The following is a 72,089-nucleotide window of genomic DNA, read 5'->3' as shown; positions in this document are numbered from 1 at the left end:
AAAGGAAAAGTATACAATGAGACCATTTATCTTTAGGATAAGGTGGTCACAACTAATCTTGACTAGTGGATGTAAAATTGGGTGGCTGTATGTATTCCATTGATTAAGTTCAAACTTCAAAAGAAATTTTCTCGAACTTTATGACACTCCCAAATCATTTCACATTGAATGGTTATAATGTGACCTTGTATTAAAGCTAAATGGTCTCATTATACACAATCCTGAAGCAAGTGACCTACATAAGAGGTCTTTTGACAATAAAGTTTAGTATCTACTATTGAGTCGCTGGGCCAAGCATTTTACTCCAAAAAAATAGAAAAGGTGAAAAAACATAGGTAGATAAATTTTTTACTACCTAAGCACTCATATCTAACCATAAAAAAATGGACATTTTCCATGCAATTTAAAGGTGTGGATCTTTTTTCTCAGATCCAAGATGCATTTCGAAGTTTTTAATTTTCTTAATTTGTTATCTACATTGACTAATAACGTGTTTGATTTGCATGAAAATATTTTCTGAAAAATATTTTCACATGAAAAAATTCTCTCATACGATTAAGTGTGAGAATATTTTTTATATCAACTAGTTGTCAACTGGTGTGAAAAGATGTCGCATCGAAAAAGTTTGGGTTCCTAAGCACTATTTTAGCCATGGTTTTGCCCCATGGAGCAAATGTACATTCTGCTCCTACCTTGGGGAGCAAGCGTGCATTTGGCACTGGCAGAAACGGATAATCTTTCGGTACTTATAAAATGGATGAAATGGATATCCTTGGTCCCCAAGAAAAAATAGATGAGAATATTGGATTTGATTGTTCTCTCGTTTTTTTAGTAGTTAAGTGGAAAAAAGGTTTTTTATTCATGAGAAGAATAGAATTCAAGATATCATATTGTGGCACTCGGTCGCTTTGATCACCTAGCTTTCATCTCTATTGTTCTCTTTTTTTTAGGTAATTATTATATAATTCCTACTTAGGATTTGATAATTATATATGTCGAAATATATTACACTCATATCTTCCACTTATTTTTAGGACCTCAAATATTCAGGAATGTCCTCCTTAACCTAGAAACCAATCTTAGGGGAAAAAAAAAAACGAAAATGTATTGTATGTGTTTTTCATAAATTTTTCTGAATTTGAAAAGATAACATATTAATTTAATATGATGGCATAGGGGTGGGCCACGGGTCGGGTCTGGACCCAACTGAACCCAACCCAAAAATTTTAAATATATATATATATATATATATATATATATATATATATATATATATATATATATATATATATATATATATATATATATATATATATATATTATGTTAGATAAATATATGTCTTATTTCAATATTATAAATAAAAATATATAGTTATATTTATTTAAATATTATTATAATCACATTAAATACTATTTAAATAATAACACTATTTTTGGACACATACCCGGACCCAAGTTAGGTCTGGATGTTGGGTCCGTGGTCAGGTCCGAGTCCGTTGCCACCCGTATATGGGGGGCATCCAAGCGTCTAGAAATTGGAAATCTACTTTTTTTTAAAAAAAAAAAAAATACCAGTCCAGTGATTCTATAGTACCAGAATTTCAAATAGAAAAATCCTCTCAAAATGTACAATGGGCTCGGTAGAAGTACAGCATACGCACTCATTGCATTTTCATACACGATACGTAAAATCCTCTTAATGGTTTAATTGTGCGCTCAAATGTATTTTGCACAAAGAAATTAGAGGAATTTTAGCAAATAACCTCATCATTGTTGAAACTCATTTTATTTTAACCAATAACTACTGTGGAATATTTTGGTCATTTCTATCTAAAGGGTTTGATACTTTACCAAATACATAGCTGGTGATTTCATTTGTACCACATAAGAATTGTTAGATGTATAATTCTGAAATTATTATTATTTTTTAACAATTGGAACTTGAGACGTTTAGCTATGAAAGCCTAACCTCTACCGTCGCGACTCAAGCCCGTTTGCTTATAATTCTGCAATTTTTTAAGTTATACAAAAAGAGACATGTTTTTTAGCTTCTACACATCAAGTTCAAGGGCAAATGAAATATAAAATTAGTTTGGGGATTAATAAAAGAGGGCGTGGTTTGCATAAGGTGACAGCTTTAAACAATCAAATTAAGGTGCAACTCCAAACTTTGTCATGAGATGTAATTTTGGTATTGAAAATTCTTAAGATGATAGGAGAACTTATATTTGTCTCTAATTATAAAATTTTAAACCCCAAAAATAGTTCAAATCAAACAAATCCATATATGCATGAAAATGTTGAAAATGGACTGTCCAGATAATGTGTTCAAGATGTATTACGTTTAAAACTGAAAATCTATTTTTTTCTCCATATATATACATCTCAATGTCAAGATGATCGGTTAGATGCTTTCCCAACATCAAAACAACGTTTTTTTTGAAGGATTTTAGAAATACACCATAATTCTATGTCAAACTGATATAAACTTTTATGAGGAAAAAGTTTATACTAGGACGATTGAATTATAGACATATACAAAGCCTATGAAATTACCTTGTCACTTGAGAACATGCTTCACGTGTACAATGGTGGGGTAGATGACAAATTTGCCCCCATTATTCTAGAGGATCAATGTTTTTTTTAAGAGAGCCTATTGTATGCTCCAGCAGGAGCATACTGTAAATCTATTCCCTTGGGTAAAAAAATCCGCTTAAGAAGATTTTCTCGGCTGAAAATTCAGAATCCACTTTAGAGTTACTAGATGAGTATTTCAATAAAAAAAATTGGATTTGTATTCCTAAACACTTAGATTTGACCTATTAAGAATAATCCAGACACATATTATATTCTTTTTTCTAGGTTTCTTTCTAGGTTGAGGAGGTTACATGTCACACCCCAAGAATTTACAATACTGATGTTCTTGAGATGTGACAGTCAAAACATATATACATTTCTTGATAGGATAAATTTACAGTGGCGAATTTTTACAAAGTAACAAAAGAAAGCTTAGGCACAACTACAATATCTTCTAAAGTTGTCCTTGACGAGTACTCAAAATGAAACCGCAGTTATCCTGAAAAAATGTTTACCATAGTTTGATGAGTTTGGCTACTCAGTAAGTGATCATCATAATCCTAAAAAAAATCATCGATGAAAGATATAAACAAACTTTCAAAATGGAGGTCAATTAAAAACAATGCGAGCACAAGCATTTTCAGAAATGCACAATTAAACATAATCCAAATGATTGAAATGCATATAACATTTTAACGGCAGTGCATAATTAAAAGAATTACATAAAATACCCTATTGGCGTCTCAAGTATGTCACCTATATACCCCATCAGCGTCTTGATGGGTCCACTTAATCCCTATCGGCGTCCCAGATAGGTCCACTTAATCCCTATCGACGTCCCTGATAGGTCCACTTAATCCCTACAGGTCCACTTATACCTCACCGGTGTACCGGATGAGTCCACTTAATCCCTACCGGCTTCCTGGATAAGTCCACTTATACCTCACCGGTGAACCGGATGAGTCCACTTGCATACTTAAAGTATTTCTAAATCTCTTTAAACATTCGAAAGCAGCAATATCATGTACTCAACATATCACTAAAATCATTAATATGAATTTCATTGAAACCATTAATAACAGTCGCTTTCAATAACATTTCAAAAATAACCAGTTAAATATTTGGTCTCAAATTTAGAAAGGTAGCAGTTCGTAAAGGCATTCTAACATAATTGTCAGTTTAATATGTATAGGAAAAGCTCTTATAGAATTTCAAGAATACGGAATTATCACAATTTATGGGACATCAATTCACAAATAAACATTTCACAACAATGCTATAATCAATTGCAAAAATATTAATTTTTAAATAATAATGCAGTCATTTGCACATGAATTTTACAATATCTAAATATTTAAAAACAGTAGAAAGAAATATCACAATTTTACTAAAAGCAGAAATATCACATTTATTTCTAATAATTTTACAGTATCTAAAATTTTCTAACAATAGACAAGAAAAATAAATAAATTTATTTCTAATAATTTACAGCATTCAAAATTTCTAACATAGATAAAATATCATAATTTTTATTAAAAAGGTTATGTTTCAAAATAATGAGGTCGCGTGCGCATAAAATTTATCGCACCAAAAATTCATGATAATAAACAGGAATAATTATTTCATTTTATTTTTTTAAAAAAATGGATTATTTTGCAAGATAATAATGTCACTTATACACAAAACTTATAAAATAAAGATCCTCGACAGAAATATCACTATTTGTTAAAAACAGACTATTTTTCAGACAGACGATGTCACTTACCTTAACTCCGAAACTGAGGAAGCAGATAGAACTAAGAATTGCGGTCTTTTTTTTTTTTTTTTTTTTTTTTTTTTTTTTTTTTTTTTTTTTTTTTTTTTATGGGGCTTTTATAAGGTTGATCATATTTCAAATTCAGAAAAAAAAAAAAAAGAACCCAAATGATTTTCTATCCACTTATTTCAATTTGGCGGATGGAAGGCCATTAATGCTATTCACATGTTCTTGCCACCATCAATCACTATTGATCCCAGCCACTTTTTGTATTTAGAGAGAGGGTGGGAACAAATTTGTTAAAAGAGATGTGCAGAGGACAGAGAAAAAAAGACGTATAAAAAAGAAACACCTCGATGCTAGGTGTCGTTAAAGGAGAGTTCTTATAAACCTTTAAGTTGGTGGACCTAAGGTCCACCCAAATAAAATTAAACCCTCAAAAATATTAACAATGATATCTTTTATTTATTGTTAATATAAAAACAACAATATCTTAACGTTATATTATTATTAGCATTATTATTATTATCATTACTAATATATAATTATTGATTTATTTTTCTATATTTATTTTAATTAATATTGTTACATTACATCCTCAAATTTTAGGGCCTAAAAATACTCCTATGTAAGACTGTACCGAATGTATGATATGCTACTGAGGGGGCATACAACCTTTTGACTTCTAAAAATAAAAGAGAGTACATGGTAAGATCTTTTACCTTTCGTAAAAGAAAAGGTTGCAATCTTACTTTATCACTATATAAGAAATTTGTAGGTTGGGATTGTGTCCTTGATTTATTAAAGTTCAATAGAATTTTTTTCGAATTTTATGACACACCTCTAGCAGTTGCATTCACATCCAATTTTTTGATCCTTTTGTACAAATGGCAAAAACTCTAAAAATAAAATAACTGCCTACGAAATATACAGGTTAAGATATTAAAATTGGGTGTGTTTTGTATAAGGTGTCAACCTTAGACAATCAAAGTAAGGTGTGCCTCCTAATATTGCTAAAAGATGCAGTTTTGGTGTTAGAAACCTTTACAGATGCCTAAAAACTATTTTCACTATTGACTATGAAATTTAAAATTTCAAAAATGATATAGATAAGGTGAATCAATAAACACTAAATTTTCATAATGGACATGATGTATAAGTTTTAGGACTTGAAATCTTTTTTTTTTTTTTCGTATGTGTCTCGAGGTTGAGATGATCAATTGTAAGGTTAGTGATGTCATAACAATGCTTTTAGCTGGATTTTTAAGTTGCTCTTTACTTCTAAAGTATAACATTGTCACCTGACATCGATTTTATATATTAAAATTTTATTTATAGTAATTTTAAAAGAAAAATATTTTAACTTATTTATAAATAATTCAAAATTTTCATCGGAGGCTCTTGTGCTTAAAACTGAAACGTTCATTGGCTAACAAGGTCGCGGTAATGGGGTAATATCTGCATTTACAAATTTTCCCACCCAAGATTATGTGGGTAATGGGGTAATATCTGCATTTACAATTCAATTATTTTTGGTTCATTATCTGTTTAAACAATGAATTTATCATACTACATGAGTCACTTGATATATTTGGCTCTAAACAAAGTACAGACAATTTGTAGTAGGTAAGTCTGAGTTAAGCAATGACATAAGGAAGCTTCAGAAAATTCTAAAATTTAAACGATGCATGTGATCTCACTAATCAATAATTTTTATTGAAATCTAAGTAAGGTTAAGATATTTATTTGCTTCTTTGAAGTTTTTATTATTATTCATTGGGCGCCTATAGCATACTCTCATAGGAGCACAAGGTATACTTACTCCCTCAAGTAAAAGACCTACTTAGAAATAATTTATTGATTTAAAATTAGAGTTCCACTTTACAAAGAGCATTAAAAAAGAAGAAGATAGATATCGAGTTACTAAACACTTAGATCTTACTTTACAAAAATTGTACAGTCATGTTCGACATTATTATTTTTAGGTATATATCGAAGGGTGCAGTTGGCATACGGATGCATCCGTAGGTGTAGAGGTAAGGTGCACCTTCAAATTTCTTAGGATGTAAAATGTTCTTAGGATTATCTCAAAATCTATTTTTATATCTAATTATAAAATTTTAAATTTCAAAAATAGTTAAAATCAAGTAGATCTATAAACATATCAAAATCTTTAAAATAGACGGTGCAAATAATATGTTGTAAAATGCATTATTTTTGAGACTTAAAAATCTTTTTATTTTTCATGATCATACATCTCGATGTCGAGATGATCAATCAAAGGGTTTTTCAACATTAAAACTACCTTTTTCCAATGGATTTTTGAGGTTCATCCGTAGTTCTACATTATAAGGTCGCCTCCTTATATAAACTTTTTCCTATATTGAATGCCTCTCTTTTTCTTTTTTCTTTTTTTCCTTTTTTTTTTTCCGGAGGTTGATCACTTTGCTCAAGAGGTTACATCCCTGAAAGGTCGGGTCCTGAGTACGCCGGCCTACATAAGGCTTTTTACCTGTGGAGCATATACCCTCGGGAGCATACAATCTTTTGGCTTATTCATTATATATAAAATTCTAAAGCAAGGTGGTTGTGCTATGTATTAAGACCCCATTTCATAGGCTCCTGCCTGTTAGCAACAATTCCCAGTTTATATCCACTATTAAACCACTTTATTTAATCATCTATTTCAGTTTAAAATATATTAAATCATAATTTTCAAACCATTTCATTAAATAATTGATTATTTTACTATGTACAACTAGGAAGTAATTTCACAAGGATTGGATTTGCCAATGTTATTTCAACATGCATCCCTCCAAGGTTTCAATATCTCTAATCTTGGGGATTTGTATGTTGTTAAGGCTTGATGGGATCCCATTACGTTCTTGTCCCCATACCACACATGCATGAAATCAGGCTTTCATTAATTTATTATTAGGTTATATCCTATAGTCAAATGTTATAGTAGACATCCCAAAACCCTAATACTCCAACAAGTGTACCATGTTGCCTGTACTACTGCATTAAAATATATAGGTGCATCTCTACATGATCTTGACAGATATGGATGTTTATACAAAAATCTGATGTTTTACATTTTCTTTTAATTAAATGTAGCTTAGTTGGGATTTTGAATATCAATCCTTAAACACAAGCTCGAGAACCAAACCACCAAGCAAAGATTTTCAACCTTGAAAGATTTATAAAATCATATTTAAAAAACTATACTTGAGAGGTAAATTATACAGTAAAACCACAAAAAGGTCACGGCACTAGGGATGGGAATGGACTTGGGCCTCAACCGAGACCCAAGGGGTAGCCCTGATCCAAGTCCGGGAATGGGTTAAAAAAATAGACCTAGCAGGTCGGGTCTAGATCCAAATCTTGGAACCGGACCAAATCTTGGACCCAGACCCTATTCGGGTCTGGGTCCAATTGTGTATGTGCCCCGTATCATTTTTTTAGGTTCGGATGCGACCTAACTTGTTGCCACCCATAAACGGAATCCTTTGCCATCAAATCTAACATTGGGATGTTGGGAGATTGCCATTGATTGACCTCATAATCTAAAATTTTTTTATGGGATTCGTGCCAAAGGGGCCAAAGCCCAAGCCCTAGTAAGGCATAATAAAAACAAAGAAAATTTTGAAAGAAAACTGGAAAATGCAGGGCTAGGCCGCAATCGACATTGTCTTTGCCCAGGCCCAAGCCGGGCCTAGTCTTGGCCTTGTGTTCAGTCCACAATTGTGGCCTAAGCTCTAATTTTTTAGGGCCGAGCTGATTGGGTCGGAACCAGCTTCCCGGCGTATTGCCAGCCCCAATTAGCCATTTGGTTTGGAGTTTTTAATCTTGCTTTTTAATAAGATTTAACATGACATAATAGGACAAACCAAACCCTAATCTCTCCAATGCCCCTTTCTATATGCTCTACTGTCTATCTTTTCTTTTTTTTTTTTTTCTTTTTTCTTTTTTTTTTTTTTGACAAATAATCTGCTCTACTGTCTCTATTTAGCTTTTTCTTTCTTCCATTCATCTTATCTGTACTTATATTATTATTATTTGCAGTTGTTCCTGTTTTGTGAATTATTATCTTTTATTATTAATATTTTTGCTTTTGAATTTGCTTTAGAGTAACTTAATCAAGTCAACTTGAACGAGTCTCTTGCTAAATGATTCAAACCTTCAAGTGTTGTGGACCTTACAAGGAAGGCAACCAAAGTAAACGGCCACGAAAGCATGCATCCAACTTTCATAGATTTGACTCTGAAAATCAGCCAAACTAACATCGAAGGATAACATTTTGGCCATGTATATTACCCAACCAAGAAATTACAACTCGCAGGGATATAATGGCCATTTTGTATTGTCATGCACCTTAGGGGCTGTTTCGATTCAGGTTAAATAAAAAAAGGGGTTTCATCTATAACTCAAAACCCAAGTCTTTGGAAAACCTAATCTCCGTAGGCCAATGTTATCAAAATTAGATATGACATGGAGCTAGTGAAGGGTTTGGTTTAGTGAAAACCGATTGGATCATTTGACAAATTAATAACATAGAAATTAATAAGAAATAAAATGGAAAAATATAGTTTTACAATATGAAATCTATTTAATATTTGCTTTGCCTTATTTAACTTGTCGAATCACTCACCAGCTCGCCGTCCGGTTAAAATTACTCAAAAGTAGTTTTGATAGGTATTCAAATAATCATAGTTTTTATTTTGGATCAGGCAGGCCAAGGCAGTGACGAGTCGAACTAGCTTGATAACTATGTTCTTAACCTCAAAACGTGTTTGGAGTAACTATGGGTTTTATAAAACCAAATAGAAAGAAAAATCCAGGATCCAAATAAGCCCTTAAGTAGTTTGTTTCGTATCATGGATCCCATTATTTCGATGGATCAACTGCCCCATGTCTATCCATGAAAAAAATTTAAAAAAACATTCTAATCCCCAAAATATCCCAAAGTAATTTACTAAAAATGAACATTCAAAATAATAACAATAATAATAATCAAGTAGATAAAATCTATGGACGTTTCAGTGGACATTATGAACCTATTACACTAGTAGTTATTAATATGAATAAGAAAAACTGTGTTACAACCATTTCTATACATTCAACACACTCTACGGATAAAAGAATACATAAGAGTTGAACATAGTAAAATAAAAACTTCAAAGATTTCATTGAAATTGTTCATTTGAAAAGTCCGTGAAAAAATAATCATAAGTTCTTCTCTCCATCATAACAATAGGGATTAACAATTTACCACAAAGGTCATCCTCATGCCTTAGTGGAGTTTGAATTTTTGGAGTTTCCTTGAGGACCAAGAGTCTTTCCCCCATAATAAACAAAACCAATATCTCTTATACATAAATGGAATTATTTAATATTTATTTTCCGGCTGGCACGGCAGTGTGTATTTTCGCACCTCCTTTATGATGGCACTCACATGGAGTTATTCTTCTTGGAAGTAAGCATTTTAAGCCTTTTATAATACCTTTTCATCAAATTTAATATTTCACATTGAAAGTTTATTTATTTGATAATAATATTTAATTATTTTTATTGGTTTAAATGAGGATCACCGGCCACGGTCCAAATTGCAGAAATGGGTACATGCGACCTATGCACACGATGCCGACAATGAAATCTCAACTGATTCGGTTTTGCATGAGTTAAGGGAAGCCTATTTATGGAATGGCTCTGAGAAAAAATAGAATGTGGTGCAAAGGCTAAAAAGAAAACAAAAATAAATGAATTTTGAATTAGTTTGGGTTTGGTAGTGAATAATCATATAAAAAGATTCCTCTAAACTTGAAATTTGATGAAATTATGGCTTGTGTTAATATGAGTTCATGAGGGGGGCAAAATTTGAAGCTTAGCTTGTATATATTATTTTTATATAGGGAGAGTCTCAAGTCAGCTTGTCGACGGACAGCTACTGCTCAATAGTTAAAATTAAATCTGCTCCAATCTAATGGTCATGATTGTATTTCGTATTAGAATTTTTATTTTTATTTTTTTATTTTTTATTTTTTTATTTTCTTTTATGAATCCAAATCATTGAAATTTTGAATACTAATTTCTGAAAAATGAATGAACTTAATAAAAATAATTTATAATAAATATCTTGACCAAAATACCCCTGAAGTCATATGTGTATTTTAATTAATTTAGTTTTTACGAATAATTGTTGTTAGGTGCATCTTATGAGAAGAATGGACACTCCAAACTTCAATTATGAAATACAATTGTGACTATCAGATAGGTTCATATTCAATCTAAACCAATCATTAAGCTTATACTATTCCATCAGTTAGTGGGCCGACATATTTTGTTCCCTATATATATATAAAAAGAGAGAGCAAATGACGACGATACATCCATTGAGAGAGAAAGAGAAAATTGAGAGAGATAATGTAGAGAGAGTACAGGAAGAGAGAGGTGTATAGTATATAAAAAAAAAGAAAAAGAGAGAGATAGAGAGGGGAAGTATAATATAGCATGTGACCATTCATAGCATATATATATAGAGAGAGAGAGAGAGAGAGGATAATATAGCATATGAGAATCCACAGAAACTATAGAGAGAGACATGACAATCCATAGGAAGTAGAGAGAGAGAGATGAAAATCCATATAAAGTAGAAAAATAGAGAGAGAGAGAGAGAGGGAGAGAGCTCCTTGCCCAACAAATTTTGACAGCTCGCTATGAGTATGACATTAAAAAAAAGAATCTAGGCTGGGGCTTGCCTCATATGGAGTGCTTCAAAATCTAAAATATTGAAAAAACACGCACATTTCCATACTCAAAATTTACCTTCTCTGAACAGCTCTCAAATATAATATATTAAATCCAAGTAAATCTTGAAAATCAAATACAACATTTTTGGAACTAAAAGCCCCATCATTTTGCCACTTTTTTTTGGGATTAATAATCAAAAAAAGAAGGCAAGGCAAGGCGTCATCAGTGACCTTTCTCCATATTTTTTCAATTCTTTTTTTTTTTTTTTTTTATAGTGTCCCCTAGAAGAAGACAAAAAAAAGGATCTTTGGATGCTTATTCATCAAATACCCTTCCTTAAAAGACATAATAGCGTGCACACCCTTTGGCGTTCGAAGTCAAAAAGTGGGACTAACGGTCCGGATTGCTTTTGACGGTCATTTTCATCATCCTAGAACTTTTGACATGCAAACTGACATTTCCAAAATGCCATTTGAGTTCTTTGTAATGTTTATTTTTTTTGGCATGAAGCATAAAAAAAAAAAAAAAGTGTTGTTTTTTATGGGCTGCGGGTTTAGTTTATTTGGTAAAGCTGCACCCCAAAGTCCTTTCCGAAAAAGAAAATGTTTTGATAGGGCTGCAACTCATCAAAATAAGTAAAGCCTCACCACAAATTCATTAAAATTGTTGTTCTGGTATCAGGAAACTTTTAATCGATTATCTCGGCCTAAACCATTGTTGTTGTAAAAAAATTAAGATTTTAAGCTCTAAAAATAGGGTATATTGTAACACATTATCCTGACCATCCGTTTCACCTTAAAAATAACTCTTCATAGATCAGCAAGATTTGTATTTTTTTTAACTTCAAATTTTATATTCAATATCAAAAAATGATTTTAGAGTGATCATGGAGATTCCAAAACCCAAAGTACTTTTTTGATGAAGATTCAAGGTGAGGCTTTACTTTATTTTCTTAAAGCCTAGGCCTTACAAAAACTGCATCCTTCCTAAAATGTCAAAAGCAATTGCAATGGCATACATAACTGCATTTTTTTTTTTCCCTCGCACAATTTAAAACATAAACGTTATAGAAACTGCATCCTTTCTAAAATGTCAAAAGGCATTGCAATGGCATGCATAACTGCCTTTATTTATTTTTTTTGGCTTGCACAATTTAAAACATAAAAGATAAAGCATATTTTGCAGATACGTGAATACTTGAAATGAACAGTCTAAAAGAATATGTTACACGATACATTATTTTTAATACTTTAGATCTATTTCTTCAGATTCACAAATATTGAGATCGAAACGATCTGTCTCCAAATTTTCAAATGTCATAATTGCATTTTCCAGAGAAATTTAAATTGGTGCTTTATAAAACTGTGGCCCCACGAAAATTGTTTCCAGAGTTGAATGTCATGGCCTTGTGGATAAATGTTGTGGCATATTTTTACTAGAATGGAAAAGTAGAATATGCATCTGGGGATACATTTCTACAATAGCGTATCCTTACGCATTTAATATCCATCTTGTTGATGGATGTCAATAAATGGTGGCCCAACTAAATTCACAACCAAGTGTGTTAAAATAACATAAAAAAAAAAAATCTATTATTTATTTTTTTAATTTAGTTAATTTTCCAGGTTCATTATAATTATAGTTTAGACTTTCAATCTTTGAAACTTTGGATCGAAAATCAATCTTTAAAACATCAATTTTGGAGAGAGGACTCATTTTAATAGGTGAGACCAAGGACTCATAAAAACCTTATCCATAACCTTCTAGAAGGATCATGAACGTAATTTCACTGATATAAACTTATTGAAATTTATTTCAGATTTTTATATTTTTTCAGATTTTCATATTTCCATTTGTATTAAACTAGACACGTAAACGGAGTCACCCTCGTTTTTCCATTCACTTTTTTTAAGTTTTTATAAGGCCTAGGCTCTATGAAAACAAAACAAATTCTCACCTCAAATCTTTACCTAGAAAGTACTTTCTGCTACGGAAATCTCTATGATTGCTTTGAAATCAATTTTCAATAGCAACAATAAAATTTGAAATTAAAAAATAATACGAATCTTGTAAATCTTCAAATACTTATTTTTAAGGTAAAATGGATAGTCTAGATAATTTGTTGCAATATACATTATCTTTAGAATTTTAAATCTTTTTTTTTTTCTCCAAACATAATGTTCTAGCCGAGATGATCAATTTAAAGGTTTTTCAATACTTGAATTGCAATTTTCAATGGGTTATGATGTGAGGTTTTACTTATTTTGATAGGGCTGCAGCCCTATCAAACCATTTTCCTTTTTATGAAAGGATTGAAACTCAAATTCCAAAATTTGAAATGCTATGGGTGATAAAAAGAAAATTTCGTCGACCCACCCGTGTTTATAGTGGAAGAATAAAAAGAAGAAGAGAAAGTAAACAAATAAAAAAATATTTGTTGACAATATAGAGTTCCAGATCTGTTCAAGCCATTGAGTCGTTGAACTCTCTCTCTCCTCTCTCTCTCTCTCTCTTACATGAAGAAATCTGTTCCCCATTTATTTCCTCTCCCTCTTTGGGTGCCCATCTCTCTCCTTTTCCTCTGTTTCTCCCGTGAGTCTCTGTCTTGACAAATGCTCATTTGATCCACTCTCTCTCTCTCTTCTCTCTCTCTCTCTCTCTCTCTCTCTACATAACTCTCCATCTGTGCCATCTCCAAGCCCCATATCCGCACCATTTATTTCTCCATCCCACTTTCCCTATATAGTTCCCCTCCACCTCCTGAATACACAAAGCCAACTTCCCCTCATACCATTCTCCAGCGAGAGAATGCGGTTTTCCGGGGACATATCGGCCGAAATGGCGGGTATAAGTGGCCCCGACGACCTCAGCAGGTCGATGAGTAGTAGAGGGGGTTGGAACTCCGGCAGTTTCCGGGCAGCTTGGTCCAATTCTGGCGATGTTTTCCGGCGCAGCACGTCGGAAGACGACGAAGAGGACTTGAAGTGGGCAGCTCTAGAAAAACTCCCAACTTATGATAGACTGAGAAGGGGGATTTTGAAGCAAGTTTTAGATGATGGAAAGATTGTCCATGATGAAGTTGATGTTCGAAAGCTGGGTTTGCAAGATAGAAAGCAATTGATAGAGAGCGTTCTCAAGGTTGTCGAGGATGATAATGAGAGGTTTCTACTCAGACTAAGAGACAGGGTTGATAGGTAAGAGATGCTCAATTTTTTTGCTTAATAGTTAATGAATTTTATGTGGTATCAAGCAAGATATGCTAAAGTTTTTCTTTTTCTTTCTCCTTTTTTTTTTTTTTCTTTCAATATGGTAATGGGCCGAGCCGAGAGCTCTTTTTAGGTCCAGACATGGCCATGCCCGGTGGAACGGCAGGGACCAGGCCCTCTATTTGCCTCGGCTAAGCCGGGCCAAGACCTGGATGCCCTACGCTTGCTCAGTGGGCCACATATGAATGCTCTGGCCCATTGGGCTGCCGGGCCCATTGCCACCCTTAATCAGTAATTAGTGTGTACATATAGGAGGGTGTGCCTTTCGGCCAATTTTATTCCATCATAATCAATTTCATTTTTTGGGGTGAATAGTAGAGCTTTTTTCTAACTAATTGGAGTCGGCTACATGAATCTTGGACATCATTTTGCTCTATTAAAAGCCGTACCTTGGATAAAAGCTAGAAATAATACCCTAAAACCTACGGTGCATGACATATTAAATAGGAATAACAAAAATCATAAAAACATTTTTGTCTTTAAATGCCTTTTTTTTTAAAATCTAGTTTGAAAGAAATAGTAGTGCTTAATTAATGTTAGTTAAGAGGGCTTCATGGAAAACCCGCCTCATTTGATACATCTCATTGGATGGTCGAGATGGACCGTTGTGAATGAGCTGATATACAATTAAGGTGGAGCTGTGGTTCATCTCCACCGTCAATCTTAAGAACAAATGGATGATGATGCCTGCGAGTAGCATATACTAGCTGTATTTTTCCTAACCAAATTCCTAACTGTTATTCACTCTTTCTCCATACCTTTTTCCCACCTAATATGACCATTTTGTCATTTTTATTTTATTATTTTAATAAAACAAAAAATCCCGTGGACTATAGTGGGATTGTGATTCCATTTGTCGAATGAGAATCGTATATGGGCTCTTTCGTAATTTGTAAGGGAAGGTTTTTGTACTAAAATAATTTTTGTGCCCTTTGTTAAATGTCAAATGACAAAATCTGTTTATAATATGTTTTGTGAATAATTAATGATTATTTAATTGATTAGGTAAAATTGATTCGAATATATCTACGGCTATACAAGAAGGGTGAGGTTTGCGTAAGGTTGTCTCTTTATACTGTAGAAGTAAGGCGCACTTATAAAATTTACTTAAAGACAAACTCTCTTTTTATCCTAAGTTATAAAATTTAAAATTTAAAAAATTGAACAGATAGAGCAGATCAAGAAACATTTGAAAATCTTAAAAATTAACAGTTCATATAACTTGTTACAATGCACTATTTGTTTAGACTTGAAATTCTTTTTTGTCTTTATATCCATTTATTTCATAGTCTAGATGAGAAGTTGGAGGTTTCTCCTACGCCGTAATGCTCTCCACTATAGGATTGCTGAAGTGCAATGTATTTCAACAATATAAAGTTGCAACCTTATATAAAACTTTTTCCATAGAAGAATATCACATAGGACTATGAGACTATATAAAATTAGAAGTTGACCATTTCTTTTCACTTTTGGCTATTTTCCATACAGTTTATGTTTTTCTCAAATGACCTTATTCCAATTTTTATTTTTATTTTTGGGAAATTTTAAACTTTGGGGAAAATCAAAAGAGGGACGGTATAAGAAGCTTGGGCCGGAATAATCTTTTGCCTGAAAAATACTTGTTGAAAATTAGGAACTAATCTAGAATAAAATGGTGGATTTTTTTTTCATCAGTATAAAATTTTGGAAAATTTAGTCTAACTTTCTCAGGGCCAAGTTTTCCTTTTTCTTTTCTTTTTTTTTCTCAATGCCAATTTTTTTAGGATCCATTATAGTCCAGTAGGGATTTGCGAAAATATCTAATTTTTGAAAAAAGGAATAGGGAGAAAATATACCATACCCGGATTGTGTATAATGGCGTATTGTACACCATGGCAAATAATATGGACAAACTATTAAATAGTTCATATCTCACAGATATTTTGATAAATTTTCCAATATTATTTTTTTAAGCAACAAATATAAAATAGAAGAAGCTGGACGTTTTTTGGAGTGGAACCTATTCCTCAAGTCTCTTTCGTGCAAGTGGGAAACTCACTTAATATGTCAGGTTCAAAAACACAAATGAAATCCACTTAATATGTCACCTACTCACCACTAATTTGGTTTCACACCATTAATTTGGTCTCCTTAAAACGGGCGAACAAGATGCCATTTCTTGAGTGGAGCTTACTATGAAGTGTCCAATTCAATAAAGTACGCCACGAATTATTTATTACAATGAAGAATTTTGTGACATGATAATTTTTTTTCCATTTCAATGACCAAGGCCCCCGCCCTCTCTTTCTAAAACACGCAGACGTGCACGTGTAAGTGGTGTTTAGAGGTGGCAATGGACCCGGACCCGGATCCGTCGGGTATACCCGACATAGGTTTGGATATCATTTGGACCCAACAGGTTGGGTTTGGGTCCAAAACCTAGACCCAATTTATTCAGGAACATGTATAATAAGAACTCGTAGTCATTTTTAGCTATTAAACAACCAACAACAAATCAGACGGTTTGAAATCTAATAGCGGGTGATTGTGACTTTATTGCTAATAATATATATATATATATATATATATATATATATATATATATATATATATATATATATATATATATATATATATATATATATATATATGATGGTAAAAAAAGACAAAAAAGAAGAAGAAAGAAGCTAACAGTTAGGGTGCCAATGGACTCAACCAGACCCGGGACCACACAAGATAGACCCGATGGGTACGGGTATGGGTCTACCTTTTGACCCGATGGGTCGAGTCTGGGTCCAAAACCTGGACCCAATCAGATGGGTACAAGTATGTGTCCAACTTTTGGACCTGACGGGTCGGGTTTGGGTACAAAACCTAGACCCAAATACTATTTGGGTCTGGGTGGTCCGGTTCCAGCCAGACCCAACCCATACCCGATCCATTGCTATGCATAGGTGGACCCAACTTGACCCAATCCGAAATCACGGGACCCGAACGCAACCCAAAAATTAAAATATCTATGTATTTAATTATATTTAAATATATTTCATAAATTTGGACCCAAAAAATATTACTGGGCTTAAACCCGATTGGGCCCGAATAGTGTTCAAGTCCAAGATTTGGAACCGGACCCGAATAGTGTTTAGGTCCAATAATTAAAATTAGCAACGATAAAAATCTTAAAAGTCTATAAAAGATGAAAAAAAGCATATAGAAAATGAATTATTGGAAAAATAGGTTTATTCCTTGCAATATTTCAAAAAAAATTAAAAAATGAAAATAAAAATTTAGAGCATAAAATAAGAAAAGCTAACAAATCATTTATAAAAATATAAAGAATCATCCCCCTTGGTAAGTTGCTGAAGCTGAGTTTTTCCTCTTTGCTTCTCGTTTAATTTTGAGCATTTCTGTCTAATAATTGCGTATTTAATGCTTGGAAATTCAGGGTCGGGATTGATATTCCAAAGATCGAAGTCCGATATGAGAACTTGTCCATTGAAGCTGATGCCTTTGTTGCGGGCCGGGCCCTTCCTACACTCCTTAATGCCACGATGAACACCCTTGAGGTACAATATTTAATGTTACTATCATCCGCCCCTGGGCCATAGTGCTGGCAATGGACCCCGACCCGACCTGGGACCCAAGGGGTAGACCTGATCCGGGTTTGGGTATGGGTCCAAAAATTGGATCCGATGGGTTGGGTTCACGACCAAATCTTGGACCCGAATACTATTCGAGTCCGGTCAAATCCGCGTCCAGGTTTGGTAAAATTTTTTGGGTCCTAATATATTAAATTTATTTAAATATAGTCAAATATACAAACCCGAATATAAATTCAATGGATTGTGAGTATTTCATAACACTTCGAAAAAATATAACACGATCCCTATAATAAAATTGACAACCATGACATGTGAGCTTGTAATAGTTCAATCAAGTGCTCTTGGTGATGGAGATAAAACGTACACATTAGTAGTTGAACTTGTAGAGTGGGACCCTTTTCTTCCATCACTGTCTAATCCGATTGATGGATGGCCACCACTAAGGTTGTAAAGTTATTATTTCCATGTCAATTATGCTACACACACATGGATTTTCCTTCGTGTGTTCTTGTACTGGGCAAGCTTTTTATGTTTCCCCTACAGCATAAAAGCACTATTTTTCTCTTTATCCCACCTTCCATTCTGAATGGAGGGTTAAGATTACCTAAATCATAATGTCTCGTCTCTACACTATTATATTTTTAGTTTGTTTTCTATAAACTATTTTGACACCAAATTTTGGATGTCCATTCTTCTATTAAACTAGCATTAGCAAAAAAATATAAAAAAATATTTTCAATAAAATAAAATGATCAAAATACCTCTGAAAGTTTTAAGAGGTATTTTGGTCATTATATTTTATCGAAAAAATATTTTTAATATTTTTTGTAGGTACGCCCTAATGAGAAGATGGCATGTACCAAATTTCATATTCATACAATTTATATAAAAAAGCTAAAAATAAAATATTTTGAGACGTCGAATCTAAGATCAAACAGTGAGTGGCTCTCTTAATCAAAATTGGACAACTGGATGGTAGGAGGATAGAACTTCTATGCTATAGGGGAAACATAAGAACCTTTCCCTTTTGCGCAAGCTAAGTGTGTTTATACAGTTTTCCTCACAGAAAAAGGTTATATAAGGATGCTACCTTATAATGTAGAACTACGGATGCCCCTCAAAAATCCATCGGAAAAGGTAGTTTTAACTTGAAAAAGGAAAAGGTAGTTTTAACTTGAAAAACCCTTTGATTGATCATCTCGACATCGAGATATATGACTATGAAAAAAAAAAATATTTGAAGCCTTAGAAATAGTGCATTTTACAACATATTATCTACACCGTCCATTTTCAAGATTTTCATATTTTATAGATCTACTTGATTTTAACTAATTTTGAAATTTAAAATTTTTTAATTAGATATAAAAATAAATTTTAAGATAATCCTAAGAACATTTTATATCAAAATTATATCCCATGATAAAATTTGAAGGTGCACCTTACCTCTACACCTACGGATGCATCCATATGCAAACTGCACCCCTTCCTTAAAAAGAAAAAAACAATTGTTTCATGCGGGCTGGATTGCATTTATACAATATGCGGTTCAGAGGTATAAAGCATCCATCTTAAAGATGGATGAAAATAGGTGGTCCATCTAAAAACAATTGTAACTAACATTCAAAATGTTTTCTTAATATAACTATTTTTCTAGTTTTCAAATTTTACTTATTTTTTTGTATTCATGATCTTCATATTAATATTCTCTAAAAATTAGGATCAAATTATATTTACAAATATATTTATTGCCAAGCCCGCATTTGTACATATGTGGGCTTGGCTGCATGCTAACCACGTTCAAAAGAAAAAAGAGAAATAAGTGGAAAAGTATACAAACATACTTCTTCTTCTTTTTGGTAATTCAGTGGGGAAGACAGACCCCTATCCGTTTTTTCAAGTAAATTAAGAATTAGCTTTTTTGAAGGTGTTAGTAGGGTGGTGTTAATGGTGGGAATCAAAACTACAAGCCAAAAAACGTATGTGACACACCTCAAGCCATCCAATTTGACATCTAGTGGCGAGAGTGATTGTGACATCTTTATAACAATATAAATGGTTTCATAGTATACAATTTCAAAAAACGTATGCTTAAAGCATGTAACATATTAATTTTTTCTTTATGGGATTGTCTACAAAGAGATTATTTATCTTGTGTATATGGATGTCACAATCATTCTCACTCCTTAGATGTCAAACTGAATGGCTTGGGTGAGTCATGAAGTCCGATAATTTTTTTTTTTAGAAATTTGTGTCATTCAATGACACTCTTACAACCACCCATTTTAAAATTTAAAAGACAATAATGAGTGTGATCTCCATGTACAAAAGATAAATGATCTTTTTATAGACAATTCATTTCTTTATATATTGATAAAAGTAGCTTAAGTTCAAAAAAAAAAAAAAAACCCTAACTTTGTGACACACCCCTAGTCATCCCATTTGACATCTAATGGCTAGAGTGATTGTAACCTCTTTGTAATATAATAAATGGTCTCATAGTATATAATACCAAAAATAATAGGGTTTGTCTAGAGTTAACAACCCCTATAAATACAAAGGTTAAAGTTAGAAGGGGTTGTAATGAGTGTATTTATCAAAACAATCATTACTTTTTTTATTAAAGTAATGATTTAAATATGCAACTTTACCATTAAGCAAGAGCAAATTTGAAATTTTCACAAAAATACAATGGCATTTTGAAAGTTAGTGTCTTAGAACTTTACTTGTAGAGTGCTCTTGTCTTTTAGTTAAATTCTCAATTTTACCCCTTATGGAGATGATAAAAGTCATTTGTCTTGTAGTAATATTTACAAAACTGCCCCACAAAAGTAACTTTTTTTAAAAAAATTGACTACAAAATTAATAAATCCACCATTTACAACTCTCTCTATCTTAAACTTTTGTAATTTGAAGGATTGTGAAGTATAGAATATCCCAAAAAAATATACTTAAATATAGAACATGTTGATTTTTCTTTATGGGATACCATTTATCTTTTGTACATAGAGATCACAATTATTCCTACTCCTTAGATGTCAAATTGGATGGCTTGGGTGAATCATGAAGTTTGAGATTAATTTTTTTTGGAACTTTGTATCATTCATGATACTCTTACAACCACCCATTTTGAAATTTAATAGACAAGAATGATTGTGACCTCCATCTACAAACGATAAATGATATTTTTATAGACAATTCCATTTTTTATATATTGATAAAAGTAGCTTAAGTTTAGGAGTGACAATGACACTGTTCCCCAGCCTAGCTCTAAAAAACTACGGCATTCCGCATATTCGACCCAATCCTTTTTATGTTTATATTTTTTATTTATAGCCCCAGATTTGGCCCAATCCAGTGAATGGGCTTTGGGTGCAATTGACTTGGACCCAACCCAAGCTTGGGGCCAACTTATAACCGATCAAGTTGACCCGGACCCGAATCTACTCCTATGTGGGGGCAATATTTGTTTTTATTCTTTTTATTTATTGATTTTAAGCTAAATCATATTTCTTTTACAGGGATTCCTTGGGTGCTTGCGACTCTCGCCTTCCAAGAAAAGAGTTCTAAAGATACTAAAAAATGTGTCCGGCATTGTAAAGCCATCCAGGTTTGAAATTTCCATTTTATTCCTTATTTTCTTTTATCATAAGAAATTTTTATACAAGGTTGCAACTTTAAAATGTAGAATTAAAATACACCTCAAAAATCTATCATAAAAGGTTTTTTTGATGTTGGAATCTAATTGATCATCTCGACGTTGAGATGTATGTCTAACAAAAGAAAAAAAAGATTTTGAGTCCTAAAATAATGTATCTCGAAACACATTATCTTGACCATCCATTTTCAAGATTTTCAAGTGTTTATAGATATACTTGATTTGAATCATTTTTAGATTTTAAAACTTTATCGTCGGAAATGAAAATAGATTCTCAAGCCATCCTAAAAAATTTTGACACCAAAATTATATTTATAATAAAAATTTAGAGGTGCACCTGTTATTGTTTAAGGTTGCAACTTTATACAAACCACACCCTTTATGATATTCCATTTACTGTCCAAGATGGTGTTGTTCAAAAATATGATTTAATCTTAATGGGTATTTGGAGTTTCAATGTAGGAGAAAGATTTCCTGGACCTGCGCGTTAGATATTCATTAGGGAGGGTCAAACTCCTACTTAGAACTCTTCCATAGACTCCAATATTCCAAATCGTAATTAGTCCATTATATAATAAATATTTTTGTAAGAAAAAAGGTTAGAAAAAGTTTATGCGGTGTCAACCTTAAAACTCTTGAGTAAAAAATCTTCTAGAAGAGAGTATCCGATGTTGTAAAACCCTCCAGTTTGATCATCTCGACTTTCAGATGTATAGATAGGAAGAAAAAATTTCTAAGTCCTAAAAATAGTACATCTTGTGACAAATCATTTGGACCATCTATTTTCAAGATTTCAAGTATTTATGTATATGCTCGATCTATACCTTTTTTTGAAATTTTAAATTTAATAACTACAAATAAAAATAGATTTTCAAACCATCATAAGGTTTCTGATACCAGACCTATTCTACAATATAAGGAGGGCGCCTTATACAAATCTCACCCCAATGATAAATTGCCCCTCATCAAAACTGCATCCAATAATTCTAGACCATCCATCCATTAGATGGATGCCACATCCGGGGTGTTTTTAGCCCAAACAATTTTGTTTCTTTTTCTCTTGTTCTCTTGAAATTGATCTTAGGATCAACCGACATGATTTGAAAATATTATAGGTCATGCACAACCCCAAAGCATAATTTTTAGCAATAGGTCCAAATGTGCAATTGGGATCGTGGGTCCACCACACATGCACCCTGTCATTCAGATAAACAATATTAAAAAAGTGCAGCTCTTTTGTTTTCAAAATCTTTACTCTATTTACATAACATAATTTGGGATATCTTCAAACTAAATCATCGTTTTGTTTTCATAAAACCAAATTAGATCCATCTCGACTAAATCTTTATCTAGATCGGTGATTCCTAATCCGAATCTATTATTTTAACCGTAAAGTGGTTACTTTTTAATAAGATCATTCACTCACGCACTAACTTAGGTATTCTGTTAAAATATGCCCTTGTTAAATGAGCAAAGCGCAAGTGGGGCCAAGTAAATCAAAATTTCCTTGCTTATTCAGAATTTCAAACCCATGATAAAAAACACACGATTCGAGTTTAGAACATAGAATAAGCAACAATAATTATGTAAATTGGCCAGTGCCACTCATGCGGCATGAAAATTACCATACTTTAGCTTGTTAGGCTTCCAAATTGAGAAAAGGAGTATTTTGGGTACTTTTAACAAAATATCATAGGAGGTACTTTAGTGAAATGATCTTTATTCACTTTGTTCATAAATTGGCTCATTTGACTACATCATTGTACATATTTTCACATTAATTTTTTCAGCATTAGAATGGGCACTTCAAATTTCTCCTCAAATTCAAGTCACACATTTAAATGAAGTAAACATGTGAATTGTTTTGAAAAAGGATGACGCCCATAATTTACACTAATTTCCAAAAATTGCCTTAAAACAAGCTAAGATTAGTGTTCCAAACCATGAAACTCTGTTGGTTCAGGGTTTTTTTCGACCAGAATCATGAGCCTACCAGTTTTGATTTGGCTCGCTCCGAGTAGGATTAGCGATTTTTAAGAGGTGATTTTTGAAACATCGGCTAAGATAGTCAAGATTTAAAAAAAATTGGCCAAAATTACGCTGCCACTCTTAACTCTTAATGTTTTGTAGGATGACTCTGCTTCTTGGTCCTCCAAGCTCTGGGAAGACAACCATGTTGCTAGCTCTTGCAGGAAAGCTGGATAAGAAGCTAAGAGTGAGTATCACCTCCACTAACATGCAAACTTTTTTGATACTTTTGTAAGCTAATTTGCATTGAGGATGTTTTATGAACAATGCTACTTTAAAATTTCCTGGTCTTCTATGAAAATTCATCAGCATCATTGTCGAAATCTTTTTCCACACGAATTCTGGTTTGCCATTCTGCATAGATTCATGATTCAGGATAAGTTTTGACAAAGTTTTACATTGGCCCCTTACCTATACACTTATTCCCTTAGGCAAAAGACCTACTTTGAAGGATTTTTTCAATCTAAATCAAGTTTAGAAATACTTCCAAAGAATAGTTACAACACAAGAAAAAAAAAACTCCTTTTAGTTCTTGAACACCTAGAGCTGATTGTTAAAAAATTAGACTATGTTCAATTCTACGGCATGATTTTCTTTAGCATTTTTAGAGTGCACATTCAATATTTTTCTTTTTTAATTGGTTATTAAGGAGATTTGATATCCAAAATTCGGGTTCTTAAAGACACTCCTGAGTAGGGTTGAACCTGAGGGAGCAAATGTGCATTGTTCTCCGGTGAGAGCATAAGATCTGTTTGCTTAATTGATAAGGAATTTCCTTTTTTTACATTTTTTTTCTTTTGTCTGTGTGCATGTAAATGCTTCTTAACTACAACTCCTAGTGTTAGTGTATGTGTATGCTCTTTTATGTTTTATTTTCCTAATTTTGGATCCCCTATTTTACTATGGATTTCTGATATACATTAGGTATCGGCCAAGATCACATATAATGGCCATGATTTGCATGAATTTGTACCACAAAGGACTTGTGCATACATAAGCCAACATGACCTTCACAATGGAGAACTGACAGTGAGAGAAACACTTGATTTTTCCGGCCGTTGTCTAGGGGTCGGAACCCGGTACCAAATGTTGTCAGAGTTGTCAAGAAGAGAGAGAGAGGCCGGAATCAAGCCTGATCCCGAGATTGATGCCTTCATGAAAGCCACTGCAATGGAAGGCCAAGAAACGAGCTTAGTGACTGATTATGTCCTTAAGGTGTGGAAACTGTTCTAGTACGCTTACTCTCATGTCTCTCTAAGATGGCCTTTCTATGAGGGAGAGAGAGAGAGAGTTCTATGTCTTTAAGGTGTGGGAAATATGTTAGTAAGTTTACTATCATGGCTGTAAGACAGACCTAGAATGGGTCAAGATCCTGATTCGGATTTGATAAATATACATGGGATCTAGATCTAGATATGGATCCAATCAGATCTAGATCTGGATCCAAAAAGTATATATGGGACCTAGATCTGGATCCGGACCCGATAGGATCCAAAATATTCAGATCTCGATTTGGATCCCAAAAGTACACATGGGATTCGGATAAAGACTAGATCGGATCCAAAACATTATTTTATATATTATTGTATATAATATATATGTATATATAAAAAAAACAATATATAATATGTTAATAACTAGGTCGGATCCGAATTGGATCCACCTGTACCCAGATCAGATCCAAATTTGGATCCAAATCTGAACTGGGTAAATTCTCGGCCCTAACTGTAAGATGGCCTTTCAGAGAGAGAGAGAGAGAGAGGTCTTTGAGGTGTGGAAACCATGCCAATAAGCTTACTATCATGGCTTTTATATGAGAGAAAGAGAGAGAGAGAGAGTTTCTATGGATTTTACTAATTATCTCTTTCTGGTGAAATAGATATTGGGATTGGATATTTGTGCGGATATATTGGTGGGCAATCAAATGATGAGAGGGATCTCCGGAGGACAAAAGAAACGAGTGACTACTGGTAATTAAATAAATACTCTTCCTCTCACCCCTTGTATTATTCTAGCTTCTTTTGTTAAGGAAATTGTCCAAAATAAGTCTCCTTCATTGGTATTCGGATGAGCCTAATTAATCTTAACCATCCATTTCTTTTTTGCATGAATAATCTCAATCATTCAAATTGCCCGAATTTTTAATTTTAAAATTATAAGGCCCTTGCGATATGGTGAGAAAAAAATTTATTCAATATAGTGACAATGATTAGATTTTTAATTTGTTGTTCTCTAAATGAAGGCATCATCAAGTCACACTAACTCTGTCTAGCCTCATATGTGACTGTCTCTTCAACACATATAATTTATTTGCTTTGAAGAACTACAATTGTCTGATCTTGATTAGATAGCTGAAAATCAGAAGATAATATCATCATAGGATGACACCAACAATGTTTACTAGGCAATTTACTTCCAATCATTAATCGATTAATTCTAAATTATCCAATCAAGATCAAATAGCAGGATGTCTCCAAATGAGATCCCTAGTGCTTGACAGATTGAGGAAACATAATAAGGTCCTAAGGAGAACCCAACCATACAACATAGTGTACATGAACCTTAGACTAATTTTTTGTAGCAGAAATGCCTGCTGAATTTTTCAAGACTAAATCTTGTGTTCCTATGATGCATCATAGGGGAGATGTTGGTCGGACCGGCGAAGGCCTTGTTCATGGACGAAATCTCAACTGGGCTCGACAGCTCTACCACTTTCCAGATAGTGAAGTTCATGAGACAGATGGTACATGTTATGGATGGGACCATGATCATCTCTCTCTTGCAACCGGCGCCCGAGACTTTCGACCTTTTTGATGACGTGATCCTCCTCTCTGAAGGCCAGATAGTTTACCAGGGTCCACGCAAACACATACTCGAATTCTTCGAATCCATGGGATTCAGGTTGGTATTAGGTGCCACTAGAGTCCTAGAAGGCAAGGGGATGGAAGGTTTTTAATTTTCCTCAAAGTTAAGAGTGTTTTTATTTTTCAATTTCTTTCTTTTTCATGACCTAACTACCACTTTGCCCGCAATCCTACTCACAGGTGCCCCGAGCGTAAGGGTGTTGCCGATTTTCTTCAAGAAGTCACCTCTAAGAAGGACCAAGAGCAATATTGGGCCAACAAAGAACAGCCGTATCAGTATGTATCAGTCTTCGAGTTTTCAGAGGCATTTTGGTCATTTGACGTTGGGCGTCGTCTGGCAGACGAGCTCAGTGTGCCCTATGACAAAAGCCGTGGTCACCCAGCTGCGCTAACGACCGAGCGCTATGGCATCCCCAACTTGGAGCTCTTCAAGGCTTGTTTTGCTAGAGAATGGCTCTTAATGAAGAGGAACTCCTTTGTGTACATATTCAAGACCACCCAAATATCAATCATGTCATTTATAACGATGACTGTGTTCTTGAGAACAGAGATGAACCACAACACCATTGCAGATGGCAACAAGTATTTTGGCGCTCTCTTCTTTGGGCTGGTGAATGTTATGTTCAATGGAATGGCTGAGCTCTCAATGACTGTGCATAGGCTACCAGTCTTCTATAAACAGAGGGACTTCATGTTTTATCCAGCTTGGGCTTATGGCCTTCCTATCTGGGTTTTGAGGATCCCACTCTCAATCATGGAGTCAGGCATATGGGTGGTTCTCACCTACTATGTCATTGGCTATGCTCCTGCACCTAGTAGGTACGAATAAGGATTTTTCATCATCAACTATATTGTTATCTTCGGGAAAGGGGCTGGAGTCGCACGCCGCACCCTAATCATCAAGTTGTGGTTTTCATTCTCACTGACACTACCCCACTAACGCTTTTAAAAAACCAACTTTTAAACTATTTGAGAAAATAGGTAGGGGTCTCCCTTCCCCACTGAATTGCCCAAACTATATATATATATATATATATATATATATATATATATATATATATATATATATATATCATTATCTTTTCAATAAAAAGTAGCATTATCTTTTTCTTTGCTATGCTATAATTGTCCTATTATAAGTTCCCAAAATCAAGTTTTGGACATTTAAGCTTTTTAAACAAAAGAGAAAACATCAATAACGTGATCAAATCACTTCAAAAAATCAATGTGGTAGTTAAATCAAACTTATTTACCAAGTTATTTTACATAAGTACCTCATCAACTATTCTGTTAGAAAATCTCCAAATTGCCTTTTTTCTGGGTTTGGAATGTAGAATGAGTAAGGGCATTGTGGTAGTTTGACTACTTAAAGTTACTCAGAGCTAAATGAACTAAAACAACTAATGTTGGTCAAATTACCAAAATTCTATTGAAATTTTGAGGTGGTTTGAGCATTTTGATAACAATTTCTCTCGGATAAAAAGAGAAAGGTAGTTTCCTAATATTATGTTATGGCGTCATTATTATGACTGAAACTTGGTGCTGGCCACAAATTCTTGTAAATCCTTTGCTTGGAATCTTGTAACAGTTAAATTAATACTTTTCTCTTTAATCCAGGTTTTTTAGGCAGTACCTAGCATATCTATGCACCCATCAGATGGCTCTTTCTCTTTTCCGGTTCATCGCTGCCGCCGGAAGAACACTGGTCGTTGCCAACACCTTTGGGACGTTTGCTCTCCTCGTCATTTTCGTTCTTGGAGGATTTGTTGTCGCCAAAGGTCAGCAAGCCAATTTCTACAAAACTCTGATTGTTTACAATTTAACCAGAAAACATTAAAGGGAACCGGCCCCAAGTGTGTTTAGGGGCCTAAAAAGAGAAAACAAAACAAAATTTGATTATTATTTTTTTCTTTTCATATTTATCAGAACAAAATTGATTTACAAGTATGAGTTTGTACTCGGAATTTTACAAAGTCAAGCCAGTATCTAAGACTCTAAACTTTCAGCTGAATTAGTGGATTAATTACTAATCATATAGAAAAAAATGCCATAACGGCTTATCATTCCAATATTGGTGTGTGTGTGGGTGTATAACTTTGTAACAATTAATCCTTGTTAATTAATATTGATATTAACTATGTAAGCAAGTTTACTAAATTACATTGTTTTGGCTTCAAATTGCATCATAGATGATATTCGTCCCTGGTGGATATGGGGATATTGGATTTCCCCAATGATGTACGGGCAAAGTGCTGTGTCTATCAATGAATTTCTTGATCCAAGATGGAGCAAGGTAAGTTCTTTCCACCCTCTTAAATTTCTACCTTTTTGTTTTGTTTTTCTTTTTCTTTTTTTTTCCTCGAAAGTTAATGGTTAGTAGTGGATTAACAATTTTTTGAAATTGCTAGTAGTTTTCAATAGGAGTTAGGTAGGAATGGAAACCGAAACCAGTGGGTGAGTCACAGGTGGTGCTACCAGCTTGACCTCGACCTTGACCTCAACCATAAAAAAAAAAAAAAAAATTATTTGTTTTCAAAAAAGAGTTAGGTAGAAATGGCAACCGAAACCAGTAGGTAAGTCACAGGTGGTGCTACCACCTTGACCTAAACCTCAACCCCAAAAAATAAAAAATAATCTATGTGTTATTTTGGTTATTTTTAGTGCTAATGTTAAAGGGTAGGTTTGGATAAGTCAGGGGATTCAATTGTTATAGTGTGTCCCCCTCCCAAAACCATCTTGGAGATGAATTGGATCAAAATTTTGTATATCATTCCAGACCAGGTTTGTTTCTGGACCATGACATCATGAATCAGCAAAAAAAATCCCTTTTTTTTTTTTTTTTACACTTTGCTCCTACAAGAGCATAAAATCTTATCAAATTTGTTTACATGCTTTATGAATATATGTTACAGCCGAATAATGATACAAGTCTTGGTCAACCCACCATTGGGAAAGCCATCCTTAGTTCAAGAGGAACATCTGTGGAGGGCTACATGTATTGGATTTCTATTGCTGCCTTGGTTGGCTTCTCTTTGATCTTCAATGTATGCTTCATCACGGCTTTGGCTTATCTTAATCGTAAGTATGGTCTTTCATTTTATTTTATTGACCATAAAATAATAAACAAAAATAGAAATACTAAAAGCTTTACTCTTACATACGAGTAAGCTGTACTCTTACATATGAGTATTTCTTTAAGACACTCAACCTGTTTGGACATTTGATGCCTTAACCTTGGTAACTTTTTCCTTTATGGGTATTTTAGGTAATTAATTAGGGTAAAGCAGAAATTCTTAATAGACAAATAAGTATTTATTAATTGTAGTGGATGATAACATCATTCACAAGGTATAACATCGCTCATATAAAGCAATGATTGCTTCTTAATTACAGTATAATGCCATTAATTTTTTATAGAAATATCGATCTTACCCCTTCTAATGATGAAAAATACCTTCACTCAAAAAAATATCTATTATCGAGAAAGAGGTAATAAATGTCCAAATAAGTTGGGTACATTAAAAAAATACTCATATATATAAGTATCATAACTTAACCCATTTTGAAATGGTCAAATCACCTAAAAAAAAATCAATGTGGTGGTTAAATCAACAATTTTTCACTTACCTAAAAGGAATCAATAATGTTTTTTTACAAAATGGCTACTTTTTAAAAAAAAAAAAAAAAAAAAATCATTTAGGTGCCCTTCCAATATCTTGCTAAAAGCAATCCGTGCCCTTGTACTAGAGTCATGACTTTTGAACAAGCAATAATAACATATTGATAATTTGATTGACTTAAGTCAAGCCAAACAATACTTCATATTTTTATTGAAACTTCACGTTTGAGGTTTGGAACCCAAAAAAAAAAAAAAAAAGCAAATTTTGGTAATATATCACCAAAATATCTAAATACCCTTCCCTGTTTTGGGTTCTGAACCTAAAACATCTAGTGTTGATTTCATAATGTCGAACGAATAAAGGTATTTAAGTTATTTAAATCAGCTGATTTAAGTGGGATCAAATTATCAAAATGCCCTCACTTGTTAAGACTTCAAATCCAAGCAATTTGTGTATGTTCTAATTAAATCGCTAAGGTGGTTTAAAAAAAAAGTAACTACTTTTAAGCAAATTAAGTGATTTGACAGCCTCATTAATTTTTTAAATTGGTTTTTGACCATTTTATTGATATTTACTAAAAAAACAGATTACCCATATACGTGCTGTGCGCTATCCAAATTGTAGATACTGCATTTTATTGATTCAAGTTGTAGAAATTGCATTTTATTGTTGCTGGTTTCAAAAGTATGAACTGAGAAAGATTCTTTTTTTTATGATAAAATACAGCTCTAGGTGGGTCTCAAGCCATTGTACCAGAAGAGAGTGAAGAAGATAACGTGAGCAAGGAGAAGAAATCTCTCTCTAGCAAAAAGAAAAACTTGAAGATGGCGGGCACTGGCGACAGATGGGCACAAAATCCGATGTTCGATGGTGCGAAACAAGCCTTGATTATAGATCCGGTTCTTTTCTGAGTCTATTGGCAGTGCTGGCTTTAGAATCAAAGAATTTAAGATAGAATATACATATTAAAATTTTACTTCTGCGAAACAAGCCTTAAATACTTCTAAAATTTTACTAACTCTCAAGAGCATTGGATCATTGGATCAAAGAATTTAAGATAAAATATACATATTAAAATTTTCAGGATTCCGGTCATTTTTCTTTTCTTTTTTTTGGTAGTTTTTTGTGAAATTTGGCTATTCTTGGAGCAGTTTCTATAAACTGCAAACTTAGAACATTAGTCACTCTCAAACATTACAAGAGTGTAAAGAGGTTAAATGGAGAATTTTGTAAAGTTGAAGATTTGCTTTTACTAGGTTTCTAATGGAATTTAGCAATTATTTTCTTAGGTATTTTTATAAAACTTCTGCCGTTTTCGACCACTTGGAAGAAATTTTATACTAAAGCTTAATTACTTTCAACAATGATAGGCTACAAAAAGTTAAAGCACTATTTGAAGATGCGGTTGTTTTTGTTAGTTCTGTATAAAGGAGTACTGTCACTGAAAATTTTCAAAAACAAGAGTTACCAAAATGCCCTCATCGCGGTCTGGGTCAGATAATCTTTTCACCCGAGCCCTATGGGGGAGACCGTATGAGAAGTTTCATGCTACATTGAGTACATTCAATATGTTGGAAATATTCAGGTAACACAGCATGACATTATGGAATGTACAGGGTCGGCGTCAGCATCATTCGAAATGACGGCAAGAAACGGCGAGGCGCCGAGAAGTGGTGAGGGGAGTACCAGTAGAGAAGTGGGGGTGGTGAAGAGGGGGATGGTGTTGCCTTTCCAGCCTCTCTCCCTCGCCTTCAACCATGTCAATTACTACGTCGATATGCCGGCAGTGAGTAGCCCTCAACCATTTTCCTAAATTTTCAGTCCCGATTTTTTCTGCGACCTGGAACATGTTATTTTTATAGTAATACTCTTTTTTTTTTTCTTATCGATAGTCGAAGGCATTTTGGTCATTTGGTCAAATTAAAGATATTTTGAAATTTTAGAGAGTTTGGTCTGAAAATTTCATGACCATGTGTTCAAGAGAAAACAAAATACTAACCTTAGATATATTACCAATGTAATTTATAACCAATGGATACTGGTGAGCTGCCTGGGATTAATTTTTTAGAGTTTACAATGTCCTCCTACTGGAGCTGCACTAACTCCCACGGGCAAAAGACCTAATCACAAAGATTTATTGGCATAAAATTTTAAGATCCACTTTCTGATAACTAGATGTGTATTTTCGAGAGAAAAAAAAATTGATTGAGTTTCTAAACACTTGGTCTGGAGTCTGGACATGGACAGTCTCCTTTTGATCTTAAATTTTTTGGGCATGCTGGTGAATTTTTATTTTATTTTTGGAGGGTTAATCACTAGGTTGAGGAAATTACATGCCAAAATTTGGGATCCTGAGTAATTTATCTAATTTAAACAAATAACCAAAATTAAAAGAATAATTTCTCTGATCTAAATTGTTTTGATTTCTCAGGAAATGAAGGCACAAGGCATTGAAGAAACCCGGCTCCAATTACTACGGGATGTCAGTGGCGCTTTCCGACCCGGTGTACTCACGGCTTTGGTGGGTGTGAGCGGGGCAGGCAAAACCACTTTGATGGATGTGCTGGCCGGAAGGAAGACAGGTGGATATATTGAGGGAAGCATTAGCATATCCGGCTACCCCAAAAAGCAGGAAACGTTTGCTCGAGTAACTGGATACTGTGAACAAAATGACATTCATTCTCCTAATGTTACAGTTCATGAGTCACTTATCTACTCTGCATGGCTCCGCCTTTCACTTGACGTGAGCCCCGAGACACGAAAGGTACATAAAGATTATTATTATTATTGTTGTTATTATTATTACTATTATTATTGTTATTAGCAGTAGCAGCAATAGTAGTTTTAGTAGCAACACCGCCACCCCCACCACTAACAGTATGACTATTGTTAATTATAATTAATAATATTATTATGGAAAATTTTTCTATGCCAGTGCTTGTGTTTCAAACAGTACAATAGCAGCTCCCCAAGCTTCACATGTCAATGGTTGGGGAGGAATGACCCAACTGCCATCCATTGTGGAAATCGGACTGTTGCGACGGTGTTGCGCACCATGTGAAACCTGAAACTAGCATAATATATGAACACTAATGTTTATTATTATTGTTGCTTTCAATTTGGGGGAGGTTATCTGGAATTCAAACCTTGGATATTGTGTGAAACTTGACTTCAAGTATTCTGGACATGCAGTTAATGTGGTTAATCTACACTAGACTTGTAGACACTGAGAAATCACTTAACCTGTTCTTCAAAATTTGGCTCTCCAGATGTTTGTGGAAGAAGTGATGGAGTTGGTGGAGCTAACACCCATTAGGGGGGCTCTGGTGGGCCTTCCTGGTGTGGATGGTCTCTCAACTGAGCAAAGGAAGCGCTTGACCATAGCTGTGGAGCTGGTGGCTAACCCTTCCATCATCTTCATGGATGAGCCCACCTCTGGGCTCGATGCTAGGGCTGCGGCCATCGTCATGAGGACAGTGCGAAACACAGTGGATACCGGGAGAACCGTTGTTTGCACCATCCACCAACCGAGCATTGACATCTTTGAAGCATTTGATGAGGTGAGCTAAAATTGCTTCTACACATTGACTCGTACTCTTTTCGATTTTAATTTGTCCCTTTATGCTTGTGGCCCCCCTGTTATGACGTTTTTACACTTGCATGTATAAATTCAGTGAATTTGTATGTCAGAATATGGGGATTGTATATAATGAGACCGATGCTTTTTATACAAAAAGATCACAAATACCCCAAGCCATCTGTTATCAAATGGGGCAGCTAGTGTGTCATTTACCTGCACAAAGTCCAAGGAAAGATAATCTCAAACAACAAGCGAGGCCAATGTTGCACCCTCAAACTGCCTAATTTCACATCTGATTGTGACTTTTTTATATCAAAAGTATACAGTCTAGTTATAATCATTCTGTTTGATTTACTGTACGTGGTGAAGTTCTTTCATATATTCAATAGTTTCAAACACTTTTATCTCATAAATGCGACAAATTCTTTTACTACGCAATTTCAGTCTACCATCACCTAAAGTCCACATCATATTGAAAGTTTATTCTTAATGTTTGTTTACAGTTTGTTGAAAGTTTGCAAGCTGTGCAGTAAACACACGCACGCACGCACACACATACACACAGATATATATATATATATATATATATATATATATATATATATATATATATATATATATATATATATATATATGTTAACTACTTCTGTTTATGTATGTTTCTGTGCTTCAGCTTCTTTTGATGAAAAGAGGAGGTCAAGTCATCTATGGAGGATCTCTTGGTCGCCATTCTCACAAGCTCGTTAAATATTTTGAGGTTTGTTGTTAATTTTTTCTTTTTTTTTTTGTTTCTTATTTAGATTATGAACATAGTTTGGTTATGCCCTCCTTGGGGATTTACTGTAACTACCATCTTGATGATAAATATCCAGTTTTAAAGGAAATGGGTTTTCTTTCTTAAGGCTGTCCCCGGAGTACCCAAGATTAAAGATGGCTACAACCCTGCAACATGGATGTTAGAGGTCAGCTCACCTGCAGTTGAGGCTCAACTTGGTGTGGATTTTGCAGAAATTTATGCCAATTCCTCACTATATGAGTAAGTGGACTTCAATATAAATTTTTTCTGAAATTCTGAATTCTAAAAGCACACAAATACATACATTATGCACAAGGGGCAAGCTTGTGAGAAAAAAAGAGTGTTTCTTAAATCCTAACAAGCACATAAGTGCCTTTTTCATTAAGCCAGTATGAGAAAAAAGGAAATGAATTCAATTCAAGATATATTTAAGCATTTCTAGCAGTTAAATCGGACCCAATCATGAAATCGCATTACCATTTATTTACGTGACTTATTTTTAATGTTCTAATTGTTTATCTTTTTTCTCCAATGATATTGTCTGTTTTAATTCTTTAATTGTTTTCCTGTTCTCAGGGGGAACCAAAAACTCATCAAGGAGCTTAACACACCAGCACCAGGCTCTAAGGACCTCTACTTCCCCACCAAATACTCTCAAAGCTTTCGTACTCAATGCATTGCTTGCTTTTGGAAACAACATTGGTCTTACTGGAGAAATCCACAGTATAATGCTGTTCGCTTCTTCATGACACTAACCATCGCTCTTCTATTTGGCACCATCTTCTGGAACACAGGCAGAAAGACGTAAGATCGATGTAGTTTCGGATACTTTTTTTATTTTTTTCATTGTGGCTAAGTGGGGTGGGAAGGATATGAATGAACTGCCTTTCTTCTTTCTTCATCACTTGCAATTTTTCTGTCGCCTACTGAAATATAACAAGATAAGCTCCATACTCAACAATTCGAAGTACATGTTCAACTCTGCTACTTTTAGTACGGGAGCCTATAGGCCATTAAGTTATGTCCAAGGTCTGAACCCTTAGAGACTCAGTGGTGTTTCCTTGAAGGCTTTGCTCAACTATGTATAAATAAATAGAGTTTGGAACTAATTGTGCTATCTTTCATGATATACTCGCTTATTTATGATGAAGATATTTTCTCGCTTTCACTAATTAGATTCTTGGGTATATTCATGACAGGAAGAAGCAACAAGACCTGTTCAATTTGGTGGGTGCAATGTATGCAGCCACTCTTTTCCTTGGAGCCACGAATGCGATGTCTGTGGGTCCCATTGTCGGCATAGAGAGAACAGTGTTCTATAGAGAGAGAGCATCTGGCATGTACTCCGCATTGCCTTATGCATTTGCTCAGGTATGAAAATATTTTAACAAGCAAAAAGTATATTATGCAAGCATTTTAGATTACAATAGTTTTCTAGCAGCTTCTTGAACAAATTCAGAGGACTTTAAACCTGAGTTACATGGAAACTGTATGAGTCAAAGTGTCTAACACATGTCTAAGGTGTTTTAGTCGTTTGCGCTAAAAGAAGTCTGACAAGACATATCCAATCATTTATTGTTTTAAATAACGTTACATTTATAGAGTATTACAATATAGTCTTTCTTGTTATTCATATATGAATGCTTGATGGGTGGTAGAGTGGAGGATTTTAATTAAATGATCCCAAGTTCAAGCCTTACAAAGCACATTTTCGTTATTTTTAATTTAGAGTGCCTTGATGCGTAGAAATGTTTCTCTCCACACATGACACCAGCATCCACATTGGGTGTCTAGTTGACACTGCTTCAAACAAAGGAAAGATACCTCTCAACCTCCTTAAGTCTAGTACGGACATCGGGAGTTTAGAAGTTGCTATCATACTGTTTCTAAACTAAAGCAAACCCTTGTTTTAAAAAAAAACCAAAGAGAAAATTCCCACTGGGACATAACTGAAAAAGTGGGAAGTATCCCATGATAATATTTACCTTTTTGTTTGTATTGATTTTGAGGTGCTTTGTTTTCCAAAGGTGGGCATTGAAGTGGTGTATATAGCAGTACAAACCACAATGTACTCTGTTCTGCTGTTCTCCATGATCAACTTTGGTTGGGAAGCTGGCAAGTTCTTCTATTTCCTCTACTTCATGTTCATGTGTTTCATCTACTTCACTCTCTATGGCATGATGGTGGTGGCCCTCACCCCAGGCTACCAGATTGCAGCCATCTGCATGTCCTTCTTCCTCAGCTTCTGGAACCTCTTTGCCGGCTTTCTCATCACCCGTCCTGTAAGTACTTCAGTCATATCCATCTTTCAAAATGCTATGTTTCCCCTAAATTTCAATTTATTACCGATAAATCGATTATTGTATTATGAATGGAATACACTGAGCACTTTGAACTATACTTTGCTAGTACGTGACACTACATGGCAGTTTGGTCAATTATCTTGTGTACTCCAAGGGTGTTTGATTGTTTCATTTTGGACTACACTTTGTTATCATGTGACACGATGGTGGTTGGATGGTGTAATATGGTGGTGGAAGCGGTGCATGGTGGTCGTTGTGATGGTGGCAACGATGATGTGGTAGTGGTGGCGGTGATGTTGTCACAGTGGTGATGATGGTGGTAGAAGTTGTGGTGGCACGGTGGAAACAGTTAAATTTGAAAATTAAACACCCTATGAAATGGAATTGCAAGTGACAAATTTTCAAATAGGCCCACACGCCAATGTGGCCTCGAAATCAAGTCTAGAATATGGAACATTTTTGCCATTCCAACTATTGGTGCTTCCGGGGGCTAGATACCTCAGTTCGCCAAAGATAAATTCATGCAATCTCTCTCTCTCTCATATATATGTGCGTGTGTTTTCGGACAATTCCAAATAGGCTCAGCGATTTTCAAATTACAGAACTTCACATAATCTCTCTCTCTCTCTCTCTCTCTCTCTCTCTCTCTCTCTCTCTAATGGTTTCTTTTGGGATGCAACCAGTTGATTCCTATATGGTGGAGATGGTACTATTGGGTATGTCCAGTGGCCTGGACCTTGTATGGCTTGATTACTTCTCAAGTTGGACAAATCGACCATGAAATGCAGATACCTGGGCAAGACCCTCAGACAGTGAGGGAATTCCTTAAGAACAGCCTTGGCTACGAGTACAGCTTTCTTGGGGCAGTTGTAGGGGTTCATGTAGGCATTGTTGTCCTCTTTGTTTTAGTCTTTGCCTTTGGTATTAAGTACCTCAACTTCCAAAGAAGATAGAGACCTATGATTCATATTTGTAACTAATAGTCAGCTTTTTCTCTTTTGTTTTTTGCATAGTTTTGTCTAGTGTATTATATATATCTAGTTTTGGCGGCTTGAAGACCCATGCCCATGCTGATTGGATACAAAGGTTGTTGGTTATATTAATCAGAGCAATAGAAGATGTGTTACATTTGTAAAAGGTGCTTATTGTAAGCATGGTATGTTTGCTTACATAATTTACAGAAATTTATCAAAATACCAATAATGTTTGCTTACATAATTTACAGAAATTTATCAAAATACCAATAAGAGATGAATTATTTAACATTTTATCCAATCGCAACTATTCCTTCTTATGATGATGTAACGGGTATTTTAAATCAAAAGATATGGCTAGAATGTTGAATACTTCGTCGCTCATTGATATTTGGATAAATTTACCTTTAATTGAAGGGGGGTGTTTGCTTCAATGGTTTAATGCAAGGGAACTTCATCTCATAGATGCAAATGAGAAGAATGGCGAATTTAACTTTTATGTTAGGCTTGAGGAATGAAAAGTAGTATCACATCTTAATCGGACCAACCGGTCTGAGTAGTTAGACCACCGATCAGGGCCTTGATTGGTATGATTTGAATCAAAAACTAAATTTGATTGAGATTTGAGAATTAGCTCAAATCAATATTTGATTAGTTTTGGCTAGTCAGACCAGTGTTGATTAGTTGTACTAACGAAACAAGGTTGAACAACTTTTATAATATATTTCATATTTTCAAACTATTTTTCTTATTTTTTCTTTTTTCTTTTAACAAGTCGAATTGGTCTCAATTGAGCCATATCCTTGACTGGTTCAGTGGCAACCAGTGTTTCAAAAAGCGGACCGCTCAGCGCCTAGGCGGTCCAGAAGGCCTGGGCACATCACCCAGGGCTAGGCAGCCAAATTAGGAGGGTATCCTCGGGCACCCGCCTAGGTGGGCGCCCGCCCAGGGCCTACATCCCTCCCAAGGGCGAAAATGCCGCTTGTTGAAGCCATTTTTGGGTCATTTTTTTTAATACTAAAGATGCAAAATTGTGGGTTTTAGGTTTCAAATTAATCTAAAACTCATTAGAGGCTATTTTTGAGAGAGAAAGACCAAAAAAAAAAAATATTACTGAGCCGCCCAAGTTCTGGGCGCCCACGTAGGCGTTGGGCGGCCTGGACCCCCCCGACTGCCTAGGCGCCGCCTAACGCTTTTTGAAACACTGGTGGCGACCCAATTCTGATAACACACATGTAAAGAACACTAAATTGTTGGTAGCACAATGAGAATCCTATACGAAAAATACAAAATGCATAATTCCCCTCATTTACAAAATGAGGCCACTACCCTCAGAAAGTCACAATCACCCTTAGCCAACTAGCAATTTCGAGAAAATTTTCCTTAGACTTTATGCCGAAAAACAAAGAAAGAGCAGAGCTGAATTCGCCTCTTTCTTTAATGTCCACTAGGCTAGCAAGGCCATTGAGGTTCCACCACAAGGCCCCTTGTACATCGATTTAACCAAATTTACATCATGCCTCTTAATCCCACATTGTTACACCCTCCTCTTATATCATCATCATCATCACCACCATCACCAGTATGTTAGCCTTATCCCAACTATTGGGGTCGATTACACGAATCTTGTTTCACTATTTCGCTCTATCAAGAGTCAATACCCTCAATCAGGCTGGGATGATTTATGATAGGGATGTAACAAAAATTTATCGCTAGCTGCCGACCTAGCACAACCCTCCTCCTTTCTCATCCGAGCTTTAGGATTGGCAAATGGCAGAGTTGTCCTCCCCTTACATAACTTTTCTAAATACTGGCATATAACATAACTCTGCCAATTATTCATCCATGGAGGTGCCTAAAATGATTGGTATCAGACAATGAAGAAGCAGAACCATTAGAATGACATAAGTTGAGTGGCATGTCTCACTCCCTTGCGATCACCATCCATCCGTTATTGGACAATGATGCCACTTATGACCATTTATGTTTTCTAAGGCTAAACAACTCATGATAAACTATCCCTACGGGAAGCACAGTATGAATCATATGACCACAGAAAAGTTATACACACATTCCAGATAAACACCTAAACTTAGATAGTTTTCCCCTTTCGTTAAATCCCATTATTCTTAACGATATCAGCCATTAAGCTCGGGTGCATGGACATCTCACTGAGCAGAATTCTTCTTGAGGGCCATAAAAGCTTCAGGAGTTCTAGGTGGAAAAGAACATTATCTCCATGGTTTTCACCAGAAATTAGAGCTTCATAACAAGCAAAACATTGTATAATATGAAATATAATCTTCACCAGCATGCTTTTTTTTCCTCTATCATAATTATGGAAGTTGTAAGATATTAGGACTGACTACTTAATAAAGCAACAATGTATAAGTTGCAAAACAATGAAAGCAACACTTCCATGAGCAAAGTTGCCAGTAGAAATCACTTGGTTTAAACCCATTAGAAACTGTCTGCAAACAAATTATTACTTGGGGGGAGAAGCACTATAAGCCCACCCCTCAAAAGCATTTTTCACCATATTCCATTTGATATTTCTGCAGACAAAATAATATCATTTTTCCAAATAACCTAGAGCAACTAATATTTTCAATGTAACTGATCTGAAGTTGCCACCACAAAGATGTAAGTAAGGACATAGTGGTACAAAACTTCTCCGCTTCATACAAGATGAGGCACCCCTTACTTTTAAGAAGATTCCAAATACCCTGAATGCAAAGCCTACCATTATTCAAAGGGAGCAATGAGGCTTCAGGGGAACAGGAAAACCATGTAAGAAACAATGTACTCTCAGCACCTAACTGCGTCCCCAGCTAGCGACTTGGATGCCTTGTTGGCCTCATGAAAAATGTTAGACAATGAGATTTGTCAAAGGTTCACAAAGTTCAAAGAACTCTTCAAATATACCACTAAAAGCCACACAAGAATCAGATCATCAGAGGTTCAAAGCTGAAACAACTCTTCAAAATACCCGCAGAAAAGGCCGAGGGTAGGGAACTTGGGATGGACAAACCTAAAGACACCCGGAAAAAAAAAAAAAAATCCACAAACAATGGGATCGAAATGAATTAAAAGGAAAATATTATCCCAGTAAGAATTGCTTCATCCTAGGGAACATAACAATGACAAAGACCGAGTGTTAACCTTAGTTGCGTCGCAATAATGAAAAGATGTAAAGGACCACCTGTACTGTGGTTGCCATGGAAGCTGCCATCAAACTAGCTTACAATAGACCCGGAAGCTAGGTCTAAGTCATCATCATCATTAGAGCCTTTTTTCAACTATTTGGGGTCGGTTACATGAACCCTGGTCTGCTATTCCTCTCCATCAAAGGTCATACCCTCAATGAGGCCATTAGTCCCTATATCTTTTCTCATTACTTCCAACCATGTCCTTTTAGGCCTACCGCCCTTTTTTTAGCCTTCTACTTGAACCAATTCGGACCTCCTAACAGGTACTGCATTGGGTCTTCACTACACATGGTTAGCCCACTTAAGTCTATTTTCTCTCATCTTATCACTTATTAGAGCCACACGTAAATTCTCCCGAATGTATTCATTTCGAACTTTATCCCTTCTTATCTTGCCACTCATCTATTTCAACATCCTCATCTCAGCTACACTCATCATATGTTTGTTTCTTGACCACCCAGCATTCCGCTCCACAAAGCAAAACTAGTCTCAGAACTATCCTTTAGAATTTCTCCTTCAGCTTCATTTGTAATGCAGCGATCACATAAAACTCTACTTGCACATCTCTATGTCGTCCACCCAGCTCTAATTCTATGCACGACATGTTCCTCAATCTCTCTATTTTCCTGGATTATCAACTCAAGATATCGAAAGTGCGTTATTTTTTGTACTTCTTGGCCATTAATCTTAACTACTTCCATCTCTACGCCTATTATTGTTATTAAACTTGCATTGTATATACACTATCTTAGTCTAGCTAATTTTAAAACCTTTATATTCTAGAGCATCCCTCCAAAATTCAAACTTTGTGTTGACGTCGCTTCAGGTTTCATCGATCAAAATTATGTCATCTACAAACAACATACACCATGTACCTTAATTAAGCAATGAAATTGATCCACAATATGTGCCATGTCCAAGCAGCCAAATCACCAAAATACCCCCTTGGCAAACTGGGATTTAGGACATTAATCAAGCAAGGGCTAAACAAACCACTTTTCAGGCCAAGAATAGGAGTTGATTGAGAAACTACCATAACTGTCTTACCTTTGAACATGCTTCTCACAGCCCACATTTGAAAATGGAAGGGACAACCATTTGATTTCCTTGCCTTCATATCCCCAAGGCCACAGAGGATTGGAGGCACCATACCGTCCCACAAATTCTTGAACAGATCTTAATGCTAGCATTAGGTTCAATGGCAATGAGCAGTTGGTTGGAGAAAGTAGCCCCAACACATCAGTTTACACATTGTGCCTCCCAATATGAATTAGAAGCCTCGAAATGGCTTCCTGCACTTATTATTTTATGAGAAATTTATTAAAATACCCATAAGTGATGAACTATTTAACAATTTACCCTTTTGGAACTATTCCGACTCACGATCGTGTGTTATTTTATGGGTATTTTGAAATTAAGTCAAAAGAAATGGGTAAAGTGTTAATTTGTTAATCTCTTATGGGCAATTTGATAATTGTTCCTTATTTTATTAATGCATGAGACCTTGCTACACCTTAATGGCCCAACCAATAAGGTAGAGGACATCTATGGCCTCCATGGAATTTGTTTTCTTTTAGTTGTAACTCTTTATATTACATATTACATAAAATTGGGATAGACAGCTTATAAGTGTCTGTCAATGAACCAAAATTGTTGTGCCTGTGTATTTGATTCACACAAAACTGAATAAAAACCTTTCCCTAAGGAAGGGAGTCTCGTGATCAAAATATTGGGTCTTAATGAGCCAGCCTCCATGAACTTCCAATTCCATTTAACTAATAATGATCATCTAAATTCTTTCACTTTTCTACTGCCGAAGCTGCCAACCTTATTAATTTGGTATACATTTACATCTCTGGCCCTTTCCACAAAAAATACAATCCAAACTCCAAAGTACGGGCTTATGTGTTTTCTTGCAACAAAACCAGCTGACCTAAGCACCCCTTGAAAACTAACAGACATGGGAAGGCAGGCAAATGCTAATGAGCAGTGAAATGCAATGGACATCATCTTCCACAGTTCTCCCGAGACCAATAGGCTGCAATTGATACTCAAGGAAGCTCCAAATGCACAGGCATACGTCTTTTCCAGGTTTATATTGCAGCCAAGTATATCTTCCATCCAGCTCAAAGGATGACACTGGATGATATTAGCATGAGGACGACAAAAAGTCAACGCACTCTTCCATGAATCTACTAGAAGCTGCCTATCCCACTCATTGTCCGGCGGTGCAAGTGTTACCACTGTGGCAAAGCAGTTCTGATCTTGTTTCATCCCTCATCTAGTTTATCCTTTTTCTTTATTGAATCCCCTTCAAAGGTCTAATAACATTCATGAGTGTTGATGAAGGTACTTGGGAATATTTGCAAAACCTTTTTCTAAATGAAATACTGTTGTGGAACATCTATAGATCAACATTAAAAGTTATCTCAAAATCCTAGGGGAAGCAGAAGTTAAATATTAATCAACAACCTATAATGTTTTTTAAGGACTCCCACATAAATCCTAAGTTATAGCTAATAGCCCACTCATGTTATTATACCCAAAGGTAATATTTTTGCAGGGACCCTCTTGCATCCAGACCCGAAGGTTTCTCTATCAAATCCTATCCAAGTCCAATTGAATATCTAATTGGAACAACTATTATTTGGATCAAAAGGGGTGTCTCATTTCACAATCTTTCATGTGACCATGCTGTGTTAGTGAGAATAGCGCACAAATTGAAAGAAAAATAAGAAGAGGGGGGCGGGGTTTGGAAGACAGAATTTTTTAAGAAGTTGCCAACAACAATAACTGGGTTGATAAAATGAATGAGAAACTGGGAGAGTTATTGGAATAATTGGTTCCATCTCCTCGAGTTAAAAGAAATTTTGTGGGGTCCAATTGTCTGATCAAGGTAAAGCTCATATTAACAGCCCAGTGGAACATAGAAGGCTCCCATTGCCCTTGTTACCGAAAGCTATTCTTATTGCTGTGAGAATGCTCTTCCTTATGATAAAATGTTCAGTGTACTGTCAAGCCCACTAGTATCCAAATCATCCTCTCTCATGCAGCGATAACAAGTAGGAAACTTCAACAGTTGCAGGTTGAACTGCTTCTTACAAGAAAACTTAGAATGTTAGCACATGTTCTGCAAGTTGAGGAAAGCTCCCTCTGGGTCGAAACAAGCACCTAGTCATTGGGACGGAACATCCTCAGGTTGTAATAACCAAAGAAGGCTATAGAAAAAGTAGCATAAACCACTCCATCTTTATTGGACAATCACTTTGAGGTATCACATTCATCCTAGTATATATTTATGGAATGGACAACTAGTAATGACATAAAGCCATGCAAGTTGCCAAGAGGAATCATTTTAAGTTTTTTCAGAAAGGCTTGTAATGACATCAACAGATGTCTCCTCCAAACTCAAGCAAGCAAGACAACTGCAACTTAGTTTAGAACATTGAACATTATAGAATCCATGGCCTCAGGAATACTCATTCTCACTCTCCTAGTCATTTCCAGTATCACAATACATCAATCTCCAAGGAAACCCCATCTAGATAATCCAATTTTATTTAGAAGGGCCCATTCTTCCCTTCTTTGAGTGACTTGTATTTGTCCACTGGATAGGATGCCTAGATAGTCAGCTTCTCTCTACTTTTACTTTCCCAATAAGTCATGTGGGTCAGCCTTCAACCATTACATTTCTTGGAAACAGTTTCATATCAAGAGCTAATAACAAGCAGAGGCACATCGATTGCCAAACGGAACTAACGATACAAGGCTCTAGTTAAAGAAGAAATTATCTAGCTTAAATATCTTATACATGATGGAACTTCCCATATTACTCTATGAGAATTAGAGATCACCTGAAATTTCCTATAACCAAGCCCATTACTCAAGGACAAAATACAACAACATTTGTTCATGAAAGAGTACAAGCTCAAGAGCTATGTCCTCTACTCCTCTGACACAGGGTTGTGAAAACTTCTTCTTCTTTTTATTATTATTTTTTTTTTAATAATGGGTTGTGAAGACATTTTGAATCAACAAAATCGAGTTAATGTTTAAAAACAAAGAGAGAGAGAACAGATATATACTCCCAAGATTATATGTTTCATATATGCTCACAGAGGCTATCAGCTAGGACAGATCTCATTTTCTAAGAGGCACATCCAAAGTTTAAAGATAGGCTTCATAATATTATTTGTTTTAGCCTAAGTGTATAGTCATAACTCCACCATGGCCAGTCCCAAGCCGGTCATGCCGGTCCCTAGCCCAGATAAACGAGGAGGGTTGAGTTAGGATGATGATGATGGTGGTGATGGTGGTGAAGTGTATGGTCATGTAATACATGGATTCTTGTAGTCTATTTACTTCTGGGTATTTACATTAATTATGACAAAACCCAAGAATGAACGCATGCAATTCTGAAGAGAGATGCATTGGAGGAAGACTTAATCTTGTTCATTGAAATTTTTCTATGAATACAATCAATCTCCCATACCTAACAAACAATTCCAAACGGGATAATAAGAAAATAATGTCTATCAAACAGAGTCCGTGACTCCCATCAAACGGCCGGTTACACTAGTTGCTAATGTTTTAAAAATTTGCAATGCAGTGCCTAGATGGCATGGGGAACCATACATCTACAATCCATTGATCAAATTGACCTTTGAAATTTCAATCACATTTCACAATTGTTAGTAACAATTGGACTTCAGGAAATCTAACTTTTTTGGTAGTAACAAATTGTATAAACAAGAATGGATTTCAGAAAATTTCTCAAAGGCATTGGATGTTTCTATATCAGAAAAGTTCTAAAGACTTCATATTTCAATATCTAACAAATTCACTCTCAAAAGTAGGTTTAGAAATCCTAAACTTCCTTAACCCTCAGGATTTGGCAAAAAAAAGTACGTTTAGAGAGTGTTTGGGAGGTTAGAACACCCTCCAATCCTTTCCCCCCTTAGGAAAAACTGTTTGCCCATGGTGCCACGGCAGTTTCCAACCTTGGGCCATGGAGAACCAACTCAAGAGCCTTGACTGAGGCATCAGGTGCTGGCCTAGGAGGCCCTCCTCGGACTTGATGAGATGCAAAGGGGCCACCCCACCTTGAGATGCCAGACAGAAACAGTCTTCAAATCCATTAGATATATATGCAGGAATTATTCAAGCAGAAAACAAATATAATTCATTCATCAACAAAAGAAAATCAATACTCAGCCAGCCAAAATAATGGAAAATCAATACTTAAATCCAACAAGAAAGAGTCCCCAAAAAGCAGTTAAACCAAAAAGATCCCACACTTCAGCATTGACAAATCCCACAGAAGCGATACATACAAAATCAGAAGGCAACACATCAGAATGCCACACTCATTCATGGCAGAGGAAGCCAACAAGAACCAATTAATATCGACATCGGAGAAAAAATAAAAAACGAAGCATAAAATCCACAAAACACCAATAATCCAAACTCTATCACACCAAAACAATACACCCAGGGAAGAACACTATACGAAACAAGCCTCGGATTAAAAAAAGCAGAGCATCCATTAGGCCTCAACACAGTATTCTCATATACAAAAAGTACATTCCGATCACAACATACGACCAAACGTTAACAAATCTCAGAAAAAATAAAAACTTCCCATCCAAATAAGGGCGCCCCAAATCCTCTAAGAAGAGAGAAAGAGAGAGATTACAAGTGAAATCCCTTTCAATTCCTACGGCAAGAGAGAGAGAGATCAATTACAAGTGAAAACCTGTTTGGGTAGCCTCCATGCTTCATTGGAACTGAAGCACATATCATCGATGCCTTCGCCCCGACACCATCGACACTTCAAACTCTTCAAGCAATCATTCTTTGAGGCCATGGCTTCGCAATGTGATGACTCAGAGAGCATCCTTGAGGGCCAGGAAGAGGCATAATGAGGATCCATTTGATGGTTACTTTCATGGATGGGACTGAGAGAGATGGTGATGAAGACCAAAGAGAAGAAGAGGACAGAGAAAAGGCAGAGATTAAGGACCCTTTTACCCATTGAAACAGAGCACAAATGAAGCTCAAAAATTCTCCTTGGGTGGCCTCTTATACCCATGTATATTGTGTATTTTTTTTTTTTTCTTTTTGTTTTGCCATTTTAAGGAAGCCAAAAGATTGTATACTCCTGCACGAGTACACTGTATCATTTACTCCCTTAGGTTTTGTAATTTTAGGACCCTAAATTTCGGGAATGTCACATTTTTCCTAATTTTAGTAAAAATTCAAATTGCGCTTTCTATGTCAATGAAAAAATATTATCTCAAGATTAAATAACGATCCTTTAATTTTAAAGGAAAAAGTTTATCTAAGGATTCAACCTTATAACGTAGAACTATGGATGCTACCTCAAAAATCCATCGGAAAAGGTAGTTTTAATGTTAAAAAACCCGATCATCTCGACATCAAGATGTATGACCATGAAAAATAAAAAGATTTTAAGTCTCATAAATAGTGCATTTTACAACATATTATCTACACCGTCCATTTTCAAGATTTTCATATGTTTATAGATCTACTTGATTTTAACCGTTTTTAAAATTTAAAATTTTATAATTAGATATAAAAATATATTTTGAGATAATTCTAAGAACATTTTACATCAAATTTATATAACATGATAAATTTTGAAGGTGCACCTTACCTTTACAGCTACGGATGCATCTGTATGTCAACTGCAACCATTTTTAAAAGGTGAGATCAAAGTATTATAGGAAGAGAAATTATCATAAATATAACTTAATTTTTCAAAAATCTCCTCCACACCCTTTTTCTCATTTTGGATAGTTGTTTTTGCCAAAATAGCATTCATGATAGTCATAGTACTATACATACGGTACTTTACTTTAAGTACTGTAATATTAAGGCTAAGCATTATAGTATTTTAAATATTTGGACGAGGGTTGAAGATGAACCTGACTCTGATACCATATGAAAAGTCACCGATTTGAAGAGACGCAGTGTCTATTTATTAATATGAATATACAAACTAGTCTTATATAAACAAATACAGACAAAAATATAAGTAAATCCCTATACTAAAACCAAACTTACTATAAATAAACAATATTGTATCTACCTTTCTCAAATATATATATTACAATATACACCTTTCATATTAACCTGATACATAACATATATTTTCCTTTTACATAACTCACTCAAACCCTTTCCTTCTTTTTTTTTCCACTCCTAGTTAGCCCAGGAGTAGGACCTCATTTAAACTTTTTCCATTATAATTTGGTCCCCTAAAGTCCTATGTTAGATATCAATGTACAATATTACACATATCTTAAGTAACTCAAGGTGCATTTTTCAATTTACACCCATGATTTTCTAGCTCTAAACATAGCAATGAAGAATTAAAATGAATGGTAATGAACCGTCTAGAAACCCATGTTTAAGATGGTCTACTTTTAGGGTTTAATATCCAATTTTCTTTCAAATACATGACTATAATAGTTGACAATAACATTGCATAAGAGATTTCATCTTTATGAGTATCAAGATTATCGAACCTTAAAATCAGGATTTGTGACCTCCCTAGAAAATAAGGGAAGCAACGACAACAACGAGGCCGGTTCAATTTGGTAGGTGCAATATGTTAAGAAATTTACCACGGTAACATCTTGATTTAGGACTTTAAAGTGCCCCTTAACTCATCCCAAGCTTAAGTAAAAGAGGTGGATTGTGTTAGATAGACGGCGAACGTAAAACTTTTTATGAGTCATGAATAATAATAGTAGACTTTGAATTATAAAGTACATTGCTCAATCTTTTGAGGTCAAAAGACAATTGACTGCAGCAAAGTATTTCAAATATTTGTCAACAAACGCATATGATATTAACTATTTATTATTTATTTATATATTTTGATTTGATTTCAAACTACCCATGAAAATATGCATGATTTTGACTGGAACAGTAGAGAAAGGGGAAAATGTTAAATAGTTGAAAAATGAGGTTATTTTGATAAATTTCCCTAGGATAGAATCCCATTGTAACATAATTAAAAAAGAATGGATTTTGGTGTGTCATCAGACACTTTTATTCAAATGCAATTTCCTTCTAAAATCTACTATAAAGATGGACTTTGGATCCAAAGTTTTATAGGTTGATAATCTCGACACCACAAACATGAATCCGAAAATAAAAAAGGATGTTGAATTTTTTTAAAAAAAAGTTTTATTTTAAATATGGTCTTTAACATTCTAAACTTTGTTTTTTACCCCATTATCTGCATTACTTTTTGAGGTGCAAAATTATGGATATAGATAATAAATGCATTGAAAATGACTTAGGATATGTTAAAAATCATAAATCCATCTCAAAGTAAGAACTTTTGGGAGGGAGACCCATTTGAATAGGTGGATCAGGCGATGTGCAATAAACTTTTCCAATTAAAGGAAACTAATGTTTATTTTAAGTTGAGGTATGTGAGCATCCAAACAGTGCATATGGCAATACAAACCACCATCTGCTCTCTTCTTCTATTCTATATGGTGGGAAGAACTGGTTTTTCACTTTATTACATTATGGATGGGGTTTTAATGTGTAAGCCGATGCACTTATTCAAATGCAGCTTCCTTTCATACTAGGGAGGATTTGATCTAAAATTTCAAAGGCTGATAATCTTGACCACCAAGGTCACGAAACTAGACAAAAAAAAGCAAAAAACAGTTTTAAATTTAAATGAATAGATTATTCTAAACTTCGTATTTGAACCATTTTAGTTATTCGCCTAACATCAACGATGCATTATTTTTTAGCATCAAACTCAAAAATCTAAAGTGGAAACATATATAGAGTGACTTAGGATGTGTTTCAGATCCTAAATACATCATAGATTCTTTTAATGGAACTATATTCGAAGGTGCATCAGATAACGCGCAATAGACATTTCCATGATCGTCAGATGATGTATATTCATACATGAAGTTCCGATTTTTTTTTTTTTCTTGAATGACAATGTTGGCTCCCCAACTTCCTACCTAATCTTTTATCAAAATTTGGTGTTGGAGTTCCAACCGAAAGAGTTGGCTAAGAAAAGAAAAAAAATGGAGTTCCAAACCTCTGATCATGGGCATTTTGAGGAAAATTATAGAAAATGATAAAAAAAAAAAAAAAAGAAAAGAAAAAAAAAAAAGGATACAAGCATAAAATTTTAAAATAGATCCCAAAATTTTAGATTGAAAAAGTAAACTTAAGTCATCATATTTCAAAAAAATTATTGAAAAATTGACATTCATGTCAGACTAATTACTATTATTATAAAAAGAGCATGGTTTGCATAAGGTGTCAATCTTAAACAAAATAAGGCGCACCACTAGACTTTATCAAAAAATATAAGTTTGGTATCAAAATTTTTTAGGATGATTAGAAAATCTATTTTCACTTTTAATTATGGAATTTAAAATTTCAAAAAAAGTGCAGATCAAGCGTATCAATAAACATTATATCAATAAAATCTTGGAAATGAATAATCTAAATAATATATCACAATATGCACTATTTGTAGGATTTGAAATCTATATTTGTCCACATTCATGCATCTCGAGGTCGAGATGATCTATTAGACGATTTTTCAAAGTCAACACAACATTTTTTTTTTTGGGCTTTTAAAGCACACCTTACTTCTATAGTATTAGGTTGACCACTTAAATGGACCTTTTCTTTATAAAAATGCCCTTCAATTGTTATGTTTATATTCATAACCTTTTTCCACTTCTTTTTTTTTTTTTTTTTCCGAATTTCTCTGTTCCAGATCTTCAAGGTTCTTAAGTGACATCAAACTGAAGTCAGGGAAAATATTTTTGTTAGGAGTTTGAATATGAGACTTCGGATGTTCAAAACCTAAAAGACAACTTTTAATGAACTCAAGAGTTCATGGACGAAACCTAAAAGAATCTCCTAGACTTTTTTTCATTGAAGTTGTTTTTGGCTCCCAAATTTTCACCAATTTATCGTCCATATTATTATTACCAACATTCTTGCACAAAATAAATTTCTGAAAATAACAACTTCGAGGGAAGTAAAAATTTCCCTATGTTATCCGCATAGGTCATAAAATGTGGCAACACTTTCTCTAAGCCTAGGCCAACGATCCTTTGGCCTCAGTATGGACCTATGGGATCAAGCCCCAGCTACTCTTTCTCGACCTATAGTCTGCTTCATTCTTTTTTTTTTTTTTTTGGGTAATTCAGTAGAGAAGATAAGCCTCTACTCATTTTTTCAATTAGATTAGAAATTAGCTTTTCGAAAGTATTAGTAAGGTGGTATTATTAGTGGGAATGAAAACCATAACATAGTGACTAGGGTGTCGGGTGCTACCACCATAACTCCTAGCCCCTTTCGTGACAGGACTTCAAATCTTTGAAAATCTTAAAGGGTACATTTGGTATGTGTGTAAATATTTATTGAAAAATATTTATATATGTAAGTTGTGTTTCACACATTTGGTTTATTCCAAATGCATATGCAAACATTTTATCATTTTACAATAAAAAGACCAATAGGGGGCCTGCAATATCCTCCCAAGGTCTTCCAAGCCGTTATATGGGAAAAGAAAGAAGCATATGCCAATGGCCATTTTTCTCAAAATGCTTGCCTTGGGCAGTTAACTCTTTATGCAATGTTTTTTAAATGTGCTACCAAACATAGTAAAAAGAATGTATATACAAATATTTACACAGGTAAAGTTGTTGTTGCATATATAAACATTTACACGTGAACCAAATTAAGCGTTTTTTAAAAATGGTGTGGTTTGTATAGAGCCGGGGTTATAAACAATCAAACTAAAACGCACTTTCAAATAATGTCGAGAAATATAGTTTTAATATTAGAAATCTTTTTGACAATTTTAAAATATATTTTTATATTTAATTATAAAATTTAAAATTTAAAAAATAGTGTATATCGAGCATCTCAAAAAGTTATCGATTGATACTCAAACTTTTTTTTTAATGGAAAATCTACATAAACTTTTCCCCTAAAAAAATCGAGGAGGCACATTGAATCTGATCCGCAAGCTACGAATATTGCCGCGTTGAGCTTCTGGAGCGTCCTTTGAGGGGAAGGAAAATCGAGAGGGCATGACCGTAAAACGAAATATTTTCATGGCGACTGTATTTCTTTTGAGAGAGAAATGGCCGAGCTCGTTCTAGAGAGAGAAACACCCCGCCATGTCTGCTGCATAGGAGACATCCATGGCTACTACCAGAAGCTTCAAAACCTCTGGAAAAACCTCGAAACCCATTTGGGTTTTCCCGCTTTCGAACGGTCTCTCATCATCTTCTTGGGTGATTACTGTGACAGAGGCCCTGAAACCTCCAAGGTCTTAGACTTCCTTCTCTCTCTACCTTCTCTCTATCCAAACCAGACCCATGTATACCTTTGTGGGAACCATGACCTGTCTTTTGCTGCCTTTATTGGGGTGCTTCCCAGGCCTCCCAATGGCCATGGATTTGAGCTCACATGGTCTGAGTATTTGCCATATGAAGAGAGAGAAGGCTGGTATAAAGGCCCTGGATATGAGAGCATGCATGTTCAAGGGAGAAGGTGGGGTGGGGTGATTAAGGAGATGTTCAATTTGAAGAAGGGGACTGAGTACAAAGGATCAATTTATGATGCAGGCCCAACTTTTGAGTCCTATGGTGTTCCTCATGGCCACCATGGTTAGTTCCCATCACCTTCTTTTTTTGTCTGTTTTCCTGAATTTGCTGATTATTAGTGTTGACTGTTATTGTTTGGTTATTTCGCATTTTCTTTTGTCTTGTTTATTGTTGCAATTTTTTTGGTTTTTTATTTGGGCTGAGTTATGAAATGGCTTGGAATTTCTTTTTATGCAGTAGAAAAATAAAGAAATTTCCATTAAAAAAATGTCCATTTTTGAGGGGCAGGGCTGAATTACGTGATAGATTTTGGTGTTTATAGAATAATAATGGGTTTCTATTTGGGTTGGATAATGGAGTGGATTTGGGTTTCAAAAGCTTGCAAGGGAAAGCCTTTCCCAATGGCTTCCCCATCTCATTCAACTGAACGGAAAACCTCCACTTCCTGTTGACCCAAAGAAAATCTTCATCTCCTCTCTCTCACACTCGATCAAACCATATGTGATTGCTTAGGGAGGCTTCTGGCCTTTGTCGAAAATGTCAAAAAAAGGTGTCATGCTAGTCCCTCCGGCACATTGGTGTGCTGTTCTTGTGGCGTAGAGCAAGATGGTACCAATTATCTGTCACCTTTCGAGGTTGTCGGGGACATCAGAGAAGTTTTGGGCCATCAGTGAATCCCCTTATTTTAGCATTGTAATTGATGGTCGTTGAATCCACATCAAGAGAGAATAGAAATACAAAGATCAAAAGAAGACTCATGCAAAAAAGATTCTCGATGCAATGACATCTGTGCTTGGACTCTCAGAAACAAGACCTTGTGATGTGAAATGGATGATTGAAAGAGTTACGGAATGGAAAGGGGGTATCAGAAGATGGTTTCTTGTTCTTATTGACTCATGCTTATGTGGTAACACTAAAAAAAGTGACCTTTTACCATGGCTTAATTTGCAGCTGCTGCAAATTGTCATGTTGATGAGCTGCGGAGCATGTACGTTGAAATTAACAAATGTTTTGATGTGCAATTGCGGGCAGGGACATTATTTTGTAATTTGATCATGCCATCCAGACGTCAAATTGTTTTCTGATATTTCCTGGGGGGAAAAGGACAAAATGACAAAGCTTGGGCATCTTCTTCTGCAGTATTCTTTTAATTGGTACTTTACAACTGGAACCAACCTGTGTTACATGGACTCCAACTCGTGCGTTGGTGTTCAGTACATATTGCAGTGTCTAGTACGGGAGGCTAAAAATGCAGTATTGCTCCACACTTCCATGCAGTGCATTATTCCTTAAGATTTATTATATATTTAATTCATCAAATCATGTACATTAGTTGGCATGTCTAATGTACTAGTGCACCCTGGACGATCTTGGAAAAAGCAAGAGGTCTCAAGTTCGAAGCCAACATGTGGCACTTTTTTACCAGTACACTACTTTTTGTTCTTTGCATATATAAATTTCCGTTTAATGCTAACAATGGTAGGTGGCCTACATGATTTAGTGCATGTCGCACAGTGCTAAGACTTCTTTGTTCGAAACTTGCAGGGGCATTTCTTTTATGGCACTATCAATGAAGTGGGTAGTAACCTACATATGACAAAAGTTTCCTATATGTGTTAATAAGTGATACGCAGCTTACAAGGTAGAAGCAAACCTCATTATGCATTATATCGTAGGGCTGAGTTGCGTGGGGCTAATCGAAAGTTATTTAGCCAAAAAATAATGGGTACCATGTGTCCTTAAGATAACACCTCTTTATGAAGGGCCTACATATTGTAAAGCTCATAAATGAATTGACACGTATAGACACTGTGGTGGGGGTATGTCTGCAAGTGTTGACACGTGTAGACACACGACGCAATAGCGATATTAGAGTGTCTATGTAACATTGATGCCAATGCCTTCCCACGTTTGCAGCTATGTTGGTGTTTGTTGTGAATGTTTAAAAGGTTGAAGTGGTATCTGCTGAGATATCTGTGGTGCTCTGTGGAAAGAGTAGTGTGTTGCTCATACACTGCTTTGAGGAAGGGATATTACACCTGATAATTGACTGCAAAATGCACCAATTCTTCTTCGGTGTATGGAGAAGTCAAAATGAAAAGCATTAGTTGGGAAAGGTACATCCCTCTACATTCAGACTTAGAGAGCCTTGGATCGCATACTGCTGTTGTTGAGTCAGTTTGTTCGACAGCCCAGAGATGCTACAAGAGCGCACAACTGCAAGACATGATTATTCTCTCAGTAAACATCCTATAGGAGAAGCTGTTAAGTTTCCAAATGTAGCAACTGCTAGTAATCATGAGAATAATGAATTGCAATATTTTGGCAATGATGATAGTATGAAACTCTAACTATGAGAATAATGTTTCCATAGGACTTATATCGATTTCTTAAATAGAATTGTATCAGTAAAACCTCAAATCCAAAATATTGAGAAAAGTAAAGAAGAAAAAGACTAATGCTATCCAATTGTCTTTATAATGTAGATTTGATGGAATGCTGGTACATCCAAGGATTAGAATGAAAGGCTTCCCAGACAGAACGCATTAATAAAAAAATACTGTTTTTTTCTAGATTCATGATTGCTGTGGTCTAGATGATAGGCCTGCAAGTTTTGGATCCAAATTCCATCTCAATATGAATCTTGAGATGGTGAACTCACCATAACAGGTGCGTCCCCAGGCACACCTAAACCGTACTTCAATGGGAAATTGTTTATTATGAGGCTTTACCCAAGCTGTACTCTTGTTATATGTTTTTGCAATAGACTCTATAATAGTAATGTTAGTGCCATTAAATTCATTTCCCCTACTAAGAATCTCTTAAATTGGTCTTTTTATGTATTTCTGTCCAGGACCTGCCTCCTTATCCTTCTCCTATTCTTTCCATTCCAAGCAGTCATGTTATTGATTATCCATTTAGAAAGGACATAGTTGCTATAGTTGGCAAATAGGTCTGACTTTATTGGGATATTCTTTAATTGGAAATACTGGAACCAAGCCCAATAATAAAATGATCATTGTTCAGAATGAAATATTATTGATGGGTTATACTCCTAAAATCCTCTAAAAGAGTAATTGGGAACAATGTTTTAAAAATTGCCGATCTGGATTGAAATCGCCCCATCCGGATTGGGAGTTGTCATTGCCGATCCAATTCCTATCATATATCGGGTACCGGCCGTGTGCCCCCAGTTTCGATTAGTTTGGGCCGGTCCGTGCCAGTTCTCTAACAGAACCTGGCGGTTCTAATGTCAAATAACTGGTTTACTGTATTTTTTTTAATATATTTTGACTTTTTTATTTTTTGTCGCTAATTTTGTTAAACTTTTTAGCACAGTGAACTGGACCACTCAACCGGTTCCCATTTTTCTTTTATTTTTCAAACACTTGTTTTCTATTGTATATTTGAATTGTCCAAATCTTTTAATAATTGTAGAGTGGTAGAAGGCCCACTCCATTATTTAAAGGGAAAATTTATCCGTACTCCTTATTTTTGGCACCTATTTATCAGGAGACCCAAGGATTTAGAATATTTCTGGCAGCATAAGGTCTCTATCTTTTCTATCCTCCAAACCCTTGAACCCCTTTCACCATGTACTATTGACCCAAACAAATGGGGAATTGACATCCTTTTACCGAACCATTTTCTTCTCCGTTAACCTCTCAGTTCCTCTATCTCAAAACACCGTCTCTCTCTCTTTCTTCATCAAATGAAACCGTTGTCTTTGCCGGAACCTGCTAAATTTAGTGCTGTTATTTTACCCAAGTCGCAGCTTTTTGTAGTTTTCCGATCACCCCATTGCCGGAATTTGGTTGAAGTTGCTTTTGCGTGGCTTGTATTTGGCTATATTTTAGCAAACTTGCCGCTTTTGTTCAATTTTCCAGCCAACCCACTACTGGTATCACTTCAAATTACCTCGTTTGGCCACTGGTTCTCTGTCATAAATAAGTACTTTTGCTATTTTCCAGTCACCCCAATACGAGTTTCTTTCTCTCTCTAGATTCTCTATATTTATATATGTATTTCATCCAAACCATTATTTTTAGTTTTTTCCTCACACCCCATTAGAAGAGTCTCTCTCTCGTTCTCTGTATTTCTCTCTCCAACCATAAATTGTTACTCTTTTTTACTCACCCCATTACACACTCTCTCTTTATAGGTTCTCACTATCTATCTAGTTTCTCTATATTTCACTATAAATCACCACTTTTTGGTATTTTTGGGTCACCCCATTGCCGGTTTCTTTCTCCCTCTAGAGTTCTGACCCCCCTTCTCAAACCACTTGATCATCCAAACTTGATTTTATGGAAATTTCAGGCTTCTCTGGTTCATAGTCCATAGCTTTTTCTACTAAAACCAACTCCTCCATTGTTTAACCAATCGACCTTTTCTCCCCTTGCCGGAATCTGGCTCCAGAAATCTCCTGGTTCAAAATTCCGGCCAATTTTCCAGCAATGGGGACCCCCCTTTTTGTTTCTATAGTCTCAAGGACCATAGTTTTCCCTAATGAGCCCGTAGATTTCAGGAGAATCAAGCTCACAGTCTCCGACCTACCCATGCTCTCTCTCCACTATACCCAAAGGGCCTGCTCTTTTCTTGGCCAAAAGCGTCAGAATCCAATGACTTCTTGGCCGGACTCTAGCAGAGCCTCTTCAAGGAACTCACCCACTTGCCAATGCTTGTTTGTCGCATGACCACCAACCCAAATGATCCAGTTTTTATGGTCTGCAATGACAAAGGTGCAGAGCTCACCCTCTTTTGAGATAGAGAAAGACAGTGTTTTGAGAGAGAGTGCTCTGCAATGACGTAGGCGCAGAGCTCACCCTCTTTTGAGAGAGACAAAGATGGTGTTTTGAGAGAGAGAGAGAGAGAGAGAGAGAGAGAGAGAGAGAGGGGTTAACAAAGAAGAAATGTTAAAAGGATGTCATTTCACCATTTGTTTGGGTATTTAGTACATGGTCAAAGGGGTCTAGGGAGGAGTTGGAGGATAGAAAAGATAGAGACTTTATGCCTTCAGAAATAATTTGAATCCTTGAGTCTCTTGAGAAATGGGTGTCAAAAATGGGGGATACGTAGAAATTTTCCCTTATTTACAACTCCAAAACACTTGTGTCCACTAGCTCCACACTTGTCAAGGTGTAACGCCACTCATCTCATAGGTGTTGGCTTGAGGGCCTTGCTAAAAGGGGTGAGTGGGATTGAACTTTCAGTGACTATTACTTCCTCCAAGTCCTGATGTGGGACAATTCTTTTCTTTCCACTCTCTTGCTTTTTCTTCTCAACGCCAATAAGTTTTTATGGTAAGATTAACCTACCACACAACCTACCCGACTAAATCTCTCTCTCTCTCTCTCTCTCTCTCTCTCTCTCCCCCCCCCTATAAACAACCTGCCCCACTAAATCTCTCTCTACGTCCCTATCTCTCTCTCTACTAACAACTTATTCCACTAAATTTGTTCTATATAGCTTCTTTCAAAAACCAAAACTCCTAAGTTCATACAAAAATGGAAAAAAATAATTGAGTTACAAAGATTCATTTCATTGTCATGTGTTGCATTTTAAATTTCATTTTGATTATAAAGTGAATTTAACAGACAACAAACACTTAGACATGAGACAGATTCTTGGTGTTTACATATTTTTGACACAACAATGAAAAACCATAATGCAATTACCACTATTGTTTTTTGTAAACTTGAAAAATTAGATTTTTGAGAAATTATAATGATTTTTTTGATATTTTTTTGAGGTTGAGACTGACCGATCCGACTAATTCTCCAACCCAGATCGCTGATCCACCGATCCGACACAGTTTTTGGGGTGACCGATTGGGTCACTGATCCTTTTTTTTAGACCGTGATTGGGAGTATTAAAAGTCCACATATTCTGGTGAAACTGTTGGCTCATAAAGTCCAACTGAAGTCTGGGGTTCTTTATTGACAGTCCAATTCAATATAAAGATATGGCCAAATGTACTTATTTAGCCTCTTGACTGTGGTCCCTGTTATAGTATGATATTGTCTTGAAACTGTTATGGAAAGTGATCCTCTTAATCATTTTATTCTGTAGAGTATATAATGAAGGAGATTTCTACTTTTTATAAGCACAAGTGAGAACTCCTTTATGGTACAAACTACTTAATTGTAGTGTAAATTGAATGCTCTTCAACAGTGTACATGTGTTTTCACTAGTACTCCATGTGATTCTATTCTATCCAGGTAATGTTGGAAAATTGGATCTCTGGGGCTACTCAAGATTTGAAAATTGCTATCAAATGTCCTATTTGTAATGATTTCTTGCTATCATTGGAGAATTTCAAGGTGTTGTGGATGAAGCTCTAGGATGATGATAGAAGCCTGAGAGCAAAGTTTCTGTGTTGATTATTATGCAAACTTGTGCTTGCTGTATTTTTCATTTACTATTCTAATGGCATGGACAGAGAGCCTTGTACTCTAGTATTCCATCTCACCAAATGCATTTGTTCTTTAATTCATTACAGATTTGGTCAAAGCAGTTCCTGAGGCTCACAAGAAATTCCTCGCAGATCTAGTTTGGGTGCATGAAGAGGTATCCCAAATGACTATGTATCTACACTGTTGGAATAACTTATTTTGGAAGTTTTTCTTCTATGCATGTTTTTTCTACTGGTTGTGCTTTTCCATCTTGCATGGTAGTTTAAAAGAGATGAACCAAACTTACCATCTGACCATGCTTTTTTTTTCCCTTTAACGATCAAAATAAAGAAATTGTGGGTTTGCCTGTGATGGTGGCTTCAGGAAAATGCTTGTATTGATAGTTCAGATGGAAGTAGCCATGGACTGATAGCTGTACATGCGGGCTTGGAGAAAGGAAGGGAAGTTGGGGATCAGCTTAAATTATTGAGATCAAGGGACACTAGCCTGCCAAAAGTGGAACATCTCAGTGGAAGGAAAAATGTTTGGGACTTACCCGAGGTATCTACTCTGTCCTCTGTGTGGGTGAGTGTATACGTGTGCGTACTTGTGTGTGTGTGTGTGAGAGAGAGAGAGAGTGTTCACTTGCCTTTTCCTGTGAAAGTCCCAAGTTGATTGCTGTAATCAGCTCTTGATTACATGCTTGTAGTCCTGGTTGTTGGATAGTTTTGATATCCTTTTCATAGTATTTCTTCTTGAAATACATGTTTTTTTGGCTTCTCGTTCCAAACTGTGGCTTTTAGGATTTTAAAATTTCATTGAGGAAGGAAAGAACCAATCAGCGTTCAAGACTCGGCCGAATCCACTCGACTTGGCCGAGTTATATGGCACTACTCTGGGTATATTAAAAAATAGAAAAAAAATCCTAAAAATGTAAAAAAAATGTGGGATTGATGTATAAAATTTTTGTGTATAATTATTAGGATGTTATTGGGAAAGATTGGTGAGTGTTTTTTTCTACATGCTCTATTTTTATATTTTTCTTTTTTTGGATTTTTCTATAATGTCCCCAACTATAAATTATTTTTTTTTTCAAATCCATGATTTATATTATTTTTTAAGCTAATTTGGACTTTTTTAGTTGTTGATTTTATTTGACCTTTACCATTTGTATTTTATTTTTAATATTTGACCTTTACTAGTGTAAGAGCGTGGGTTCCAGTCTTGAGAGCAGCCACTTTGTGCATAAAAAGTCAAAGGTTAGGACTGTCTGTAGCTCCCCTCCCGGTACCCTGTGTAGGCAGGACCAGCACCGCGTTACAGCTTTTTTTTTATTTTTTTCTTTCTTTTTCCTTTTGGGGAATTTATCAAATTACTGTGATAGATATACAATTTAATGCCTTACCCTTTTGGTTTAATCTCAAATTACCCATTAGAAAACACATGATGGTGATTTGGAATAGTTGCAAAACGGTAGAAGTTTAAATAGTTTATCTCTTTTGGGTATTTTGATAGATTTCCCTTTTCATTTGTCAAGGGCTTTGTCCCTCTACAGAACTTGGGTAACTCGCCTCAAGCCAAGGACTTGGCTTGAGGCAAGTCTCGGGACCTTGGAACCAATATATATGCCAAACTTCAGCTAAATTTGGCCTACACAGGGTCTGAAAACGATATAAAAGCTTAGAAAGCGAAATCATGATTTTGGGCTAAAACATGTTTCTAGACTCAATGTCAAATTGCTCCAACATCTTAAAGATTATGCCATATTCTTTGCTTTCCCTAATTGGCTATTTTTCGGTGGTTTGATAAAAAAGTAAATGAGGTAGCTTAATACTGCTATTTGTGAATTATCTTCTATGGTTAGTAAATTTTTTATGAAATTGAATATCTTTTGCGCATTTGCAGGAATTATTGGAGAAAAAAACATTTCTAGTGAGCGGCCACCATGGGACTCTTCACATTGACGGCCTTAGGCTTATAATTGATGAGAGCGGAGGGCTTGAGAATTTACCCTTGGCTGCAGTCGTTCTCCCTTCCATGAAAGTTGTGAGAGACACTGATGTTTTAGTGAATTAATCTCAGTACTCCTTGGTATCTATTTTTTCTTTTCAAATATCTCCATTACATTAGACAGATGCTATTGAAAAGATGAGCAGGTGGATCTAATTTCAATATCCTCGTATATGATTGATCCTGTCACACACGATCGATCCTATCAGATGTCTTAATCACCATGCTCAATGATATTGGCATTACATATTAAATATTACATGTTATTTATCATGCTTATATTTCACATGTATGCTTCTAGATCACTCTCATGAGGGCTGTTCTTAAAGACTTCAAATATCATGAGGAAATTTCTCTTTTAATATAAAAAACAATGCTGCTGCATAACCGCATAGTCAACATATATAAACCAGAAACTTCAAGTTGGGGGGCTGGTGGGCTCTTGGGCCGACCACACTATTAGGCTTGTGGGCTGGGCTCAGGCTGCAATCTGTGCAACTATTGTGGGATTGGGTGTACCTTGTCCTGGCGCGTTGGTTGCTGTAAGCTTGCCATTTGTACTGGGCGAGCCCATGGGTTCAGAGCTGGGCCTGGTTCCGAGCTGTATTTAGGCAGCATTATTAGACTTGTGAGCAGCGCTCCACTATCCGGACAAACATTTTAAGCATGAGATTGCCCCGCCTTGGCCAGCCCTTGCACAGTCAAGAGGAGATCGAGAGAAGGTATGCCGCAACATCAATCCCTGTAGAAGGCACAAACTTCAGCTTCATTTTCTGTGCAATTTCCATGAGGACCTGAGTAGCCATTCTCTCCCTGGTATTTATTCATCGGACTATTACGAAAAAAAATCACGGTTGATCGGTAATCACCTAATCTGGACCGGGATTGGGCCTTGAGGAAGTAGCAGCAATTCGATTGTTATATATTATATAATAGCGAAATTTATATCCTATGTGAGGGCTAGCGTTTCCTGGGATTTGTACACTGTATTTTTTGAAGGGGAAAGCCTCTTGGAGAGAAAACCCCAAGATAGAGAACACCTAAGAGAGAGCGTCTTAGAGAGATAAAGTGTTGGTTTTAAGCTTCGTAAGCCTAAAAGAGAAGGGAAGAGAAGCCTCTTAGAGACCGTGAAAGCCCAAGGTAAGGAAAACCTAAAGAGAAAAAGCCTATAGAGAGTGAGAGGTTCGTATCCCAAAAGAGACAGATTTCTCTTGGAAGAAAGTGGTTTGATCCACCAAATACTTGTAATCTTTTTCATCACAGTGAATTGCTTGTCATTTCCCTAGATGTAACTTGAAAAAGGTGAACACGTAAATCTCATATCCAATGCTTTTATTTAGTTTTTTTGCTTAGTAGTATGTTTTCCCACTCCCACACAAAAATGAAGTTGTTTGGTGTTTTACCCTATAAGAGTAAGGATTTTCATTGCACGTATCTTTGCAAGAGGGCTGGAATGGTTGAGTTCGACATTTTAGATCTTAAAAGTCTAAAGTTATACCTAATAGTTCGATTTTGAATCTTGAAAGTCTGAAGTTTTTTTTTTTATCATAAACCAAAGTTGGGCATTGGAAGTCTGAACTCTGAAGTCACCCAAAACACGATTCGAACAACTTCGAATTTTGTCCGAAGTTGAACTTGTGACTTAGAAAATATAGTTGAAGGTTTTGTTTTTTCATATTTTGCCTCCGTTTATTCATTGCTTAGTCTCTACAAAAGAGATATTCTCTCTAAACTCACATTCAAGATGTCCCTATAGCACTCTCTCCTCTTTCTCACTCTCATTTCCTCTTTACTACCCATCAATATTTCTTGCGTATAAACATGAGTTGGAGAAACTGTATAACCTTGGTTTTAGCAAAAATTATGAAAGGATGCCCAAAAATTTACCGCTTTGATCAAGTTCGTTAGATTACTAAATTTGATACTGGCAGAAACGAAGGCCTGTTTTGATTGGATATTCCTTCTCTTTTGCATGATTTAGCCCAAATAAAGAAGTAAAAAAGTACTGAAGGAATGGAGGGAAATATTAGAAAACAGAGGCTTCAAATATATGGGATTCAGTATAAAGAAACCATTTATCTTTGGACACGGTTAGCACGCGGTCAAGACCGCACCTGTAGAAATACGGGCTTGGCAATAAATATGTTTTTTAAATATATTTTGATCCCAACTTTTAGAGAATATATAATCTTTAACGAATATGAAATTTGTTTTTTTTTTAAAACCATAAATAATACTTCTATTAAGAAAACATTTGGACTTTTAGTTACAATTGTTTTTAGATGGATAACTTATTTGCATCTATCTTTAAGATGGATGCTTTATACCTCTGGACCGCATATTGTAGAAATACGGTCCAGCCTGTACGAAACAATTGTTCTTTAACTTTTGTGCATGAGGTCACAGTCATTCTCACTATTAGATGTTAAATTGGATGGATTGGGGTGAGTCACAAAGTCTGAGAATTTTTTTTTGAAATTGTGCATATTCAATGACATTTTTACAACTACCTATTATGAAATGGACATGGTTTCTATGAGTCTATGTAGAATGAGTCACCTCTTAAAAATCTATTTTTGAGATGGATTTTTTGACTTAATTTTTAAGGACATGTAATATCTAACATGGAGATCATGAATATGAAAAATAAATAGAGTTTGAAAATTACAAATAATAATTCTATTAAGAAAAACATTTGGACCATTTGGCCAGTAATAATTCTATTAAGAAAAACATATAATAATTCTATTAAGAAAAACAGGCAAAAAAATATAGGTGGAAGAGGGTTCGGAAGGTCTGATTGCCTGAACCACCTCCGGATTAGAGTGTGATCTCAAGGGTTCAAAAGTTTTAGTTTAAGAGTTGGGCAAGGTTCGAGCTTGGTCTAGGTTTGATTTGACAAAATTTTCGTATGAAAATGTAAGATTTCACTCTCTGGAATCAAGGTCAAGTGCCTTATTTATAAGCACAACAGTCTTAGGATCACCATTGGATTGTTTTTGGTACAATATAGGCCCTTCAAATTCAGTCGCTATTTAGACTTGCTTTGGCACCACTAGCTATGGCGCTAGACTCGCATTAATTGGCATTAATTGCTGTCAATAGAATATAATGCTCCGGAATCATGTGATCTGGCCCGAGTACAACTTTGTGGGTAGAGTGTTAGAGGCCCAGCGCCATGGGCATTGGTGTTGGTGCCAGTTGGAGCCGCTTACAACTAAATAGGCCATGTGTCGTCTTTTGAGTGTTCTTTTGTACAATCAATGGACTGATTAGAATCTGTTACATTTTCGACTTCCTTTGGCACCCTTTCGAGGTTTGGGCTTTCTCGTATGATTGGCAATTGATTTGATGTCTCTTCGATGAATCCGAGGGTGGCATACCAACATGTACTGACATATGACATATAAGTACCCACCAACATGTGTCAGTCCGTATTGACACGCGATACAGGGTTGTACGTCCAGGTTGTTTCCATGTTTGACTGTCAGTAACCTAGTACAGGTCTGAGGGGCATGGCGTCGGGCCCTTCTCTCTCCATTCGTGTCTCTTTTGTGCCCATTTTCTCGTGGCGCCATTGGGAATTGCGCCGGTGCCACTGGCAGTGGCGCTAGAACCCTTCACTTTCGGCATGCCTTCAACTTGGTACTGGGTTTTGATTTTCCATGTCTTGCTTTCCAGGGGAATTCTTCAGAGTTGTAAGCTCTGTCAATTGATTTGGGGCTCATGGGGGCTAGTTTACGGATGGGTCAAGATGAATGAGAGTAATTCAAGTACCGGGGTAGTTTGCCTGGGGTACTTTCGTTTGTCATAATTTTCTTGATTGGGATCGGGGTGTTTACACTAATGCATACAAAGCAATATGTGCCAGCAAACCCTAAAATTCAAACATAACCCCTAACCCCAGCTGTCTGAATGTTTAGCTGTGGGTGAATCACTCTCTCTCAGCATTGGAGCTTTTGATCTAATGAATAAGGAGACCTTTCATTGGGTTAGTCTTCGTCTATATCTACAATTTTTTGCTAAATATAATTTTTAGGGATGATGTTTTTCCTATAATATGTTGGTAACTCTTTTTTAAATACATTTGTTTTTGGAATATATTGCGAATATGTTGGTGAAATTTTTAATAGAACTGTCGTGAATTTCGTGCGGAATCATGATTATTGATTTAATCCCACTTTTTGGTAAGCTTGTCTCAAAACCTAAATTCAAACATTTTAAATCAATGTAGAGAAGGAGGAAAAATGAGAACATTAAACAAGGAAGCAGTTTTTTTAGGAATTTCTTTTGAGAAAAAAGATAAAATACGCGTCAATATCATTTCTATAAATGTGATTTTTAAAGACCTTTTTGATAAAATCGGAGTTTTTATTGAATTTTAAAAAATTGGAGAGTTTTTAAAAACTTGGGTTTTGATTGGAGACTTGCTAACTATTATTGAGCTTAAGGTTATGTTTTTGTATACACACCCCTAAGTTACCTGAACCATTAGGGGTGATACTAGTATATTAAACCCTACTGCACTGCACCATAGCCTGTGGTTCATAATCTCCAAGAATCTTTGGGAATTTGAAAACCTTCCCAAGCTATCCTAATTTATCCATATTTACTCTAATTTGTCCTAATCTATCCAAACTTATTCATCAATCCAAATCTGTTCAATTCTATCTGAACTCTATACAAACAGCAAAAACAGTAGAAAATGGCCAATCGAAAGCCCAAAAAATATCAAAATCAAATCAAACTTGTACCAGACTGGACCACCCAAACTGCGGCATCATCGATGTGGACCAGCAAGGCATATCGTATCGTTGCTCCCAATGACCTCCAGAAAGTTCTAGAAATCCAACAGTCTGGTGTGGTACTTTTGTCTATATATAGACTTATTCCAGTGCAGTTCGGGTATACTTCATAGACAAATTTAAGAGATCCTATTAGCCTTAGTTCTCTAATCTTTGGCCTTCAAATTCTAGGACACCTAGAAGTTCTAGAGACCCTAGGACTCCTATTTCAAATAGAATTAGGGACTAATGAAGCCTAAAATACCCAAGAAACCAAATGTTATTCATTCATTCAATCAATCCCTTAGGTTAGAGACACCTAGAAACCCTAGAATTAGATCTTCCCTAACTTTTGGCCTTCTAAACCCTATTAACCCTAATCCATTGAACCTTCAGCTTCCAAGTAAGTAATTCTTTTTTTTTTTTTTTTCTTTTAATTTTCAGTTTTTCTTTCTTTCTTTCTTTCTGTGTTCTTTTCAGTTTTTCCTAGTTTCTTTATGGTTTTGACGTGATGTCTAACAGACCCTGTTGATGGTCATAGGAGAAATTCCGTTCCTACAGATATACCTTTTCAAGTATTATAATTCAACATAATACTCTCTTTTTTATCGAATTTTAATTGATTTAGTTTAACTCATAAATGAGTAAGAGATTTCATTTGAGGTCTTCCCGGATTTGGCGATGGTGCATAAATATATTTATGCCAACTGCAGTAGGACTTGTCTAGATGCTACCCCAATATACATTTCATCATAGTCGTATGCATCTTTAGGCATGACATGGCATTGCATTGTTTTGTGAGCTAGAAAAAAAAAAAACTACTAATCTAATAAAAAACATTTCCTCTTCCTCTATTTCGTAGTGGATAATGACAACATGAGAAAATAAAACAAAACGAGAGAATAGTGAGAAAGTTAATAAAACCAACTAACCGATAACTAATTAGTAAAGGAAAAGGGAAAAATAATAATAATAAAAAAGAACAAGTTACAATAAAAAAAATAGCGGCGGCAATAAAAAATGATAAGAGGAGATAGATACAATTCTCAATCATATATAACAATGAAGATCTTCTAATAATAATAAAACCAAGATATAATAAAAAAAAATAGCCGCTGCAATAAAAAGTGACCCAAAGAGAGAGACATTTCTCAATTAGAACAATGAAAATGTTAAATATTTCATTTCGGTTCAACATCTAATAGATGATGTACATGTTGTTTTTGTAAATAGCCGCTGCAATAAAAAGTGACAAAGAGGGAGACATTTGTCAATTAGAACAATGAAAATGTTAAATATTTCATTTCGGTTCAACATCTAATAGATGATGTACATGTTGTTTTTGTAGTTGTTAAAGTGACAAAGAGAGAGACATTTGTCAATTAGAACAATGAAAATGTTAAATATTTCATTTCGGTTCAACATCTAATAGATGATGTGCATGTTGTTTTTGTAGTTGTTTAACATCCAATAGATGATGTGAGAATAGCACTTGGGAATAACAGTAGGATACATCCAATGGATTGGTTCAACATCCAATATATAGTGTGATTATGTAGTTGTTAAACGTTCTAATAGACGATGATGATGTGACAGTAGAAATTATATAGGGATGTAACAGAAATTATGTGGGATGTTACAGTAGGAAATTATGTGAGGATAATAGTATATTAGGACAGTAGAAATTATATGGGGATATGGAGATGTGACAGTAGAAATTATATGGGGATAGCGATAGATGTAACATGATTGATGATCCAATATGAATATATATAGGATATCATCTAATATAAATTTATAGGATAACATTAGAAAATTGGTGAAATGTAACTGTTTATCATTCATATCTCTAATAACCACTAATATAGTATTCATTATTAATCTCCACCTCTCAAATAAACATTCAGATAATGGTTGATTATTAGTCTCTTCCAATCTCTCAAATAATCTTTCAAATAAACTCAAATAAACATTAAGATAATTGTTCTCCAATCTCTCAAGTAAATCTAATATAATCATTCATCAATAATCTCTTCCAATCTCTCAAATAAACATTTGCTCATCATCATATCAAAACAAACGTATTGAAAATAGATTTGTCGCGCACCGACCAATAAATGTAGCATTGTAAACGGATTGGCGACACATATGAATATCCCACCATATAATAATGTAAAAACATAGAACCAACATGACTCACACTTCTTATATGACTGTATGGCATGATACACTCATGTTATGGTGCGTTATGAATTTGGTTTTATTTAAAGTATTAATGAAGCACTCAGATCTATATGTTTCTCCAACTTGCACTTGTGTGTAATTGGGTTTAGCTTTTTTTTTTTTTTTTTTTTCTTTCTTTGTGTATCTAAAACATTCTTTTGAAACCTCTCTCAAATAAGCAATAAACCCCTCTCATATACTACTAATAGTCCACATCCCTCCATCTAATTATAGGTGATCATATAAGGATTTCCATATCCACCACGTACGTCTTTTCATAATAATGTAGAAAAGGAATCTAAATTGAAAAGCAAAACCATGACTCTAATAACTAGAGAGAGAGTGTGAGATAAAAAGAAATAGAAATTGAAATAGGGATTCATGGGGTGAGAATCTTGGACCTAAAAAAATATTAAATAAGCTTGAAAAAAGAAAAAATAAATAAAAGAGGGGTTTTTGGGAGGAAACCATGCTAAGACTCATAGCATCTTATAATTGGCTAGGTCCCTACGAATTTCCATCCGAATTGGTGATCCACACCAGAAATTATTGGGTTTTAAGACATTAGTCTATTAGGGTTTTATATAAGTACTTTTTTATTTTCGTGTGAGAATATAATCTTTAAATAGTTTTTCTTCTCTTGTTCCACTTTTTGAATATTGTTTCTACGATTGCGCACACACACACGCATAAGTGATTTCATGCAACGATTCTATATTAATATAATAAAAACAATATTAGAAAATAAGCATGTTAGTGTCATTTGTTTGACCCCAATTTTTAAATATACACTTTTTATTTTAATGAACAATAAAAAAAAGCAAAATTTGAAAACATAATTTAGAAATTGTTTTTTAGCTCGATTAATATAGACTTTTCGTTTTTACCATCATTAGATTAACCATGTTAAAAAAAAAAAATTGATTTTTTAATTCATAAATGCCTAGGTCTTGAAATTCACCAGATGGACGGATAGTCTTAGATTCATTGGTGGAGGGAACTCATTTTGACCAATCTAGGGTATACATTGATTTTTTTTAATCAACTATTGGGATGAAAATAGTGTACGTGCAAAATTTGGGATCATACAAATACTACAAACATAATTTTCTAGAAGTGTGTTTTCATTATATTATAATGTCAAGGTGAAATGAGATCATTCCCTACATATATTTTAGCGTTAAACATCATTAATTTAACAAATTTTTAATTTTTTTGACTTCCTATTTTTGATCTCACATAAGCGGCCAAGATGCACTCTAAAACCTTAAGCATAAGTGTTTGGATTAGATATTGTGGCATTTTCATTTTAGACAGGGTAAATATTTTGAACAAATAGGTCTTCTAAGCAATGGAGTAAAGTAAACTATGCTTGCTGCCTTGGGTATATGTGAAAATGCTTTTTAGAAAGTATTTTCGCGTGAAAAAAACTCCTTCATGTGAGTCGGGATCAATTTGTTGTGAAAATACTTAGACACTTCATTTTTTTTTTCACAAAAAATATTTTCATGTTTGAGGGGCAATACGAAAATAATTTTAGTGGAAGGGGTCCACCATTTGACTATTGAGTGAACCGAAACTTGACTATCATTGGCACGGAGGGTGACCACGAGTTATGCGTACATTCATTCTCGGTCATGGGGTTGAATATTTCCATTTTTATACTACTAGTTGGCCTCTATAATTACTGCCACGTGGCTCTATTTTGATCGTTAGATGGAGAAATAAGAAAAACATGAGAAGATAGAAAGTGATGAAAGGGTGGAGAGAGAATAAAAAATGAAGTAAAAGAACTAAAATAAAATGCAAAACTATGTAGGGATCAGATTTCTCGCCTAATATTATAATGAGAAAATATAGAATGAGATAATTTACTTTTAATACAAGGTGATCACAATAATCATGACCATTGGATGTGAAATTGAATGACTGTAATTATTCTATTGACTAAATTCAAACTTCAAAAGAAATTTTTTTGAATTTTGTGACACATCCAAACTATCAAATTTCACATCAAATGATTGTAAAAACTTGTGACTTCGGGCCACCTTGTATCAAAGATAAATAATCCCATTATATACAATCTCATATATAATTATAGTCTCATTTATATTTTTCCAAAAATTTATACAAATACCACCTCTCCCCTCCTTTATTTCACTTTTTTTTCACTATTACCACTTTGCCCGATTTCTCCAACGATTTTTCTCTATTTTATATTGCCTAAAGCCAAAAGATATTTTACGCCTGCAGTAGAAGAATGTTCATTCACTTGTTCACATAACACTTACAATTAATTTTAAGACTCTAAATTTTGGTGATGTATTATCTTCAACCAAGAATTTTTTCCCTAATTGTACCCCCTAAGCACTTGAAAAAAATGACGTCTCAATATTGAATAGAGACTCTCTAATTTTTAGACCCTTATCTAAGGGTTACAAAACTGAAATTGCAATGTTTTCTTTTTGAGAATAATTGTCTAGTAATTCTTTTATGGACTCCAAAGCTTGGGATCGAAAAAATCCTCTCAAGAAGATCTTCCCACTGAGGAAGCAGAAATAAACCATATTCCTGAGGGATTACTAAAAGGATGTGGTTAGCATGCGCGGGCTTGGTAATAACTATATTTTTTAAAAATAATTCGATCTTAATTTTTAGAGAATATATAACTTATAACATGTAGATCATGAATATGAAAAAATAAATAAATTTTGAAAACTAGAAATAATAATTATATTAAAAAAACATTTGGACTATTAGTTACAATTGTTTTAAATGGACCCCATCTTTAAGATAGATGCTTTATACTTATGGACCGTATATTGTAAAAGTGCGGTCCATGCATGAAACAACTGTTTTTACTAAAAACATGTGTGGCCACTCTTATATGTTTTTTTCTTCCTGCTATGTGCTTCAAACTCCGACTGTGTAAAAGAGAAGAGAAAATCGATTGACACTGCCCCACATTTTCTCTCCCCAGCAAAATAAAATCAAGTCTTTTGATTTTCATGTTGTCTCTCTAAGACAAAACCAGTCTTTTGGTTTTGTATTTCTCTCTCTATTGGAAAACAAAAGGGAAACGTTTCTATGCTTCTCCTACAGTTCTATCCTCCCCCTATCAATCAGTCATCCAATTTTGATCAAGAGAGCCACTCACCATTTGATCTTAGATCCGATGTCTTAAAGTATTTTATTTTTGAAATTTGGTACATGTCATCTTCTCATTGGGTGTACCTATAAAAAATATTAAAAATAATTTTTCTATAAAATATAATGACCAAAATACCCTTTAAAACTTTTAGGGGTATTTTGGTCATTTTATTTTATTGAAATATTTTTTTTATATTTTTCGCTAGTGTGAGTTTAATAGAAGAATGACCGTCCAAAATTTGGTGTCAAAATAATTTATATAGTGTTGAGAAATGTAGTTATATTTATTTTTATATAGTGTTGAGAAATGTAGTTAAAAATAATTTGGTGTCAAATAGTGTTGGGAAATGTAGTTTCAATATTGAAAATCTTTGGGATAGCCTTAAAATATATTTTCATCTTTATATATAAAGGTTAAAGTTTCAAAAATAGTGTAGATCGACATGTCTATGAAAACTTAAAAATCTTGAAAATTGACGGTCCAAAAATGCATTACAAAATACACTATTTCTAAAATTTGAAATCCATTGTTTTCTCATGTCCATGCATCTTGATGTCGAGATGATCAATTTGAGGATATTTGGGCATCAAAACAATATCTTCTTGTGAAATTTTTAATATGGGCTCGAAGTTGATTGTTTATAGGCTCTATATAAACTTTTCCCATTATTTAATGCATATTGAATTTAAATCACACGCGGAGCAAGACTCTGTTTAAATTACAATTAAACATCACATCTATTTTGCATATTTAATAAATATTTTAATATTATATTTATTTTGGATCTATGCAATTTTCAAATATTATTTTAAAACTATAAATTTCTTATAAATATAATTTTAAACATGAAATTCCTTAAAATTAATTAATTAATAAATAAGTTTAAAATTGTATCTATAAATTAATTTATATTTATAACTATAAA

At 34.9% G+C, this 72,089-nt stretch overlaps 2 protein-coding genes and 1 long non-coding RNA gene across 5 annotated transcripts; 2 read left to right on the top strand and 1 right to left on the bottom strand.

The window, feature by feature from the left end:
• The first annotated feature begins 13,439 nt into the window (after positions 1-13,439).
• Positions 13,440-37,913, top strand: ABCG34 (pleiotropic drug resistance 6). Of its 2 annotated transcripts, XM_020671633.2 has the most exons (21): positions 13,440-14,277; positions 17,774-17,894; positions 21,449-21,537; positions 23,716-23,800; positions 24,538-24,828; positions 25,493-25,583; positions 26,253-26,514; positions 26,658-27,296; positions 28,095-28,255; positions 28,667-28,770; positions 29,390-29,555; positions 30,824-30,967; positions 31,714-31,883; positions 32,529-32,861; positions 33,367-33,657; positions 34,351-34,434; positions 34,580-34,713; positions 35,050-35,277; positions 35,673-35,844; positions 36,501-36,755; positions 37,460-37,913. In XM_020671633.2, exons 1-21 carry the CDS (start codon positions 13,892-13,894, stop codon positions 37,727-37,729), a joined length of 4,476 nt encoding a protein of 1,491 aa, XP_020527292.1. In that variant the 5' UTR covers positions 13,440-13,891; the 3' UTR covers positions 37,730-37,913. The 2 variants fall into 2 exon arrangements, with proteins under 2 accessions (XP_020527292.1, XP_088708093.1); XM_088851967.1 differs by lacking the exons at positions 13,440-14,277; positions 17,774-17,894; positions 21,449-21,537; ... (5 more) ...; positions 28,095-28,255; positions 28,667-28,770 and adding an exon at positions 29,101-29,258.
• LOC110007861 (uncharacterized) lies at positions 33,341-47,015 on the bottom strand. 2 transcript variants are annotated; one of them, XR_016044468.1, is made up of 3 exons: positions 46,715-47,015; positions 36,459-36,753; positions 33,341-33,752 (listed from the first exon to the last, which is right to left on the bottom strand). It is a non-coding gene; the product is annotated as an uncharacterized LOC110007861 (long non-coding RNA). The 2 variants fall into 2 exon arrangements; XR_016044467.1 differs by lacking the exon at positions 33,341-33,752 and having other exon boundaries at positions 36,024-36,753.
• A 5,036-nt stretch (positions 47,016-52,051) lies between these two features.
• On the top strand, positions 52,052-61,260 carry LOC18441377 (tyrosine-protein phosphatase RLPH2). The gene is made up of 4 exons (XM_006851495.4): positions 52,052-52,664; positions 59,104-59,171; positions 59,381-59,557; positions 60,902-61,260. The coding sequence occupies exons 1-4, from the start codon at positions 52,136-52,138 to the stop codon at positions 61,070-61,072; spliced, it is 945 nt and encodes a 314-aa protein (XP_006851558.1). The 5' UTR covers positions 52,052-52,135; the 3' UTR covers positions 61,073-61,260.
• The last annotated feature ends 10,829 nt before the right edge of the window (positions 61,261-72,089 follow it).

Source organism: Amborella trichopoda, chromosome 11, assembly GCF_054954075.1.
Source record: "Amborella trichopoda isolate Santa Cruz 75 chromosome 11, AtrichopodaSantaCruz75HAP2 v2.0, whole genome shotgun sequence".
NCBI lineage: Eukaryota > Viridiplantae > Streptophyta > Magnoliopsida > Amborellales > Amborellaceae > Amborella > Amborella trichopoda.
The sequence above is the reverse complement of the archived record's forward strand: the minus strand, read 5'-3'. Positions and strand labels throughout refer to the sequence as shown.

Excerpts from the sequence above, each read along its gene's own strand:
- ABCG34 (XM_020671633.2), top strand. The coding sequence starts at position 13,892 with ATGCGGTTTTCCGGGGACATATCGGCCGAAATGGCGGGTATAAGTGGC. Across the intron at positions 25,584-26,252 it reads AAAGAAACGAGTGACTACTG|GGGAGATGTTGGTCGGACCG; the intron begins GTAATTAAATAA and ends GATGCATCATAG. Across the intron at positions 28,256-28,666 it reads AGGATTTGTTGTCGCCAAAG|ATGATATTCGTCCCTGGTGG; the intron begins GTCAGCAAGCCA and ends ATTGCATCATAG.
- LOC18441377 (XM_006851495.4), top strand. The coding sequence starts at position 52,136 with ATGGCCGAGCTCGTTCTAGAGAGAGAAACACCCCGCCATGTCTGCTGC. Across the intron at positions 59,172-59,380 it reads TAGTTTGGGTGCATGAAGAG|GAAAATGCTTGTATTGATAG; the intron begins GTATCCCAAATG and ends TGGTGGCTTCAG. Across the intron at positions 59,558-60,901 it reads ATGTTTGGGACTTACCCGAG|GAATTATTGGAGAAAAAAAC; the intron begins GTATCTACTCTG and ends GCGCATTTGCAG.